General features: G+C 43.3%; 1 protein-coding gene across 1 annotated transcript; it reads right to left on the reverse strand.

The window, feature by feature from the left end:
- Positions 1 to 6,973: 6,973 nt before the first annotated feature.
- LOC124776552 (leukocyte surface antigen CD53-like) lies at positions 6,974 to 16,838 on the reverse strand. Its single transcript, XM_047251593.1, has 4 exons — positions 16,745 to 16,838; positions 10,763 to 10,951; positions 7,177 to 7,341; positions 6,974 to 7,009 (listed from the first exon to the last, which is right to left on the reverse strand). Exons 1-4 carry the CDS (start codon positions 16,802 to 16,804, stop codon positions 6,974 to 6,976), a joined length of 450 nt encoding a protein of 149 aa, XP_047107549.1. The 5' UTR covers positions 16,805 to 16,838.
- Positions 16,839 to 72,089: the final 55,251 nt, after the last annotated feature.

Here is a 72,089-nt window from a genome sequence, read left to right on the forward strand (position 1 = left end):
TTAGAACTACTTAAACCTAACTAACCTAAGGACATCACACACACCCATGCCCGAGGCGGGATTCGAACCTGCCACCGTAGCGGCCGCGCGGCTCCAGACAGAAGCGCCTAGAACCGCTCGGCCACACCGGACGGCGCTGAATAAGGCTGCTTGAATAAATACCCGTCAATATTACCACTATTTGACACCCGTGCATGGACCGTATGTTCTCACTAATCATTTCTGTCACCCATCCTGACGCATAGCGGCCTGGAATAGAGCGGGTTGTTACAATACTTTTGAATTATGTACATGACCAAGACAGGTAATTGTAGATAGTTTCACACGTAATTTTTCCCCGTTTTGATCGTCCCGCGTTTGGTTGCATGATATCTGGAGTGCTGCATTAGGCTGCTTGAACAAATACCTGTCAATATTACCACTATTTGATTGGATACCTCCGCATGGATCTTCCGTTTTCACTCATCATTTGTCTCACCAATCTTGACCCGTAGCGGCCAGGAATAGGCCGGGTCGTTACAATAGTCATGTGTTACCAGCGTGATCAAGACATATAATTAAAAATAGTTTCACACGTAACTAGTTCCCCATTCGCTCGGCCTACATATTGTTGCATGATATTTGGAGTAAACAGAAAGAGCTCTGAAACTTTCTGGCAGATTAAAACTGTGTGCCGGACCGATACTCGAACTCGGGACCTTTGCCTTTAGCGGGCAAGTGCTCTACGATCTTTCTTTTATTTTCTTTAGTTGGTCTCATTTTGTTCGATATTGTTCGTTGAATTTGTTCGAGGCGGACGTCAGATGACACCCATTTACGTTCTTCGTTGATCCATTTACTCAGTTTTTTCGTTACAAAAGGTAGCTAACCCTCTGACCGAACACGCTGAGCTACCGTGCCGGCAGTGCAGTGGCTGAGCTTGGTCACAGATCGTGCCATCTGAGCTACCCAAGCACGACTCACACCCCTTCCTCACAACTTCAGTTCTGCCAGTACCTCGTCTCCTACCTTCCAAACTTCACAGAAGCTCTCCTGCAAACCTTGCAGAACTAGCACTCCTGAAAGAAAGGATATTGCGGAGACATAGCTTAGCCACAGCCTGGGGGATGTTTCCAGAATGAGACTTTCACTATGCAGCGGTCCGGCACACAGTTTTAATCTGCCAGGAAGTTTCGTATTAGCGCACACTCCGCTGCAGAGTGAAAATCTCATTCTTGAGAAAGAGCTCTCGTGCACAGAAGACGCGAATGGAACAGGGAAAAACCATAATAACTGGCACAATGGAAAGTACCCTCTGTTACGCACTTCACAATGGTTTGCACAGGACACAACGTTGTTGAACAGCATTGATCAAAATTCTGGACACAAACTGAAAACCGCGTCCACTTAGCGTGGCAATATCAAACAAGCTGGTGGCGTCCGCTTCGATGCATCGCGCGTCGCGCGATGGCCCTCGCATGTGCGCTCAACTTAATGACAACTCAACCGCTGGAGAGTGATATCTTCGCGCAGTCGCCCCGCCACGTTCGCAACAATTCTCTCACACAGGTCGACGCCTGGCTTATAGGTCTGCTCCAATCAGTCACGTAACGCCAATTTTCTAAACATCCCTGTGGTAACACCTCAATATTGTTGTTGCTCTTAAGAAGACTATGATTTTCTTCAGCAGTTGTTTGAGTATGGCACTTGAAAGCTGGTAGGAGCGCGATAAGCTGCGAGGGATCATCTCTAGCAAGCTACAGTTGCAGAATAGACTGAAGCAAAGTGATTTGAGAAGTGCAACTGTAAAGAATAATTTCTGATAAAGGCCTCTTACCTCCACCACACCGATTCCAATGGCGATGCCGCCGATAAGGTCGCTTAGGGCGGAAATGAGTTCTTCGAGTCTCTGCTTGCACCCCGTGGTGAACAGGTACTGGGAACTTGCCGTACAAGCCGAGCCTTCACTGCAGCATGTGGCTGGCAGTTGGCCGAGGTAGTCGACTGGACCATTCACTCCGCAACACTCAAACTGAAATCAGAAACAAAATCACAACTGTTGTTCATACTTCTGCTGCAGTTCTCTCTTGTATTCTTAAACGTGGCCAAAGGACTGCGCTCAGAGAGCTTGGAAAATTTAAACGTCCTCACACACACACACACACACACACACACACACACACACACACACACACACAACAAAATGATATGAAATGGCACATAAAATTCTATCGCAAATATATGAAACATGTGGAAAGCAGTATTTGTTAGAGCTAACTCCAAAAATGAAATTGCACACATCTACCGAAACACAAGATAACAATATGGTTTACTACTCAGGCACTAAAGGAACTCAACAATTTAAGCGTTACACGTGACAAGCTTGATTTTGTGATCAATGGAGAGATTTAATTTCAGTAAAGACATACAAATGTATGCCATGCTACCATGTATGTATTGTTGGTAGTATAGAGGTATACTTTTTACTAGTGCAAAAACGTGCCATGACTGTATGTGGATCATTGTTACAGCATTCTTCATACACATCATTGTTATTGCAATTGTGTATCAGGAATTTGACGAATGACAATAAATTTTGAAAAATGGAGAAACCGCAGGACAGTTGCTTAACCCACAGTCTTTTACTGGATACACGACCGGTTTTGTAACAGGTACAGTTCCATCATCTGGTGGAAACTGCAACATTAAAAATATTCTGTACACGCGAGATGGAGGGGATCCTCAACTCTGAAATATCAAATAAGGAACTATGTGGCTAAAATTTCAGAATTACATGTTAGAAGAGAGAACAGGACGTTACTTATAAATAAAATCACTTAGTCATCTGAGGTCATCCGCGCCCCAATTTTATCATGAATCCAAAGGTTCGGTCAAAAGAAATTATCTTTTTTGAAGCCTTTACGGGTGTCCTTCCTCGAAGTGTATGGTATTTAGTGCGATAAAAGTCAATCGTGTAAGAGCAGATACATTGGCCAGACAGGCAGGAATTTTTATACGATGTTTGAAGAACATAAAGTCCTGGCAAATTCCAGGTCAGCCCTGACAATGCATTTTATTGACAATCGACATAAACTGCAGCAGGTTAGTAACAACTGTCTTACACTACAGAGAAAGGTCGGATACTGAATGTTCTGGAAGAACTTGAAATCTTAAGAAGTCGATATTCTCATTCTCTCGATACATTTAACGAACGAACCGACCTGTGTCTTGAAAATATTTTAGTTAATTATTACATTATCCGGGCAGATTAAGGTGTCCGTATAACGTAATATTTTTCCTTGCTTTCGTTAAATGTACACGTTTTACTCTCTCTTAACGTCGTGATGGTCCTGTCTCCTTTCTGCCGTTACCTCCCGCTTTCCACTTTCAAAAATTCACCAATCTCATGTATGTTTCGTACCAAGCTTGCGACGTTTGTGGCTTCAGTTCTCACAGCTAGTATTTACTACTACATAGTTTTTCTGTTTGTGTTCCCGGTCGCGCTGCACGGAGGAACGTCTGTTAAGGAATTTTTGTAAGTAATTCCTGGCAATATGTGATTTCTCTCTCCCCCCCCCCCCAACCCCTTACATGTTACTTTATTTTGGTAACTTTTGGTGCCCACTCGTGATTCTGTTTCCTTTGCAGATTGTTTTAGGTACCTTTTACTTGTTTGACACGAAACCTTTGGATCCATGACAACATTGGGATGAGGATGACCTCAGTTGATAAAGTGATTTTATTTCTAAGTAACATTCTGTTCTCTCTCTCCTATGTGGCCGTAATTTTGAAATTTTAGCCGCATAGTTTTTTATCTGATACTTCAGACTTGAGGTCCCCTTCTTTTAGCGTGTAACAGAATTTTTTAGTATTGCAGTTTGCACCAGATGAAGGAACTGTATCTGTTCCAAAACCTGTCGTGTACCCGATAAAAGATTGTGGATTAAGCAACTGTCCTGAGGTTTCTTCATTTTTCAAAATGGTTTTGTGCAGTTGCGGCTGCCCCATAGGAAGAGCTCTTAATTGCAAAAAAGAAAATTACCTCAAACCCACGTATTCGATGCGTAATGCGTAAAGGGAGATTGCATAAAGAACTTGGACTACGACTGTTTCGGTCGTTCGATTAGCGGTGAAATATAGCTTTTACGTATACGCTACGTAGACAATACATAACAGGCTCATATTAAGATAATGTAAATAAAGTATGTTGCTAATGTATATACTATTCAGCTACACACATTGCCTTCTCATAGATATATGTATCTGGAAATTCGGCGCATAGATTAGAGCGTTTTGTAGTTGTGTTACTAAACTGTTGTATTAATTAACAAGAAACCGAATGTGGTTCTCTCGTGCTCTGCACATGAGGCAGCGATGTTTCCTCAGCTGTTAGTACTCAAAATCATTGTCTTTTCTTCTGAAACCTTATTCTACGTCATTATATCATGATACCTTACAGACCTAAGAGATTTTATGGTTTATATCCTCTGTCTTGTAGTCTTATCGATATTCTAAAATCAGCAGTTCGATCTAGTGACAACCAAGGTCGAAATTCCCACCATATATGTTCAAGGACCAGCCATACAGTGCCATGAATTTAAACTCTTGTTTCATCGTACCCTTCATATTAAAGTCTAAAGAGATACAGCATAATTACGTATGTAACATATTGTGTTCTTTGAATCGTCCTTATAAGGAAGTTGTGATTCGACAAATGAGCATACACTGAACAGTCGTCTACAAATTATGCGAGTACTGATATAATTATATCAAAGCCCAACGTACGTTCTCTTGGTGTATTTTATTTAATGTCTCTGCACGGGTAGTCAAGCGTTTTTCAACGTATGTTACTGATACTTATCGTTTTTGGCAGAAAAAAAAGATAAACCAGAAGGCCTTGCATGTCACAAATATGGGCAATAATGTTTCTATGGAGGTAATTCTTTAAATCTTTATGTCAGCAAAAAATCAACATATGTCTTTGTATTACCTCTTTGTTTCGGCTCTGCAGTGATGAGCACATAACCTTGCTTCATTATCTCCAACTGTATTCAGAAACCAATCAGTTCAGTATAACGTTTTGTACATCACTAAGCAATTCTAGTCGTACTGTAATGTACAGTAAATGTGTCGGTTACGTTCTTAATGTTCTATATTGACTGAGCAGACATGTAGCATAAGGAATACGCCCACACGATCAAAATCATGGGTTATCTTGTCTGAAAGTCATATCCACGTATATTTTTCTCAAATAGTCATTATCTCTGACAAATTCACGTTAAAAATAGAAATTGAAAGATGGTATAGAAAGCAGTATTCTAATCAATTACAAACACCAAAAAAAGTTTTGCATCACCCCCGTTCCCAGAACTCCTGAAGATAGACGTTGACAGTAGATACTGTATCACAGACACAGTCCCTTTGGTTGTTCAGAGCTGTCACTAAACCAGCCCAAAGATGTAAACAAACATGCATGAGCAGCGCCTATTAGACGGAGAGGGTCCGACAGCCGATCAGTTCCAGTCATTCCAGGAGGTACACGGCTCGTGTTGTCTATAGTTCACCATGCCTAGACGGTCAATACCGCGGTTCGATCGTGTCCGCATTGTTACTTTGGGCCAGGAATGGCTCTCAACAAGGGAAGTGTCCAGGCGTCTCGGAGTGAACCGAAGCGATGTTGTTCGGACAGGGAGGAGATACAGAGAGATAGGAACTGTCGATGACATGTCTCGCTCAGGCCGCCCAAGGGCTACTACTGCAGTGGATGACCGTTACCTACGGATTGTGTCTAGGAGGAACCCTGACAGCAATGCCACCCTGTTGAATAATGCTCTTCGTGCAGCCACAGGACGTCGTGTTACGGCTCAGACTGTGCGCAATAGGTTGCATGATCGCAACTTCACTCCCGACGTCCATGGTGAGGTCCTTCTTTGCAACCACGACACCATGCATCGCGGTATAGAAGGGCCCAACAACATGCCGAATGGACCGCTCACGATTGGCATCACGTCCTCTTCACCGATGAGTGTCGCATATGCCTTCATCCAGACAATCGTCGGAAACATATTTAGAGGCAACCCGTTCAGTCTGAACGCCTTAGACACACTGTACAGCGAGTGCAGCAAGGTGGAGGTTCCCTGCTGTTTTTGGGTGTAATTGTTTGGGGCCGACGTACGCCTCTGGCGGTCATGGAAGGCGCCGTAACGGCTGTACAATACGTGAATGCCAACCTCTGACTGATAGTGCAACCATATCGGCAGCATACTGGCGAGGCATTCGTCTTCATAGACGACAATTCACGCCCCCATCGTGCACATCTTGCGAATGACTTCCTTCAGGATAACGACATCGCTCGACTAGAGTGGCCAGCACGTTCTCCAGACAGTAAACCTATCGAATATGCCTGGTGTAGATTGAAAAGGGCTGTTTATGGGCGACGTGACCCACCAACCACTCTGAGGGATCTACGCCGAATCGCCGTTGAGGAGTGGGATAATCTGATCCAACAGTGCCTTGATGAACTTGTGGATAGTATGCCACGACGAATACAGGCATACATCAATGCGAGAGGACGTGCTACTGGGTACCGGTGTGCACAGCAATCTGGACCACCATCTCTGGAGGTCTGGCTGTATGGTGGTACAACATGCAATGTGTGGTTTTCATGAGCAATAAAAAGTTCGGAAATGATGTTTATTTTGATCTCTATTCCAGTTTTCTGTACATGTTCCGGAACTCTCGGAACCGGGGTGATGCAAAACTTTTTTCGATGTGTGTGACTCTCTAGCAATGGCTGCAGACCTGGCTATCGGGAGACTTGGAGCGTCTGGAGAAAACTTTAAACAGGCTAGCTGATAGAGTTGGGTTATCCAAGCAAACTCTTCTGAAGTAGGAGTTAATGTGGTAAAGAAACAACTATCTGTGTGCCTGTGACGATAAGGAAACCGCACCGCATCTCTTAACCTACTGTTGTGCAATGATTGTCGCTCCTACATCACATATAATAAACTCCACTCTTCTCATCCAAAGACTACACAAAAACCAACGAACATAATTTCAAGCACTATCACTGAGCCCGATAGAAACAAAAAGCTTTCAAGTAAACTGTTTAGCTTGTGCTTAGCTTAAAAAAATGTACAGGAAGTGATTCAAGGGGGTGTAAGATTGATTTGGCGGTTTGAAGCCTTAAGTACTTACCGTTTTTTGAAGCTCATCGATTGGCTGGTCTGCACCACCTGGGATGTAGTTACTGACTGCCTCCTCTATTTTCGTTCCAATACCATCGAAGTCGTCACGGAACACAAATGCAGTTATACCGATTGCAACTTCGATCAGTACGATGATTATTACGAGAGCCGTGTACTGAAACATAACATGGTCCACACGTCAGCAGTATATAGATTATAAGCTACTCAATACTACACAGATTATGTTAAAATAAATTTGAGTGCACGCTCTCTTCTCTCTAGCTTGTCTTTCAACCAAGTGTTACAAGTAAAATGGAGGTTGTTTGGAGCTGGTTACAAGACGCGCAAATCGTGATGAATGGCGTATCAGGTATTCTTGATAGAATTAGGTTCCACAAAAGCACGGCCATCTCCGTGGACAGTTCCTTGAATCGTTCTGGTACACTAGGGAGCGTCGTGTTGGTGCGTTGACGTAACGAAGATACCTGTCGCTACTAGCGTTTTGTAGACGAACGAACGGTTGCACGTAGTAAGACAACTGATTCAGTGTAGCTTTCTGCCACAGAAAATACATTCTCCACCTGCCTGAATGGTGCCCTGCTCGCAAGGAGAATGCGTCAGAATATGGTTACTGACGTAGCTGTATCGTGCCATAGGCATGTACCAAAGTGTACCATGTCTCATCAGCCAAGGCGACCTTTTACCGTGCTTCTCACGCCCAATGATAGTGATCCTGCTCAAATACGAATTTCTGTGCCCTGTGACTTATGGTGAGCAACGGTACACGTGGGTCAGTGGCAGCTGTATCCCGCAGTCTGAGTCTGGATGGAGATTTGTTGTACAGTTCTGAACTGGCAAGTACCTGACTGCTCTGTGCTGTCTTCCTGCTGTCTACCAGAGCCGAGATGCCCACGGCGCAGGTTTGACTCGGCAGACAGGGGAAGCCCAGTGCCTGCTCGACGTGGAGGATGGAGTGCCACGAGCACGATTAAATGCGTCGACAACACTGTGCCGTGCTTGTGTGGAACCTAATCCTTTCGAGCATATCTGGTACGCCATTCATCAGTGCCCGTTCTGCGTCCGACGGTCAGTGCAGCATCTCATGGCGTCCCAAACACGTGACAAACCCAACTATTTCATTCATGTTGTTGACAGGAGTGCTACGCCAGCTGTCCCTAGTTGAATTGCTCACAAGAGTAGATTTGGAATCGTTAACTTTCTGCTCCACTTTAAATGTCCTCATACCACTTACTTCCTTATTAGCTGGTTTCTGAAAAATTTCCTTCCCGTCTGTGTACAACGGATCTTACAATACGCTTGATACGTTATATTTTCTCTACATAACGGCGTAATACGTTTTAAAGATTTACAGACCTAATAAGCAAGACTGTCATTGTGCCTCACAATATATAACAATAAGCAAGTTATTTAAAATCCTAGCTGATTAAGGAGAATCTGAAATGAAAATAAAATAATAATTCATACCATTACGATTTAAACCGCAGCTTGTGTACGATCTGGTCATCAGACTATAGCAAATTGAGCTCTAAGATACGAAATGATAGCACCATCCGAGCAGTTCATTTTTCAGTGAATTCGTTCAGTTTACAGATATTCGCCCGTACCAGAAGTACACTCCTGGAAATGGAAAAAAGAACACATTGACACCGGTGTGTCAGACCCACCATACTTGCTCCGGACACTGCGAGAGGGCTGTACAAGCAATGATCACACGCACGGCACAGCGGACACACTAGGAACCGCGGTGTTGGCCGTCGAATGGCGCTAGCTGCGCAGCATTTGTGCACCGCCGCCGTCAGTGTCAGCCAGTTTGCCGTGGCATACGGAGCTCCATCGCAGTCTTTAACACTGGTAGCATGCCGCGACAGCGTGGACGTGAACCGTATGTGCAGTTGACGGACTTTGAGCGAGGACGTATAGTGGGCATGCGGGAGGCCGGGTGGACGTACCGCCGAATTGCTCAACACGTGGGGCGTGAGGTCTCCACAGTACATCGATGTTGTCGCCAGTGGTCGGCGGAAGGTGCACGTGCCCGTCGACCTGGGACCGGACCGCAGCGACGCACGGATGCACGCCAAGACCGTAGGATCCTACGCAGTGCCGTAGGGGACCGCACCGCCACTTCCCAGTAAATTAGGGACACTGTTGCTCCTGGGGTATCGGCGAGGACCATTCGCAACCGTCTCCATGAAGCTGGGCTACGGTCCCGCACACCGTTAGGCCGTCTTCCGCTCACGCCCCAACATCGTGCAGCCCACCTCCAGTGGTGTCGCGACAGGCGTGAATGGAGGGACGAATGGAGACGTGTCGTCTTCAGCGATGAGAGTCGCTTCTGCCTTGGTGCCAATGATGGTCGTATGCGTGTTTGGCGCCGTGCAGGTGAGCGCCACAATCAGGACTGCATACGACCGAGGCACACAGGGCCAACATCCGGCATCATGGTGTGGGGAGCGATCTCCTACACTGGCCGTACACCACTGGTGATCGTCGAGGGGACACTGAATAGTGCACGGTACATCCAAACCGTCATCGAACCCATCGTTCTACCATTCCTAGACCGGCAAGGGAACTTGCTGTTCCAACAGGACAATGCACGTCCGCATGTACCCCGTGCCACCCAATGTGCTCTAGAAGGTGTAAGTCAACTACCCTGGCCAGCAAGATCTCCGGATCTGTCCCCCATTGAGCATGTTTGGGACTGGATGAAGCGTCGTCTCACGCGGTCTGCACGTCCAGCACGAACGCTGGTCCAACTGAGGCGCCAGGTGGAAATGGCATGGCAAGCCGTTCCACAGGACTACATCCAGCATCTCTACGATCGTCTCCATGGGAGAATAGCAGCCTGCATTGCTGCGAAAGGTGGATATACACTGTACTAGTGCCGACATTGTGCATGCTCTGTTGCCTGTGTCTATGTGCCTGTGGTTCTGTGATGTATCTGACCCCAGGAATGTGTCAATAAAGTTTCCCCTTCCTGGGACCATGAATTCACGGTGTTCTTATTTCAATTTCCAGGAGTGTAGATGACGGTTCGTAACTGAAGTTAATTGATACAATATGTGTTCGAATTTCATTTTTATTTCCACTGAAGACTTAAAGGTCAGAGAATCTGAGATATGTATTCTTTTCAGTACATTTACCTTCTACAATAAATCCAATAATTTTAAAAGCTTACAAGTCTGATTGTTAGGACAGCTTTTGTTACATTTGTCTCTAGACTTCGTTCCATTTAATACATTAATTCGTCCGTAGCAAATCATCAAAGCCAGAAAGTCCAAACACCCGAAGTCCTCCACAAAGCATATCAATAGTTACTGCTAGCTAGGTATTATTGATTATTTCCGATTTCTTTATTTGACGCTATGTATATGAGATTGGCTGAGTAAATATGGGTTGGAACTCTTTGTACTTTCGCTGTATGGGATCTATCTTCATTTTAAGGTCTATTTGGTCACTGATGGTAGGGAAGTATACTAGCATAGTCCTGTTAGTGTAACGAGTCAGTAAAGGAACATTTATGTTTAAGTTATTGTTTTTCGCAGAATTAAACGGTCTTGTGATAATTGATTACTTACTGTTTTCATCATACAGCTATTCTCCTTGATGGCACCACAGCAGCCGAAAAAGCTGACTATCAGGACAATTGCTCCCAGCGTCGTGAGGACTATGGCGGGGACATTGAACTTTCCGTCGACAAAGTATGTTGCCTCTCCAAACTGGATCACCGATATGATTCCGGGAACCAGAAGCGCAATTCCACAGAGCTGCAAGTAGAGATATTCAACACATAAGACATATAATATAACATTTTACTAAGCTACATTTATAAAAGATGGACCGTGCTACGAACAAATAGTGCAGCAGATGTTTTCTGTTCAGTTTCAGAATCTTTTACCAACATTGCGATCGGCTGGCACGACGTTGTGTATAACATAGTGCAAACAGCGAGTGAAGATACAAAGGAAGACTGCGCAAAGACAACTCTATGACACCTCTATCTGAGTAGTGAAAAGGGTACTGTGCAATCTGAAAAGTGTGACGATCGAGTCATAAGACTCTCGCCGTTTCCGTATTAATCATTGCGTGGCTGTTTCAATACAATGAATTTAATGTCTGCGATAATTATTAGAATCCAGCAACATACTCGTTTATATTTTTGGTCCAGCACCCACCATCATATGTGTCTAGGAGGGTACAGAAAGTACTGCACTAGTAGTCTATCATTAGCTATCCTTCGGATACAAATCGCCTTCAGGCAGTGGAAGAACGACAGATCTATCTAGGAGACGTATTCGTAATTTTACCCTCGTCGTTTCACGATATACGCTCTCCAGTCACATTAATGTGACCACCTGTCAAAAGATTGAATAACCACCTTTCGTAGCACGGACCACTGCGAGGCGTGCTGGAAGAGAGTCATTGCGATTCTGGAAGGTACCGACAGGGACGTGGAGCCACGTCTATTCCAGTGCAGTGGACAGCTGTCCTAGGTTTCTCGGTTGAGGATCCAAGGCGCGAACAGCCCGTTCAAGGTGGTTCCACAAAATACGGAGAGTTCCGTTGCCAAGGAAGTACGGTAAACTCACACTGGCGCTTTTAGAATCACGAACGTACTCTGCGAGCAGTGTAACACGTGGTGTTGGTCTGATGGTAATTGCCATCGTGCAGAGGAGAAGCAGACTGCATGTCGAGATGGACATGCTTACTCGTGTTGATCCACTGTGCCTTGCAGAATGAAGAGATCACCCTCGGAATGCCACAAGAAGATTCCTCAGTCCATAACGCTACCATCCCAGGCCTGGACCCTTCCTTCGATTGTTGTAGGCTTGTTTGTTTTCAGATGTTTCGCTGAAGAGACCCATACGCAGCAACGTCTGCTGAACGGTTATTGAGGAGCCACTGTTCGTACCCCCTTGGTTCATCTGGGTAGTCAGTTGCTCAACAGTTGCACTTCTGTTCACCTGTACGCATCTCTACAGCCGTCACTCACCCCTGACATCTACATCCTGTGGAGTACCACAATTGCCTTTGCGCCGGTTTTGAATGGCGGCGTTCTTCCACATACGGTGTACTTTAACCACAACAGCACACGAACCGTTTGTAAAAGTCTTTCATGAAATGCTTCCACGGTTGGCCCCAAGACAATAACCATGCCCATTTGAACGTCAGATAAATCACACAGTTTCCACACCACAACAACTGCACTGTTTCTGTGTCCCCCCACCCTCCCTCCTATACATTTTCGACATCTTCCACTGCTGATGCTGCCACCTGTTGTCTGTGACTGATTATTGCTCGCTGACCTCGAACATAGGCGATGGTCATATTAATGTTACTGGACCGTGTATGTGTGGTATGTAAGAATATATTCCTAGGTCACACTCTGAATGTCGGTTCTTAGAAGATTTAAGAATTTTTTGTGATAACTGTCATAGTCTTGTTCTGACCAACAAATCCACAATGAATTCCAAGGCCCTTCCTTGAATCTATTCTGTCGTACTGGTCATAATGGCAACGTAGGAGCAACACACAATTTCCAAGTTATTTAACGAAGCTCATTCCCATGATTTTCTGCTTAAATGTCAGTTTAAGGCACAAGAGGAATAAGCACACAGTACACTGAATTGTATATGCTAAAATAACATACAGTTTATGTTGTTATATTTTTATGTTTGTGAAAATATTTCTGCATGATTGTCAACAATTTTTGGTCCCTTGATACGTTAAGCCCCTGTCACACGGAGCTAGATTCAGTGCAAGATTGCTATATGGCGTGCTTGACTGCCAGATAGCATGTGAGTGTGATGGCTACCTCACACGCTGAACCTCTCATCATGGTGTATAATTTGACGCAGAAACTCGCAGGCTGGCATGACTCCGTGAATGGTAAGGAGCGCAAGCCAGCCGAACGGCAGTCTTTCTCAAAAGACTGTAAAGAAACTAAGCAGTAAAAAATTTTGATCCTCACACACCTCATAGTTATTGTGGTATTTGAGGATTAAGTAAACTAATGCGAGAGTTTCGCAGTTTGCATTGAGAAATTGTATTTGGTGCATGTAAGGTAAAAGATTGTTGTGTATGAAATGTAGCTAACATATAGAATTATTCTTCAAACCTGTAATGGTATTGCTGTCTATCGCCAGTCTTGAGAAAATAGTCTGTATGTAAAGAACTTCATCCTGAACTTGTCCGCTATCGACAAAGCCTGAATGAAATATTCACGAAATTCCTTGTATCTCATAAACGGTTTCAGATCTTGAAATAAGATTTTGGAAAACGACAGTACGCAAAGAGGAGAGTATTCCATCATAGGTTAATGTGCAAAACTTCTATATTTATCGCGATATTCAAGCTACTACTGATGTTTTCAGTGAGATAATGTAATATTTAAGTGCCATCGATAGTTGGTGCAACGAGAATTTCCGTTGGTTTGAAATGTTATAAGTGAAGAAAGTGCAGTTTATATTCACACCAAGAATGGACATTTTCATAAACTGTTAACTCGTCTTTCCATCATGCTTTTCATGACAGGTCTTTCACTTTCTGTCGCAATGTCAACTGTATTAGATTGTTAGTGAGACGAGTGTTTGTAAACTCTGGTGCGTTTTCACGAAAGATGTGGATTTTAAGGTGGCAAAAAGGGAACTTACATATTACGAAAAGCTCGTCACTGATAATGTTCCTCTGGAGAAAAATAAAGGGAATGAGAAGCCTGGCGAAAATAAATCGCTGCTTCTGTTGAAATTTTAACGGCGTAATTTTTAATAATGGTTTATGAGAACTGAAAGTGCCTGAAGAATTTTACTTCTGAGAAATACGAAAACATTTAAATTTGCAGAATCCTGTCGACTACCCATTAAGGTGTAAACAAATTACCAATGCATTGATGTTTATTAGGTAATTGAGGTATACGAATAAAATCCTTTTGTCATTTTCAATTCACATACAATTCACTTTCTACAGATTGCTCATACATATCAATATCCTTCCAAGTTTAAAGGATACTTAAATATGTTAACTACATTTCATATGCAGCAGCATATGACCTAACATCCACCAAACGCAATTTCATAGCGACCTCTATTTCTCACTGCAGACTTTAAAAATTTCTTGCAGCGGTTTGCCAAATATCGAAATACCACTATAACCATGACCATTAACGAAATGATAGGAAATTATCATGAATTTGACGAATGAAACTATAAGATGTGCGAGAATCAAATTTTTTACGTGTAGTTTCTTCACAATCGTTTGAAAAAGATTGTAGATCGGCCAGCTGGTATGTGGCACTCTGTTTTGTCTGAGAGTTCCCACACTGTCTGCTGTGACATCAGACGCCAAACGGGATCCCTGACTGGCCAGTGCAGGCAGTATTCAGCGAACCTCACAAGGAAAGTGGTAAGGGAGCTACCACAGGCAACATTCTCAGCTCCCTTCAGAGCAGCCAGTTGGCAGACGACAGAGACCCCAAGTGAACTGCCACTCGAGCTGCCAAGTAAGCTTCTAGCAAATCTTACTGCATGTGAGACAGGGTTTACAACAGCATTCCAATCAGTGTGGCGAAGGCAGAGATCTTGTCCAAGAATCCATAATGCCATTCGCCACAGCTGGGACTTTGATACGAAACGCAACTCTATCGAATGTTAGTCCAGTGTCTTTGTGCCACCCCTCTAGTTCCTGTCCATACAAAAGAGAACGTATGTCATATCACTCTAATGCACCGTTGTTTCTCATAGTTGATAATTACTGGTGACTTCCCTCGATTGTGAATTTTTACCGTGTGTTCCTCCAACAATGTTTATCTTATGATGTTCTTAGTTGTTGGTGTATATCTGTCTGTATCACATAGTCATCGCTATTAGATTACCAGTTAAACGCAATGAAGCTGATGAATGATTGCCTCATGATAAAACTATCTAAATCGTAACCTTCTGAAGAAACGAAATCATTGTATCAGTCGATGCATGAAACCTTTTTTGTATGTTCGCTTATAGAGAGTACCGATCACATAAACTCCTGCAGAAAGTAGTGCAACTGCTCCTGGAAATGACCACATTTCACTGAAACTAGCAAAGCTTTGAAAATGTGTTTGCGTTTCATAACTAAATATGTAGATTTCTTAGACCTTGACTTAGTGTGCAATCGTTTTCATATCATTGAGTCATTGGCGAAAAAAAAATGTAATCCATTGGATATTCAACCGTACTGCTTTTGGTCTCAGACGCAGAACAACCATATTTTTGTAAAGAAAAAAGGTTAAAGAGGCGCTTGAAAATGCCCTTAGGCTGTAACAATGTATTAGTGCATAAATAAACAGATATATAGTACTTGAGGGCAGGATGAAGACGAGGCAACTGTGGTCCTGACGTCAAAGAAAATCATCTTAGAAAAGAAAAAGAGACGAATCTGCCTGTGCCTTGTGGAAAAACTTTAGGACAATAGCAGACTACCATCTTTGTTAAATTGCTGATGAGACATCGTTATTTACAGGCTTACACTGTTAGAAAACTGTTCTATCACTGGAAAATCATGTGCAGGGTATCTTCTATTAAGTCTATAGCTTATAGAAGCTGACTGTAATCGTCGCTAGCAATTAGTGAGTAAACGTGAAATGTAGTATTCTGCTGTTACAGAATCGGTTATTCTTTACTGCAGTCATCTACATAAACTCCACAAATCTTTCACCCTCTGTGTCAATAGCCTGCAAAGACACTACTGCTTCATTGTTCGCGTTAGGTGTGTTTGGCCGATAGTGTTGGACGAACACAGAGTCTATATTCGCTGTCCTAACAAACTGATAAGCCGACTGCTGAATCAAGAAAACGGACAGCTCTGACTGCTACTATCACAAAAATATCTACGATTACGAATAATTGTGAAGTGGAGATACATAGTCAGTTCCGAATTAAGGAACTGGTTGAAAAAAATTCGCATATACGTATGGAATCTCTACGATAATGAAATCCTGCTGAACAGCTATAAAGAGGAGTAACTCGGTTTCTACAGCCATACCAGTATGGTACACAAATATGACATGGCTGTGGTTTCAAAAGTGACTTACATAATTTATAGCGGGCCGAAGTTGCCGTGCGGTTAAAGGCGCTGCAGTCTGGAACCGCAAGACCGCTACGGTCGCAGGTTCGAATCCTGCCTCGGGCATGGATGTTTGTGATGTCCTTAGGTTAGTTAGGTTTAACTAGTTCTAGGTTCTAGGGGACTAATGACCTCAGCAGTTGAGTCCCATAGTGCTCAGAGCTATTTGAACCTGAACCATAATTTATACAACCGGTCTCCTCAGAGGGTCTGAACTATATACTCTGCCCTAGACAGGTGCTACTCGTGTAGAGGCAGGGCGGGCAGTACGCCAGTAAGTACAGTACTAAAGGAGACCTAAAACATTCACTCGTTTCATGTTATATCCACTTTGATAAGCTAGGAATCTCAATACTACTGCTATAGTTACCCTGTGCCGTGCGATTCATAGTCTTTTGCAGGAGAGACATGCAGACTGAGGTGCAATAAGGCTGCGATGCACAGTTACCAGCAGTAGTACTTACGAAAACAAGGAAGTTGAAGAAGAAGAGGAGGTATTTCACGGTGCTCGCCGCACAATTCATGATGGCGTTTCGTCGTCTGCTTGTGGTGTGACTGGTAGAGTACCTCGGGGCTACTGACAGCTGCCTGTCGGCGCAGTCCTTCTTATCCTGAAAGCAGCACCTGTTAGGTAACGCCCATACTTATCAGACGCTCAGACGTCGCGATAAGCGATCGCCAGTGCGTGAGTCAGCCTGCGGTAATGTGTGGCTTATTCGTGTGATCGCCACATTCTGGGTGTGCGTCGGGAATCGGTGACTCAGTATTCTCGGAATTTCGTCTTCTCAGGACGACTGGAACGAAAGTCAGTTCATGACGCTGCGATGTAACATCTTCCATAGTGACGTCAAACAACATGAAGTCTAGTGGCTATTCAGTCTCTTTCATAATATTTCTGTCTTCTTTATGAAGAGTGTTATCAGAAAAAGTTTACGTACATGATAAAACAGTAAAATAACGGTTCATGAATGCTCCATAGCTGCTTCCGACTTAAAACGTCTTTCTAATAAAAAATGTAACATTTTTCTTTCAAAGGAATATATTTTTTATAAGTAAGCTACAGTGAATGCAATTCTTGCTCGAGATGTATTATAATACCATCGAATGTGATCTTCTCACTGTCTCAATTGCTCGGGTAGGTTATCTGCAACCAGATTCATATTCTGCCTGTACAAACATGCCGAAACAAATGCTGTCTTAGTCACAAAAAACATCTTTAAGAAAGTTAAGAAGAGTCCAAGTTGAGCTGATGGACTTCCAACAGTAAACAGTCCAAAATATACTTACACTGATCAGCCAGGACATTATGACCACCTACCTAATAGCTGGTATGTCCACCTTTGGCACGGGTAACAGCGGCGACACCTCATGGTATGTAGGCAATGAGGCCTTGGTATGTCGCTCGAGGCAGTTGGCATCACATTTGCACTTCCAAGTCACCTAATTCCGTGAATTCCTAGGAGGGGCCGATGAGCTCTGACGCCACGTTAAATCACATCCCAGATGTGTTCGATCAGGTTTAGACCCGGCGAGTTACGGGGCCAGCACATCAGTTGGAACTCGCCACTGTGTTCCTCGAACCACGTCATCACACTCGTGGCCTTGTGGCGTGCCACATTATCTTGTTTAAAGTGCCACTGCCATCGGGAAACATGATCGTCATGAACAGGTCTGCAACCAGCGTACGATACACCTTGGCCGCCACCGTGTCTTGCACGAACTCCACTGGACCTATGGATGGCCACGTGAAAGTTGTCCAGAGCATAATGAAGCCGCCGCAAGCTTGTCTCCGCCCCGCAGTACAGGTGTCAAGGTGCTGTTCCCTGGAAGACGACGGATTCGTTCCCTCCCTTCAGCATCATGAAGAAGGTATCGGGATTCATCAGACTATGCAACGCTCTGCTACTGCGCCAACGTCCAGTGTCGATGGTCACGTGCCAATTGCAGTCACAGTTGCCGATATCGTGGTGTTAACATTGGCACATGCATGGTTCGTCGGCTGCGGAGGCCCATCGTTAGGGTTTAGAAATTCTTGTACTCTGCCCAACACTGAAGTCTGATGTTAGTTCCGCCACAGTTCCCCGCCTGTCCCGTTTTACCAGTTTGCCCAGCCTAGGACATCCGACATCTGTAATGAGGGGTGACCGCCCAGCCCCCGACGTCTGGACGTGGTTTTACCTTGCTTTTGCCACGTTTTGAAGACACTCACCACAGCACTCCTCGAACACCCGACAAGTCGTGCAGATTCCGAAATGGTCGTGCCGAGTCTCTGGGCCATCTCAATCTACCCTCTGTCAAACTGAGATAGATTGCGCGCCTTTCCTTTTCTCTACAAGGACCGCACGTTCACTGGCAGTACATGTACCGTGAGTGCGTCTTAGTCGCAGTTATTTATCGTCACGTGACGCTGCTATCGCCTGGACGAGTTTATATCAGTAGTAGTTCGGTGGTCATAATGTTCTGGCTGATCAGTGTATCAGTCGACGTTCGATGGCTTTGTCTCCATGGTTGTTTGCAGACAGATTCCCTTGGACTGGATCTATAAACACTCGCAGAAAGAAACGATGAAAAACCATTGTATAAGTGTGTTTTGTTATAACTGTAACCTGAACATGGACCTGAAGGACTGAAATGCATTGTTGTTGTTGTTGTTGTGGTCTTCAGTCCTGAGACTGGTTTGATGCAGCTCTCCATGCTACTCTATCCTGTGCAAGCTTCATCAGCTCCCAGTATCTACTGGGAAGCAGTGTGCAGCAATAAAAAATGTATATTGGCAACTGATGGAGTAAGGTATATGTTTATCACTATATTGTCTGACATATAATATGTGGCTTTGGATGAGCTTGCAGCTATAATGAGGGAAAAGAGAGTAGACAGTAAAACAGCCGACGTATAAACTCATTGTATTTAAACCAAAAAGCATCGATGGAAGTAAAGGAGGAGGAGGTAATAAGTAGAAAAACGAGGAAAAATCGTAAGACAAGGTTGTCGTCTGTCTCCTAATCTTTTCAATCTATACTTAGAAAATATGATTGACCACTGTCATCTAGATGACAAGGAGGTAAAAATAGAAGGAAGAAGACTCCGGTGTCTGAGGTTTGTAGACGACATGGTCCTCTTAGCAACAGGTCAAAAACAACTACAGTATATAGTTGTTGCCGTTGAAGCAAAAGGAAAATTTATGGATTAAAAATAAATACAAAGGAAACAAAAGTAATGGCTCTGGGAGCAAATAAAAACGTAAAAATAATAATGAATGGAGAAGTATTAGAACATGTGTAAAGCTTTAAATACCTCGGAAGCAGGAGAGAAAGGGATTGAAAGAGCAGCACAGAGATTAAAACCAGAATAGCAAAGGTGAAAGTGGCATTTCATATGAAAGTGAGAATTCTCTGCAGCATTATGTACGAAGATTTAGGGAAAAGACTAACAAAGTGTTTTGTATGGAGTGTCCTCTTGCAGCGTGCTGAAACGTGGACACTGAGGAAGAAAGACAGAGCAAGGCTGGATGCTTTTGAAATGTGAACATAGCGGAGGAAAGGAAGACTAAGTTGGACGGTTAGAGTGTAAAATTAAGTACTGAGAAGAGCAGGAGATCAAATACAATTATTGAATGTAGTAAAAAGAAGGAAACAAAACCGGATTGAGAAGAGCAGACGACCAAGTAAAATTACTAGATGTAGTCAAAAGAAGAAAACGGGCCTGGAATGGGCATTTATTAAGAATGAAGGAGGGTCTTACAATAAAAATCTTAGAATGGTGTGCGGAACGAAAGAGGAGGCGAGGGAGGTAAGGATTTCAGATAATGAATTATGTGATACACCAGTATGAAGAAGCAACGGATCGCATGAAATGGAGGCGCAAAGGACCTGCTAATATAGTAGAAACTGATTCTGATACGATGAATGTATGACGTACTCACGGCCACACATGCATTAATTGCAGAAAGACCAGTTTGAATGTGCAGACTTGTGGAATTACGCACTAAATCTGTATCACTCTTAAAAACGTTTTGCGAAGCAAGGCATGAGAGTTTTCAATTCATACATAAGTAACGGTCCAACTAAATCGCCATTTGGGTTGTTGCATTGAGAGCAATCTCTGTTTATACGATTTGTCTTGTTACTGGCATCTCTAACTGAGATATAAAATTTTAATTATCAGAAGTAGTTGCGGAAGATCACTGCACTAGAATCGCCTTTTCTACCCACCTATTTTAAATGTAGATGGAGTCACTTGCCTAGACAGAGTATGAGCAGCTCTTGTTAGTTTTATTATTCGATTCATAATTTATAAATTCCGTAAATGTTGGCGTATAGCCTGAGTGCTGAGATAGGCTCCGGGAGGGTGCATCAGTCACGGGACATTGTTACTCGTGCTGGCGCCGCCGCTCGGCAGAACGACTCTACGGGACAACAGTCATTAGTTGGGTGTCCTGCGTGGGTGGCCTAAGACGAAAGGGGAAAGAGAAATCCGTTGACGACGATTTTGGTGAGACAGCAGACTGCAGTCTCTCTATCCACTAATAGGAGCACGAGGGGAGCGTGACAAAACAAATAATGAAAGGCGTGCATTTCATTCTTATTCACTATGCACGACTTTCACATCTTATTCGTTTAGCAGTTCTTTCACAATTTTTCAATTACAGTGTGATACCTACACTCCTGGATATGAAAAAAAAAAACACATTGACACCGGTGTGTCAGACCCACCATACTTGCTCCGGACACTGCGAGAGGGCTGTACAAGCAATGATCACACGCACGGCACAGCGGACACACCAGGAACCGCGGTGTTGGCCGTCGAATGGCGCTAGCTGCGCAGCATTTGTGCACCGCCGCCGTCAGTGTCAGCCAGTTTGCCGTGGCATACGGAGCTCCATCGCAGTTTTTAACACTGGTAGCATGCCGCGACAGCGTGGACGTGAACCGTATGTGCAGTTGACGGACTTTGAGCGAGGGCGTATAGTGGGCATGCGGGAGGCCGGGTGGACGTACCGCCGAATTGCTCAACACGTGGGGCGTGAGGTCTCCACAGTACATCGATGTTGTCGCCAGTGGTTGGCGGAAGGTGCACGTGCCCGTCGACCTGGGACCGGACCGCAGCGACGCACGGATGCACGCCAAGACCGTAGGATCCTACGCAGTGCCGTAGGGGACCGCACCGCCACTTCCCAGCAAATTAGGGACACTGTTGCTCCTGGGGTATCGGCGAGGACCATTCGCAACCGTCTCCATGAAGCTGGGCTACGGTCCCGCACACCGTTAGGCCGTCTTCCGCTCACGCCCCAACATCGTGCAGCCCGCCTCCAGTGGTGTCGCGACAGGCGTGAATGGAGGGACGAATGGAGACGTGTCGTCTTCAGCGATGAGAGTCGCGTCTGCCTTGGTGCCAATGATGGTCGTATGCGTGTTTGGCGCCGTGCAGGTGAGCGCCACAATCAGGACTGCATACGACCGAGGCACACAGGGCCAACACCCGGCATCATGGTGTGGGGAGCGATCTCCTACACTGGCCGTACACCACTGGTGATCGTCGAGGGGACACTGAATAGTGCACGGTACATCCAAACCGTCATCGAACCCATCGTTCTACCATTCCTAGACCGGCAAGGCAAATTGCTGTTCCAACACGACAATGCACGTCCGCATGTATCCCGTGCCACCCAACGTGCTCTAGAAGGTGTAAGTCAACTACCCTGGCCAGCAAGATCTCCGTATCTGTCCCCCATTGAGCATGTTTGGGACTGGATGAAGCGTCGTCTCACGCGGTCTGCACGTCCAGCACGAACGCTGGTCCAACTGAGGCGCCAGGTGGAAATGACATGGCAAGCCGTTCCACAGGACTACATCCAGCATCTCTACAATCGTCTCCATGGGAGAATAGCAGCCTGCATTGCTGCGAAAGGTGGATATACACTGTACTAGTGCCGACATTGTGCATGCTCTGTTGCCTGTGTGATCATGTGATGTATCTGACCCCAGGAATGTGTCAATAAAGTTTCCCCTTCCTGGGACAATGAATTCACGGTGTTCTTATTTCAATTTCCAGGAGTGTATATGGCTAGACAATTTTCAATAGCAGTATTACGCTGGTCAATGTGAGAGGATGAGCGCAGGATTTTTTTTTTTATTTAGGAACCTAGTAGAGTAGTCTTCCTGGAGAGGCCACGATGGCTTCCATTTTCCCTCGTTATCCTTGCTGTAGGGAGCATGTCGGACCAGTTTGAATGTTATGGAGTGGACAAAGTTGTCCTCCTTCCTAGTCTCCTAGTCTCACAAGTTGTGGTACAAACGCTGAAGCTTAACTTCTCACTCACTTTTAACGCTGTAAAAGTAGCCTCCCTAACGAAACTCTCACCGTCTTCTGACGAATCACGAGCTATATTCCGGTTTTCAGGCGGCTAGCCATAAAGGCACCGTGTTTCACGGCAATCCCGTGGCCTTTGATTGACCGCGTTAGGAGGGCGCCAATTCTTGCGATCCAACGCTCTCAGCTATCCTTTCGAGACGTGGTACCTCGTTCAGTTCTGTCCTGTTCCTGCTCGCTGGTGGAGGCTTAAAGTGGCGATGCTGATATCTGTGAGCATGTGTGTACTCAGTGAATGCCATCTTATTTGGTTATAATGCACTTAGAGCACAAGGGATCCATTAGTGAGAGAGTACTAATTTCCTTACGTTTCTCACACATTTTGTTTCGTAAATTCGATAATTCGTGAGTAATGTTGGACTTGGCGTCTCACCTTTCTCCGTTACGAGCGCGAGGTGGGATATGGGCCATGTCAGTTTAAAGATTCTTGTCCTCAAAGTTGCAATTTCACCTTCAGCATCTCTCCTTTAGTCTTTTTATCGTGATACACACGTGGATTTAAGTTTCTAGACTGTAACTTCGCGAAATGGACTCGCGGGCCTTTGTGCTAGAACACAAGACCACGTGACGAGCGGTTGGTCTTGCGTAGTGCTAACTCCATAGCAACTTCTTAGCCTTGCAGTGATTTTATTTTCTTCGCTTAAACGAGTGTTGCTATGACGGATATTCATGTGAGTTACCTGGTTTTTCGGTTCTAGGCGCTCCAGTCCGGAGCCGCGCTACTGCTACGGTCGCAGGTTCGAATCCTGCCTCGGGCATGGATGTGTGTGATGTCCTTAGGTTAGTTAGGTTTAATTAGATCTAAGTTATAGGGGACTGATGACCACAGCAGTTGAGTCCCATAGTGCTCAGAGCCATTTGAACCATTTTACCTGGTTTTCGGTGGGGAGGCCACTTTGGCACTTCCTTATTCCGGTGTTCATGCCGTACGCTGTTTATTCTACGGTGGAGTGGCCAGTGCATGATGGCAGTTCCACTCTCTTCCACCAATGGGAGCGTATTCTTTTAGTCACAACGATCAGAACCCTCATTCATCTTCCGGCCACTCCTCTTTCTTCGCCATTGTGGGGAAGGCAGACTGCTGAATTAATCTTTCCTTCCTCCCGCAAAATTGTGTTCAATAGTATCTGTATGAGCGGAAATAACATTATTTTCTTTGTGTTTACGCAAGTTCTCGTTTACGCCCTTTTTGTAATAAAGATGTCAAAATAATGTCTATCTCCATTCATCAATTCAATGAAACTCCTCTCCCACATAAGAGAAGCTTGCAACCCCCAATTAACCCTTATGGTCAGAAAATTAATTAATCAATAAATGCTTTGCTTAGTCGGTCTCCGTAAGGTCGTGCGAATCTCACGCTTTTCTTTGTTGAGGCCGAGTTTGTTCTCGCAGACCCATTGCGACCACTGCACTCGCAGAACCGCTGATAATTAAATCAGTCTCCCCATCCGAATAAAGGAAAAGTCATGGCTCACTGCGAGTTATGAACAAAATTCCACTTGATATGGTGAAAGTTGATTACCTTATCTAAGTAGGTGATAGTTTGAATTAAATAACTATCGCCTATTCACTAAATTTATTTGTTGAGGAATCTTTCCCCAATTTCCATAGAAAGGTATTTAAGACAAACAAGGCACCCCTTTCAATAATTTTTCGCTACCGACAAGTCTCGTTTCAAATAATGAAAGGAGAAGCTCTCTTCGTAGTTCCGATGCGATCTATTTTCTAAGAGAAGGCCAAATTCCTCTTCCAAGTTAGCGCCAGCCTTTGGGTGACACAGACAAGCGGTTTCTCCCTCATTCTTTACCGTTCGTCTCCCTCTGGTCTTAACTGGTAATTTTCCATTCGAGTTTTTCAGGAGGGGCGGTTAGGATTTCTCCTTCTTTGTACCCTATTGGACAGACACGAGAAATTAAGGTGGAGGGAGATAAACAACAAACTGCTAATCATCCAACTGGCGTAGCAGTCGTTCTTGCTACTCCATCGGACAGCGAATGACCATTAGCGTTTCTTAGGCGAAGCCGAAGCGGAGCTTAGAATGTAAGTAACAGTAGGCATTCGGCTTCTAGTTTTAGAAGAGGGAGGACTTAACCGTCAGGTGCGGGGGCCGCAAGTGCACGACTTCGTTGTGAGGAGCTTTCTGATGATTTAGGATAGTTCAGATCCAGATGGGCGGCCATACTGACTTCAGACGTCACGTAGACTACTTGTTGCTAAGCGTTGCTCTGCCACTTGCATGATAGGTTTAATTATGTTTGGCTCACTCTGATACGCGAACTTTTCATTGGATAAATTTCTGTAATCGCATTAAGTTTCTAATTCTCAGTTCCCATACAATAGTTTAATGCGGTGTTTTGACTTCTTATTTAATGCATTATTATCTATCTGGTATTCATAATATGACAATATCCGCAGTTTTTCTGGTATTATATGATTGTACGAGGTTAGAGGTCCGACTATTGGAGAGGGATACATTTGCGTTTTCTTTGCTTCTCCCGCCATTTTCATGGTTCACAAACGAGAGAACTCTACAAGCAACCTCAGCCATCCTCTAATGGTCCATCATTCGATCAGTGTCGTGCATCGGACAATGTTAATTAACTTGTTTTGATACTGCAGGTCCTGAAAACAATAAAAATAAATAATTGTCATATGAATTAAAGATTTCCTTCCTATAATCATTACATTTCCTTTCACAATCAATTAGTAGACCGTACAGTTGACAATAGTTGCAGTTTTAGTTATATTTTAATGTTAAGTCATTTTCCTGAGAAGGTCAAACCGAAATTCATATAACCATCTCCACCCCAACCTTCCTCTATGATACAACCTAACACATACAATAAAAACAAACTATGCTCATTGGATTATAGTTAATAGTACCCAAGGAAAATGGCTGCCACCACAGACTAACCATTATAACATGGTTTTGTTATTCCACTTTCTTGTCTGCTTGTTTGGTGCAAATTTTGCTATGCATTTTAAATTAACTTTCCAATGAGCCAGAGACTTGAAATTTTGAATGTAGCTTAGGACTGCAAACGAGGCAACATTAAGTTACTTCCTTGTCTGTCTGTCCGGGAGCGGCGGGGCTGGACGTGACAAAGGCGCAACCAGCATGTTGCGCGAGTAACATTGGAATGTGTTTAGGGGTTATACTTGCCAACGGTTTGGCCGAGCAACAGGGAGAGAGAGAGAGAGAGAAATGGATAGTGACATGGGTAGGAGGAGGAAGCGAAAGGCAGAGGTCCTGAGTTCGAGTGTCAGTCCGGCACACAGTTTAAATCTGGCAGTAAGTTTCATATCAGCATACATTCCGCTCCAGAGTGAAAATTTCATTCTGGAAACATGTTTATAATCCGTTGAAAACTTCCGCGCACAAGACATAATTGTGCATGAATAGTTCACCTCCTTGCTACTATCTATTGCATTCACCCAACATTTTTCGTTTAAAATCTTACAGGTATTTTCATGGGATTTTCATGGTTATTAAAAATTCACAGACAGAAATTTTCGGGAGTGCCTATACGGGGTTGGGAATCTACACTATGTGATCAAAAGTATCCGGACACTCCCAAAAACATACTCTTTTCATATTTAGGTGCATTGTGCTGCCACCTACTGACAGGTACTCCATAACAGCTACTTCAGTAGTCATTAGACATCTTGAGAGAGCATAATGGGGCGCTCCGTGGAACTCACGGGCTTCGAACGTGGTCTGATGAATGGGTGTCACTTGTGTCATACGTCTGAAATCGAGATTCCCACACTCCTAACCATCTCTAGCTCCACTGTTTCCGATGTGATAGTGAAGTGAAAACGTGAAGAGACAAGTGCAGCACACAAGCGTACAGGCCGACCCCGTCTGTTGATTGACAGAGACCGCCGACAGTTGAAGAAGGTCGTAGTGTGTACAAGGCAGAGATCTGTCCAGACCATCATTCAAGAATTCCAAACTACATCAAGATCCTCTGCAAGTGTTATTACAGGCAGGCGGGAGGCGATAAAAATTTGGATTTCATGGTCGAGCGGCTGTTCATGAGCCACACATCACGGCGGTAAATGCCAAACGACGCCTCGCTTGATGTAAGGAGCGTAAACATAGGACGGTTAAACAGTGGAAAAACGTTGTATGGAGTGACGAATCACGGTGCACAATGTGGCGATCCGATGGCAGGGTGTGGGTATGGCGAATGCCCGGTGAACGTCATCTGCCAGCATGTGTAACGTCAACAGTAAAATTCGGAGGCAGTGTTATTATGATGTTGTCCTGTTTTTCATGGAGGGGGCTTGCACCCCTTGTTGTTTTGCGTGGCATTATCACAGTACAGGCCTACATTGACGATTTAAGCACCTTCTTCCTTCCCGTTGTTTAAGAGCAGTTCGAGGATGGCGATTCCATCTTTCAACATGATCGAGCAGTTGTTCATAATGCATGGCCTGTAGCGGAATGGTTACACAACAATAACATCCCTGCAATTGACTGCCCTGCGCAGAGTCCTGACCTGAATCCTATAGAACACTTTCGGTATGTTTTGGAACGCCGACTTCGTGCCAGGCCCCATCGACCGACATCGATACCTCTCCTCAGTGCAGCACTCCGTGAAGAATGGGCTGCCATTCTCCAAGAAACCTTCCAGCACCTGATTGATCGTATGCATGTGAGAGTGGAAGCTGTCACCAAGGTTAAGGGTGGGCCAGCACCATATTGAATTCCAGCATTACCGATGGTGGGCGCCACGAACTTGTAAGTCATTTTCAGCCAGGTGGCCGGATACTTTTGATCACGTAGTGTATGTGATGCTAGGGAAAATTATTTTATACTTTTTAGTCCGATTTAAAAACGTGGTTTATCGAAATTTTTTTAATTTAAATAATTATTCCATACCTTTTAGTCTTGCGTGAGAAATTTTTAAGTTGATTTTAAACATGTTGACGAGATTGTGCGAGAGACGGGTCTTAAATTTCAGGTTCAGTTCAGCGGCCTTTCATTTCATAGTACCTGAAATAGAGTAGTGTTATACTTACCTACTGATCAGACCTCAGTCCGTTTAATTTCCTAATGAATAAAATAAAGAAACAAGCAAAATTAATTTTATACACTCCTGGAAATTGAAATAAGAACACCGTGAATTCATTGTCCCAGGAAGGGTAAACTTTATTGACACATTCCTGGGGTCAGATACATCACATGATCACACTGACAGAACAACAGGCACATAGACACAGGCAACAGAGCATGCACAATGTCGGCACTAGTACAGTGTATATCCACCTTTCGCAGCAATGCAGGCTGCTATTCTCCCACGGAGACGATCGTAGAGATGCTGGATGTAGTCCTGTGGAACGGCTTGCCATGCCATTTCCACCTGGCGCCTCAGTTGGACCAGCGTTCGTGCTGGACGTGCAGACCGCGTGAGACGACGCTTCATCCAGTCCCAAACATGCTCAATGGGGGACAGATCCGGAGATCTTGCTGGCCAGGGTAGTTGACTTACACCTTCTAGAGCACGTTGGGTGGCACGGGATACATGCGGACGTGCATTGTCCTGTTGGAACAGCAAGTTCCCTTGCCGGTCTAGGAATGGTAGAACGATGGGTTCGATGACGGTTTGGATGTACCGTGCACTATTCAGTGTCCCCTCGACGATCACCAGTGGTGTACGGCCAGTGTAGGGGATCGCTCCCCACACCATGATGCCGGGTGTTGGCCCTGTGTGCCTCGGTCGTATGCAGTCCTGATTGTGGCGCTCACCTGCACGGCGCCAAACACGCATACGACCATCATTGGCACCAAGGCAGACGCGACTCTCATCGCTGAAGACGACACGTCTCCATTCGTCCCTCCATTCACGCCTGTCGCGACACCACTGGAGGCGGGCTGCACGATGTTGGGGCGTGAGCGGAAGACGGCCTAACGGTGTGCGGGACCGTAGCCCAGCTTCATGGAGACGGTTGCGAATGGTCCTCGCCGATACCCCAGGAGCAACAGTGTCCCTAATTTGCTGGGAAGTGGCGGTGCGGTCCCCTACGGCACTGCGTAGGATCCTACGGTCTTGGCGTGCATCCGTGCGTCGCTGCGGTCCGGTCCCAGGTCGACGGGCACGTGCACCTTCCGCCGACCACTGGCGACAACATCGATGTACTGTGGAGACCTCACGCCCCACGTGTTGAGCAATTCGGCGGTACGTCCACCCGGCCTCCCGCATGCCCACTATACGCCCTCGCTCAAAGTCCGTCAACTGCACATACGGTTCACGTCCACGCTGTCGCGGCATGCTACCAGTGTTAAAGACTGCGATGGAGCTCCGTATGCCACGGCAAACTGGCTGACACTGACGGCGGCGGTGCACAAATGCTGCGCAGCTAGCGCCATTCGACGGCCAACACCGCGGTTCCTGGTGTGTCCGCTGTGCCGTGCGTGTGATCATTGCTTGTACAGCCCTCTCGCAGTGTCCGGAGCAAGTATGGTGGGTCTGACACACTGGTGTCAATGTGTTCTTTTTTCCATTTCCAGGAGTGTATAATTTTTTATGAAATTTTTATTTTAACACTAGCTTTATACCCATGGCTTTGGCCATAAATGCATATGTCACTGATGTTGCACACATCTACTTCTCACCCCTATCTCTGTCCATCTCCTCCTACCCCCATCACCCCCTCTCTTCTCCCTCTATACATCTTCTTCTTTCTCTAGATCCTCGTCCACTTCTATTTGCCTATCACCTCTGTTTGGTCGTCCCGTGGTGGATGCCAGTCAGTTGAACAGTTAGAGGTGTGGACGCCAAAGGGCAACCGCAAAACTGAAATAGCTCCATGTTCGTGTTAATCACAAAAACTAGTCGCGATTCTTCATCTAAGGGAAGATGCAAATAAGCGTCCCGGAGATCAGTCTTGGAAAAGAAGCGACCTACACTAAGCTCCTCAGGCCTTGGCAAAGGAAAAGAGTCAGCTTCAGTCTGTGGATTTACCGTTACATTGAAATATACGCATTACAGTAATTTGTCTGATGGTTTTTTGATAATCACCAAAGGGCATGTCCACTGCCTGGCTGCTACACGGTAAATCACACCATTGTCCTGACAAGATAAGGGTTTCTAATAGCCTGAGGGACAGGCCCTGCTCGGCGTAACCGTGTATGCATATTGTCTTTCAAAGTAATGTGAGCCTCAGACTTGTTAGCTTTGTGTAAGTCATCTTGCAAAAGTCACTAAATTCAGCACAAAGTTCAGCTTTGAACTTCGTTGTGAAGGAGTTCACAGAGAGAACATTATCTTGGGTGTGCAAACCAAACACGCCAATAGAGCGAATACCAAAAATTTTTACCGAGCACAAAACCGGAAACAAAATTGTTTATTTAACTTTAGGATGTGAGGCAGGCAGGCTGCAAATACCTGGTACATGAATTACATGAATGTCATGTCCATCGTAAGCAGAAAGATCTGTCTGTGACTTATGTAACTTGGGTCTGTCTAACAGATCGTCTCTGCATTCTATCCAAAAAAGAGTCATAGACGCACCAATGTTCAACTGCATACGTATTTTGTTTTGGCAATCTGCAAAGTGACAAATAATTTGTTAGCATGACGCTGGATGGAAGTAGTTTGAGACTTCTTCACTATTTCACTTCTACCGAGCAATACGAGAATCAGTACTTGGCTTTGAAAATGTTTATATCCGTTCATTGATACACTGGAGAAGGTGCAGAATGTTTGTAGGACTTCCGTTTCTGCAGACAGACAGATTGAACGTATTCTTGCTTGCCACAGAGACAGCACTACGCTTCACGACAGGGGCACGCCTGCTGCTTACGGGCCGTGAAACACCGACGGTGGGATTTAATCCCGCTAGGCTGCTGCATACCACCCTGGTGTTGTTTATGACGCTGCCCTGGCCGAGACTTTGCGAACGAAAGGCGCAGCCTGTTTACCATTACTCTGAAGTTCACAAAGGGAGCAGAGTCAACGTCCACCACTGCACTATCATGTGAGTCCCGATGCTCCACTAATTCCAAAATCTTTCTGAAGCTAAGATCAGGATATTAAATAATCTGTTCGTGTATACGACGATCTGCCAAGTTCTGAGTAATGGCCTCCCTAATCATGGCATTACTATAGTAACGCCTATGCCCACACTTGAAAATGCAACGCCTTATAAGTCCTTCTCAGTATGTCACCAACTGTTTGTGTGTCTGACTGGGTTGCCTGTGTAAATGAAAGAGTTTGTAACATGTAGCTGCCACGTCGGTCTGTTAATCAGAGTAGTCGTTTAGCGCAGCAATTAGTTCATCGTAAGCAATACTTTCAGGGCGGGCGAGGGTAAAAGTTTGCAGGCTATCACGTACACAGGAACACCACCTGGTGTAAGAAAATATGGTTGCCTGCCCCTACCTTCGTTGCGATGAACCTGTAAGTGCGAGCCGAGCTGTAGACGGTACTCGAACGATTCCTCCTGCTGAGTGTCAAATGCACTGAACGGCGATACGGTAACAGGCGCTGTTGGCTGTGGGTGTTGGAGGGAGAGCCACTGTGTTTGCTGGCGTTGCTACCAATCTGTTCATGGATTCCATAAAGCTGTTTCATCTGCCAGGCCTCCAATTGCATGATCTGAGTCAACGACAGTTCTTCTTGCAGGACACTGTCTGCAAAGAAAAAAAAGAAAAAAAAACTGAACAAAAACAGAGAGCAAGCACTAAGCTATAGTGGAAGGAAGTGCTAGTTAAATTCACTATGCATTCCAGCAGCGAACGGATTTTTATGTAAAAGCAATATATATAATTATTCGTGTTTTGCCCTTAAAGAGCGCATTTGGACTAAACTATATGGCTAGTTCCTTTTGCTGCCTTCCTTACTACCCAAACTTCCCTCATTCGCTCGTTGTGTTTCTGTTTCCGGTCCTCTGTCCATGCTTATTGTCGGCTTTGTGTCTTCGGCTTCATCTTGATTGCCTTTTTGGTTCCCCATATTTCTTTCATCTTCCGGCTGTGATCGTGCTTGCGTTCTTCGGTCCATTTTACGCCTGTTCGTTTGTCACATTGTATCTCATGTAGTTTACTTTTCTTAATGATGTTTCTGAATTTTATTCTGTCGTTTATTGTGTCTGCTGTTATGTTGAGTTGGTTCGGGTCGTTTTTTACCTCTGCCACCCATTTGTTGTTTCTAGTTGTTACCCAGTCAAACATCTGTTTGGTCAGTCTGTGTGATGGCATTCTGTATAGCTGTCCATAGAATTGTAGTCTGCGTTTTCTAATCTTTCCTGTGATTGTCCCCGTATGTTTGTATAGTTCCTCTGTGGGTTTCTTGATCCATATTCCATTTTTGTTAGTTGCGCCAAATATTTCCCTAAGTATTTTCCGTTCTACTTTTTCTAGTTGTCTGATACGTTTATGCCCTAGCATTAGTGTGGTCTCTGCTGCATATAGTGCTTCGGGGAGCACCACCGTGTCGTAGTGGCGTAATTTGGCTTTTTGTGAGATAGACTTCTTATTGTAATGATTCCATACTACTTTGTATGCCTTGTCCAGTTTAGTTTTTCTTTCTTCGTTTGAGTCTCTGTTATGTCCACTCATTTGTAGTGTTTCACCGAGGTATTTGAAGTTTGCCGTTTTGTAAATCGTGCCATACTTTGTGTTCAGAGATGAGAGTTTCTTTGTGCTCATAAACTGTGTCTTTTCGTAAGACATCTGTAGTCCAGTTTTGGAAGCGATTTCGTGTAGTTTTTCAATAGTGTCTTTTGTTTCTTTTATATCTTTCGTGGCAATTGCCAAATCGTCTGCAAAAGCCAGGCAATTAATCTGTAGATTTCCTAAGGTTATCCCCTGTTGTGATGTTTCCCATTCTTTTATTACCTTATCTAACACCAGATTGAAAAGGAGAGGTGGAAGGCCATCGCCTTGTCGGACATCTGTGCGAATTTCAAAGGGCTCTGATAGTTCCCCACAGAACTTTACTTTGGAGGTCATGTTGGTTAAAGTTTGCTCTATGATAGCCCGTGTTCTGTTGTCTACTTTGTGTTCTGCTAGAATTTTGAATAGAGTTTTCCGGTCGATAGAGTCGTACGCCATTTTGAAGTCGAGAAAGGTAATGATCAGGTTCTGTTTGTGTTGTAAAATCATTTTCAGGTTCCATATTTGTTCCGCACAAGACCGCCCTTTATGGAAAACTGCTTGATATTCCCCAATCAAGTGGTCGGTCTGGCATTCTAGTCTGTTTAACTGTTGGGCAGAAGTTCTCAAAGAGCACACTTCAATCATAACCAAAACTCTATTTAGTATAAAAATACATATTTTTGTAGTACTTTATTTTGTGTAAACAAATATTTTAAATAATTTTGTTAATAACACATAATTTGTCACTCCTTGTCATAATTATCAAATTTCACAAAATATGTCGCTCACTGTCATATTATGAGAACGTAGTTAGGAATAACTTCATTCGTAAATGTATCACGTAGTGATGACCTCACTACGTAGGCTGTCTCGCTGTCTGAAAGGGGAATCTATCGCTTATGATGTGGGCGGCTGACCCAGTGTACACAACAGCCTTCCGAATTAGCGTTTACACAGTACGGTATCTCAAGTGTTGTGACTGATGATGTAAGGCTGAAAGTAAAGTCAAGTGTTCGCTCTCATTTGCAGCAATATGTTGCCGAATTTAGTGGCATCTTTATAGGCGATAGAAGTATTGTATCGCGTCAAAAATTTGGAAAATCAGTAAATGCATACCAGCGATCTCAAGTCTTGCAGCATTTAGCATGTAGCAAATATAGAATGGCCGCTTCACCTACAACTTCAAAATACTCCAAATATTATGCAGATTTATGCTACAGATTTCTTTCACGTGATGTTCCTTTGTATTAATTAGAAGTCCATCGCTCAGAAATCTTCTTGCGAAGTACGCAAATTTTGAAACATCAGAAGAATCAACATTAAGAAAACTGTATTTTCTTGCCTGTTACGAATAAATACTAAGAAAGATCAGTAAACAGAGCGTGAAAATTAAAAGAAAATGGTGTAAGCATTGACGAGTCAGCAGGCTCTGGCGGTAGGAAAGTGAGACATGTCGTCTACATCTACATTTATACACCGCAAGCCACACAACGGTGTGTGGCGGAGGGCACTTTACGTGCTACTGCAATTACCTGCCTTTCCTGTTCCAGTCGCGTATGGTTCGCGGGAAGAACGACTGCCGGAAAGCCTCCGTGCGCGCTCGAATCTCTCTAATTTTAAATTCGTGATCTCCACGGGAGGTATAAGTAGGGGAAAGCAATATATTCGATACCTCATCCAGAAACGCACCCTCTCGAAACCTGGACGCAAGCTACACCGCGATGCAGTGCGCCTCTCTTGCAGAGTCTGCCACTTGAGTTTGCTAAACATCTCCGTAACGCTATCACGCTTACCAAATAACCCTGTGACGAAACACGCCGCTCTTCTTTGGATCTTCTCTATCTCCTCCGTCAACCCGACCTGGTGCGGATCCCACACTGTGTAACTAACCTGTTTCTACGGGTTATTACGTTAAGAGTGGGAATGGAAATGCTTATTGATTGTGAAATTAACGTGAGAAGATTGGCGTCGCCACCGACTCTAACCATACATCTAATCAAAGGTTTGGCCGAGTCGGAAAATAAATTAATTTGATCACAGACCAAAAACTCATAAAAATACGTACGTCGTGATATCACTCATAGGGGATTCGATGTAATTAATAGTATTTCCCGTGCACTGTCCACAGAATCAACCATTTAAAATAAAATAGTACATGCATGAACACTGGGCAGAAGATCAGCTCCCAGCAACACACCTGAAAATAAGACTTAATCTAAAGCACTTGTTTTAAAATACACTCCTGGAAATGGAAAAAAGAACACATTGACACCGGTGTGTCAGACCCACCATACTTGCTCCGGACACTGCGAGAGGGCTGTACAAGCAATGATCACACGCACGGCACAGCGGACACACCAGGAACCGCGGTGTTGGCCGTCGAATGGCGCTAGCTGCGCAGCATTTGTGCACCGCCGCCGTCAATGTCAGCCAGGTTGCGGAGCTCCATCTCAGTCTTTAACACTGGTAGCATGCCGCGACAGCGTGGACGTGAACCGTATGTGCAGTTGACGGACTTTGAGCGAGGGCGTATAGTGGGCATGCGAGAGGCCGGGTGGACGTACCGCCGAATTGCTCAACACGTGGGGCGTGAGGTCTCCACAGTACATCGATGTTGTCGCCAGTGGTCGGCGGAAGGTGCACGTGCCCGTCGACCTGGGACCGGACCGCAGCGACGCACGGATGCACGCCAAGACCGTAGGATCCTACGCAGTGCCGTAGGGGACCGCACCGCCACTTCCCAGCAAATTAGGGACACTGTTGCTCCTGGGGTATCGGCGAGGACCATTCGCAACCGTCTCCATGAAGCTGGGCTACGGTCCCGCACACCGTTAGGCCGTCTTCCGCTCACACCCCAACATCGTGCAGCCCGCCTCCAGTGGTGTCGCGGCAGGCGTGAATGGAGGGACGAATGGAGACGTGTCGTCTTCAGCGATGAGAGTCGCTTCTGCCTTGGTGCCAATGATGGTCGTATGCGTGTTTGGCACCGTGCAGGTGAGTGCCACAATCAGGACTGCATACGACCGAGGCACACAGGGCCAACACCCGGCATCATGGTGTGGGGAGCGATCTCCTACACTGGCCGTACACCACTGGTGATCGTCGAGGGGACACTGAATAGTGCACGGTACATCCAAACCGTCATCGAACCCATCGTTCTACCATTCCTAGACCGGCAAGGGAACTTGCTGTTCCAACAGGACAATGCACGTCCGCATGTATCCCGTGCCACCCAACGTGCTCTAGAAGGTGTAAGTCAACTACCCTGGCCAGCAAGATCTCCGTATCTGTCCCCCATTGAGCATGTTTGGGACTGGATGAAGCGTCGTCTCACGCGGTCTGCACGTCCAGCACGAACGCTGGTCCAGCTGAGGCGCCAGGTGGAAATGGCATGGCAAGCCGTTCCACAGGACTACATCCAGCATCTCTACGATCGTCTCCATGGGAGAATAGCAGCCTGCATTGCTGCGAAAGGTGGATATACACTGTACTAGTGCCGACATTGTGCATGCTCTGTTGCCTGTGTCTACGTGCCTGTGGTTCTGTCAGTGTGATCATGTGATGTATCTGACCCCAGGAATGTGTCAATAAAGTTTCCCCTTCCTGGGACAATGAATTCACGGTGTTCTTATTTCAATTTCCAGGAGTGTAAAAGGGGAAACTAATCACTGGACCTGTGCGTAAGGAAACACGTTGCATGTGCTAACAGGAAAGCTACGAGGTGAGTGGCGTAGGTGCAAAAACGTAACCTCGGAATGCAAGAGAAAATTGCGAATAAGATCATTTATTCTAAAGATGTGAGGCATGTACACAATTCCTGATAACATTAATTCCTAAAACATTAAAGAAAAGCATCGAAACATACACCGTTATAATCTACGCCTAAAATCATTGGTGTGAATCATTCATACAAATGCTGTTGCCTGATAACTGATCGCAATAACTCGTGAAACGGTACACGTTTCGCAGTACACCCGCGTGCCCACGTGGTTAGTGGAGAGGCAATTTCTAGGTATCGTGGCCAAGTTGCAACAATATCTCATCACACAATCATGAACAGTTAACATTCTTTAAAACAAACATGAGACCGGACAGTTAGTGATGACGGTAGCCCGACAAACTTTGATGTTCAACCACGTGGTCGGCTCCCCACGGACGAAAGATACATAAAGCAAGACACATTTACGAGAAGGCAAAGCTATTAATATTTAGAAAAATGAAAGCTTATACAGGCACAGCTGAAGGCAAACAGACGTTCATACAGAAGCGAGCGCTCACTTCTTATCGACACCTTTGTGTGGCGCTCTTCCGGTGGATCCAAGTCTGCTACAGAAATTTACTAAAAGAAAAATCTGCCAAAGTTTTGCATTCCTTGCTGCGACAAGGCAAAGCAATCTTTCAGAGTTGAAAAGCGAGACCAAAAGCTAACAGCTCTCCCCTCGCCAAGTAACAACGCGCCACGCGGTCAGTCTAACTCACCCTTCTTCGACTGGAGCACAGCTATGGACGCTTCCCGTACCGGCGGCAGACTGCCTCCCTTTTACTTCTACAGCCTCTTCCACGGTCCGCGTGGCCCGGAAAACCCAATGATGCCATTTTCGCCACCAACCTAACGCAGGTGGATTTCTCACAAGTAGCGTAAACCTCTTTGCCTACTTGACCACTACGAGAGTTGGCTATTCTGTACAATTGCTGCTGAATCTGTATCACTATCGCAGACTTTCATTCAAACACACCACTATGAGAGTTATGAGAAAAGATAAACAAGGAAAAGAAAGAGAAATGCTAGTGAAAATGGGCTACCGGACTTATGAAAATGGCTACAGCACGCTTTCAACTGATGAACTATACTCAAGTATAGGTCGAACGAGTGTTTTGTAAGCCACCTCCTTTGTTGATGGACTACATTTCCTAAGGACTCTGCCGGCTGCGGTGGTCTAGCGGTTCTAGGCGCTCAGTCCGGAACCGCGCGACTGCTACAGTCGCAGGTTCGAATCCTGCCTCGGGCATGGATGTGTGCGATGTCCTTAGGTTAGTTAGGTTCAAGTAGTTCTAAGTTCTAGGGGACTGATGACCACAGATGTTAAGTCCCATAGTGCTCAGAGCCATTTGAACCATTTGAACCTGGTACCCAACTTACCAACAATTAATTTTATATGATCATTCCACTTCAAATTGTTCCGCACGCATACTACCAGATATTTTACAGAAGTAACTGCCATCAGTGTTTGTTCTGCTATCATATAATCATACAATAAAGGATCCTTCTTTCTATGTATTCGCAATACATTACATTTGTCTATGTTAAGGGTCAGTTGCCACTACCCGCACCAATTTGCATTTCGCTGCAATTTTCTAATGCTGCAACTTCTCTGTATACTACAGCATCATTGGCGAAAAGCCGCATGGATCTTCCGACACTATCTACTAGGTCATTTATATGTATTGTGAAAAGCAATGGTCCCATAACACTCCCCTGTGGCTCGCCAGAGGTTACTTTAACGTCTGTAGACGTCTCTCCATTGAGAACAACATGCTGTGTTCTGTTTGCTAAAAATTCTTCAATCCAGCCACACAGCTGGTCTGATATTCCGTAGGCTCTTACTTTGTTTATCAGGCGATAGTGCGGAACTGTATCGAACGCCTTCCGGAAGTCAAGGAAAATGGCATCTACCTGGGAGCCTGTATCTAATATTTTCTGGGTCTCATGAACAAATAAAGCGAGTTGGGTCTCACACGTTCGCTGTTTCCGGAATCCATGTTGATTCCTACAGAGTAGATTCTGGGTTTCCAGAAACGACATGATAAGCGAGCAAAAAACATGTTCTTAAAATTCTACAACAGATCGACGTCAGATATATAGGTCTATAGTTTTGCGCATCTGCTCGACGACCCTTCTTGAAGACTGGGACTACCTGTGCTCTTTTCCAATCATTTGCAACCTTCCGTTCCTCTAGAGACTTGCGGTACACGGCTGTTGGAAGGGGGGCAAGTTCCTTCGCGTACTCTGTGTAGAATCAAATTGGTATCCCGTCAGGCCCAGTGGACTTTCCTCTGTTAAATGATTTCAGTTGCTTTTCTATTCCTTGGACGCTTATTTAGACGTTAGCCATTTTTTCGTTTGTGCAAGGATTTAGAGAAGGAACTGCAGTGCGGTCTTCCTCTGTGAAACAGCTTTGGAAGATGGCGTTTATTATTTCAGCTTTACGCGTGTCATCCTCTGTTTCAATGCCATCATCATCCCGGAGTGTCTGGATATGCTGTTTCGAGCCACTTATTGATTTAACGTAAGACCAGAACTTCCTAGGATTTTGTGTCAAGTCGGTACATAGAATTTTACTTTCGAATTCACTGAACGCTTCACGCATAGCCCTCCTTACGCTAACTTTGACGTCCTTTAGCTTCTGTTTGTCTGAGAGGTTTTGGCTGCGTTTAAATTTGCAGTGAAGCTCTCTTTGCTTCCGCAGTGGTTTCCTATATTTGTTGTTGAACCACGGTGGGTTTTTCCCGTCCCTCACAGTTTTACTCGGCACGTACCTGTCTAAAATGCATTTTACGATTGACCTGAATTTTTTCCATAAACACTCAACATTGTCAGTCTCGGAACAGAAATGTTTGTTTTGATCTGTTAGGTAGTCTGAAATCTGCCTTCTATTACTCTTGCTAAACAGATAAACCTTCCTCCCTTTCTTTATATTCCTATTTACTTCCATATTCAGGGATGCTGCAACGGCCATATGATCACTGATTCTCTGTTCTGCGCTTACAGAGTCGAAAAGTTCGGGTCTGTTTGTTATCTGTAGGTCCAAGATGTTATCTCCACGAGTCGGTTCTCTGTTTAATTGCTCGAGGTAATTTTCAGATAGTGTACTCAGTATAATGTCACTCGATGCTCTGTCCCTACCACCCGTCCTAAACATCTGAGTGTCCCAGTGTATATCCGGTAAATTGAAATCTCCACCTAAGACTATAATACGCTGAGGAAATTTATGTGAAATCTATTCCAGATTTTCTCTCAGTTGTTCTGCCACTAATGCTGCTGAGTCGGGAGGTCGGTAAAAGGAGCCAATTATTAACCTAGCTCGGTTGTTGAGTGTAACCACCACCCATAATAATTCACAGGAACTACCCACTTCTACTTCACTACAGGATAAACTACTACTAACAGCGAGAAACACGCCACCTCCAGTTGCATGCAATCTATCCTTTATAAACATCGTCTGTGCCTTTGTAAAAATTTCGGCAGAATTTATCTCTGATTCAGCCAGCTTTCCGTACCTATAACGATTTCAGCTTCAGTGCTTTCTATCAGCGTTTGAAGTTCCGGTACTTTACCAATGCAGCTTCGACAGTTTACAATTACAATACCGATTGCTGCTTGGTCCCCGCATGTCCTGACTTTGCCCCGCACCCTTTGAGGATTGCTCTTTCTGTACTTGCCCGAGACCATCTAACCTAAAAAACCGCCCAGTCCGCGCCACACCACCCCTGCTACCCGTGTAGCGGCTTGCTGTGTGTAGTGGACTCCTGACCTATTCAGCGGAACCCGAAAATCCACCACCCTATGGCGCAAGTCGAGGAATCTGCAGCCCACACGGTCGCAGAACCGTCTCAGCCTCTGATTCAGACCCTCCACTCGGCTCTGTACCAAAGGTCCTCAGTCAGTCTTGTCGACGGTGCTGCAGATGGTGAGCTCTGCTTTCATCCCGCTAGCGAGACTGGAAGTCTTCACCAAATCAGATAGCCGCCGGAAGCCAGAGAGGATTTCCTCTGATCCATAGTGACACACATCATTGGTGCCGACATGAGCGACCACCTGCAGATGGGTGCACCCTGTACCCTTCATGGCATCCGGAAGGACGCTTTCCACATCTGGAATGACTCTCCCCGGTATGCACATGGAGTGCACATTGGTTTTCTTCCCCTCACTTGCTGCCATATCCCTAAGGGGCCCAATTATGCGCCTGACGTTGGAGCTCCCAACTACCAACTACCAGATCTGCTAGAAAATAATGAAACAGTTTCCAAAGGTTGTTTTCTATTAGGTCGTAAAGAAATATCACCACCGAATAACATAGCAATGGATCACTTATACAATAAATCTCTGCGGTTGTTACGGCCTAATGGGATGAAGTTTGACAGTGTTCAACTTGCAGATAATGCTACACGTGTGAAGAAGGTAACCGAAGGCCTTTCTGTAAGCTCCCCACACATTATGTGCGTACCTTGAATGGTAGATGGTTTACACAGACTATGTAAGCAGATACGTACATTTTATTTGTAGTGGACTAATTGATCTCATACGGCAAAAAGGTGTTTGTAAAAGCGTCAACAAGAATTGATTTGTTCAAGCAGAAATCCAGATCTTTCCCTTTCATCTATAACCATTGTTACTAGCTGGAAGCAGCAGTGTATTACGCAGACGATTTTAAAGATTTAGAATTGGTAATTGACGAAATAAATAAGGATGACGCTTATTCAATTGAAGTTCTTCAGAACTTACTCAACGACAGTATACTAAAAAGTGAATTGCCCCACATACCTGCAAAATCTGAGTTTTTTGTTTCACTCTATGAACAAATTAGAAAAAGAACCACCTTGTTACTGAGATAGTTAATGAAGTGCATGACACTCACAGAAGTTCAAAAGGGGAAGCTGTTAAACAAATTTAAAAATGTGTTCGAAAATAATGGTGGATTTCATACTATGTGCAAAATTGCTGATGTTTTGTAAAGGGAAGAAGATGTTGGCGGATTTGAAAATGTGTGCCCCAGTGAATTAATTTGATGAAATATACAAGACTATCATGAGGTGATGTTGAAAGGTCCTTCTCCCGCTATCCTACATTGTTTCGAGACTACCGACATCGGTTTGTAATGGAAAACTTGGACAAAGTTTTCGTGATTCACTGTAATAGCGAGTTGTTTCAATTCCCTGCTGCGTTAGCATGATTGGTGAGTGAGTTTTTAACGCAGATACTTATAGTTTTGTTATAATAAAACAAAATACTTTTGTATTTTTATGGATTTTTTTATATTTTTCCTACATAAAAAATTGAAATATATTTAAATTTTTAACATATAAAAATCTGTTCTCTACATAACAGCCTCCGAAACACTGTCAGGTGCATAGTGAATGTTCTGCAAGCAATGGGACGGGCAAATCTCCAGAATTCCACGAGAAATACACACAGAATAAATGCAGTTGTTGAAATGTAGAAACCGAAAACAGCAAAACTAATGTTCTTGACGGGAAGCGAGACAGCCAGCAAATTAATGCCGCCATTGTTCTATCCGGTCGTGAAGCAGGACCACGCAATTGTTCCTCGTCGCAATATTTTTGTTTGTATCGTGATAGATGGTAAGCAGATCACAAGAAGTGTTGATAAACTTCGTTTACTTAACTTGGTTTCCTATGACAAGTCCATATCAATAAACAGGACAAATACGTGAGCCAGGCCAAGTCCATATACACCCAGTAGTAGCAGGGGCTGAGTGTCGAGGCGCCAAGTTTAGACAGCCAGCTAAAGTGGGCAGATGCGACGTGCGGCGTTCTTGCGCTGGCTACGTCCGCGTCACTTGCTTCGTTGCTGACGAGAACGTGTCACGGAGGTGAGCCGCAGACTGATGGTGCTATCACATGGTAGCTGCCAAATTCAGAACACTGATTGGCTAACCATGGTATCGATGGAAAACCCCACCACAGCCACCTGCCCCCCGCTTTCTTTGACCTCACCTCCTCCCCCTCCCTCTGATTGTTTCCTCCCACCTCATTCTCTGGCTGTCTGCTCCTCCATCCCCTCTCTTTACATCTCCTCCTGTCCCTCTCTCTAGATCTCCTCCCCTCCTTCTGTGTCCATATCCTTGGCCCTCCCTCTGTCCATCTTCTCTTATCCTCTTCCTCTGTCTGTCTGCTCCTATTCCTATCTCTATCCATCTCTTGTTGCCCCTCTCTCTGTCCACCTCTTCCTGTGCTCTCTCTCTGTGCATCTCCTCCTTTCCCCTCTCGCTGTCCGCTTCCTACACCACCCTCACCAATTGTCCATCTTCTCCTTCTCCTTCTCTCCCTCTATCTATATTCTTTCATCCTCTCCCTCCTACTATCCATTTTCTCGTCCCCCCCCCCCTCTCTCTGCTCAGCCATGCCTGTCCACATGTATACCCTCTGAAAAACATTCCAATAGTGCCCACATAACACATAAATTCTGCAGGGCAGCCTAGACACCTGGCATGTCCAAACATTTTCATCCCACACTCATAGTCACTCCCACCCCTATCAACAAACCTTCAAGAAAGTAAATTAATATTGCATTATCATTCAGTTCTGAGTTATGTTTAAAATTTCAAGCTTCTAGCTCATAGAAGTTTATTTAAAATCAATAGAAAATTTGTACCAAACAGACAGACCGAAACAAAAGTGGGTTAACAAAAAAGTGATAAAATAATCTCTTTTACATGAGGCACGTAGCTTCAACTTTATGTACCTACCAAGTACTGTCAACCGTTGTAGAAACGAATAAAATATTTTTTTCTGTAATGAGAAACATAATATGCAGGTACATGCTGCCCATGTGTGAAGATAAAGGTTCCAGGGAGAATTTATGAGCCGCTGATACTTTCTGGGTTAATATACACTTTGCCATTGCACACGGCGAAATTGAATGCTTCGTGGTGATGGTGCGGGCATGTGACACAGTAAGGAACGACTGTCAGTGTAACAGAGACGAATGGGCAGTCATTATAGCGAAGATAACGGGCAACAAATGCGGAAATCCGATGATATAAGTGGTTTTGACAAAGGACACATTGTTGTGGCGCTGCAGTTCGAAGCGAGAATCTCTGAAACGGGGAAGTTGCTCGCTGTTGACGTACTACTGTCGTGAGCACCTATGGAAAGTGCTTGAAGGATGGTGAAATAACGAGTAGGTCATATGGTATTGGAAGACTACGTCTCATCAGAAAACATAGTGGTCGGACGATCCCTCACTGTGTAACTCAAGATAGGCAGCGATCTGTGGCAGATCTGACGACAGAGTATAATGCTAGTGCCAGCACGCCTTTCGAAGGCCGTTATTGAATATGGAGCTCTACATCACACGATTCCTGTGTGTTCCTGTTTTGCCACAGTAACATCGACAGCTATGACTGCAATAGGCGCAGCATCACAGAGTTTTCACCGTGGATCAAGAGGAAGTGTCGCCTGTCGATTGAGGCGCATTTATTGTTACACCAGGTCGATGTTGAGTCCTTCCATGCTGTCACCCAGACGAATGGCTGCACGAAATATGCTCCGCGCCAAAGATGCAAGCTGCTGAGTGCAGAATTATGCTGTGGGGTACAGTGAGTTGGGCTTCCATGGGATCATGACAGCAGTGTTGATGTAGTCTTCAGTCCAAAGACTGGTTTGATGCAGCTCCTCGCGCTGCTCTATACTATGCAAGCCTCTTCAAATGCGGGTAACTACTGCAACCTACATCCTCCTGGATCGGCGTAGTGTAATCATCTCTTTGTCTCTCTCTACAATTTTTAACCTCCAAGCTTCCCTCCAGTACTATATTGGTGATCCCTTGATGCCTCAGAACATGTCCTACCAACCGATCCCTTCTTCTAGTCAAGTTGTGCTACAAATTCCTCTTCTCCCTAATTCTATTCATTACCTCCTCATTAGTTACGTGATATACCTGTCTCATCTTCAGTATTTTTGTGTACCACCACATTTCAAAAGCTTCTGTTCTCTTCTTTTCTACCTGTCTATCTTCCATGTTTCACATCCATACATGGCTACACTCCATACAGATACTTTCAGAAAGGATTTCCTGACACTTAAATCTATACTCGAAGTTAACAAATTTCTCCTCTTCAGAGACGCTTTCCTTGTCATCTCCAGTCTATATTTAATATCCTCTCTCGTTCAGCAATCATCAGTTATTTTGCTTCCAAAATAGCAAAACTCAAGTACCACTTTAAGTGTGCCATTTCCTAATCTAAATTCGTCATCATTACCTGATTTAATTCGTCTGTATTCCATTATCCTCGTTTTGCTTTTGTTGATGTTGATCTTATATCCTCCTTTCAAGACCCTGTCCAGTCCATTCAACAGTTCTTCCAAGTCTTTTGCTGTCTGTGACAGAATTACAATGTCTTCAGCAAACCTCAAGATTTTTATTTCTTCTCCCTGGATTTTAATTCGTATTCCAAATTTTTCTTTTGTTTCCTTTACTGATTGTTCAATGTACAGATTGAATAACATCGGGGATAGGCCACAACCCTGTCTCACTTCCTTTTCAAATACTGCTTCCCTTTCATGCCTCTCGATTCTTGTAACTGCCTTCTGGTTTCTGTAGAAATTGTAAATAGCCTTTCGCTCCCTGTATTTTACCGCTGCCACCTTCAAAATTTGAAACAGAGTTTTCCAGTCAACATTGTCAAAAGCTTCCTCTAAGTCTACTAATGCTATAAATGTAAGTTTAGCTCAACCTATCTTCTAAGATAAGTCGTAGGGTTAGTATTGCCTCGTGTGTTCCTACATTTCTACGGGATTCAAACTGATCTTCCCCGAGGTCGGCTTCTACCAGTTTTTCCATTAGTCTGTAAAGAATTTGTGTTAGCATTTTGCAACAGTGACTTTTAAACTGATGGTTCGGTAATTTTTCCACCTGTCAGCACGTGCCTTCTTTGTAACTGGAAGTATTATATTCTTCTTGAAGTCTGAGGGTACTTCGCTTGTTTTATATATCTCGCCCACAAGGTGGAAGAGTATTTATTTATTTATTTATTTATTGTTCCGTGGGACCAAATTAAGGAGAAGTCTCCATGGCCATGGAACGAGTCAATACGTGAAATTATAACACGATATTAGAAACAGATAAAATGAAATATAAAAAAAACATATTCAGGTGTTCAGGCGACAAGTCGTAAGTTTAAATAAAGAAAATCAACAATGTAACACTGGAATTTGCTTAATTTTTTAGCTCTTCCAGGAGCTCCTCGATAGAATAGAAGGAGTGAGCCATTAGGAAACTCTTCCGTTTAGACTTAAAAGAGTTTGGGCCACTGCTAAGATTTTTGAGTTCTTGTGGTAGCTTATTGAAAATGGATGCAGCAGAATACTGCACTCCTTTCTGCACAAGAGTCAAGGAAGTGCATTCCACATGCAGATTGGATTTCTGCCTAGTATTAACTGAATGAAAGCTGCTAACTCTTGGGAATAGGCTAATATTGCTAACAACAAACGACATTAAAGAAAATATATACTCTGAGGGCAATGTCAGAATTCCCAGACTATTGAATAGGGGTCAACAAGAGGTTCTCGAACTTACACCACATATAGCTCGAACAGCCCGTTTTTGAGCCAAAAATACCCTTTTTGAATCAGAAGAATTACCCCAAAAAATAATACCATACGACATAAGCGTATGAAAACATGCGAAGTAGACTACTTTTCGTGTTGAAGTGTCACTTATTTCAGATACTGTTCTAATGGTAAATAAAGCAGCATTTAGTTTCTGAACAAGATCCTGGACATGGGCTTTCCACAACAGCTTACTATCTATCCGAACGCCTGGGAACTTGAACGGTTCCGTCTCGCTTATAATATGCCCATTCTGTCTGATCGAAATATCGGTTCTTATTGAATTGTGAGTTAGAAACTGTAAAAACTGAGTCTTACTGTGATTTAGCATCAAATTATTTTCCACAAGCCACGAACTTATTTCATGAACTACATTATTCGATACTGTTTCAATATTACACACAAGATCCTTCACTATCAAGCTGGTGTCATCAGCAAACAGAAATATTTTTGAATCACCTGTAATACTAGAAGGCATATCATTTATATAAATAAGAAACAGCAGTGGCCCCAGCACCGACCCTTGGGGAACGTCCCACTTATCAGTGCCCCATTGGGACTGAACATCACTACCACTCTCAATATTAAGGAGAATTACCTTCTGCTTTCTGTTCTTAAAGTAAGAGGCGAACCAATTGTAAGCTACACCCCTTACTCCATAATGGTCCAACTTCTGCAGTAATATTTTGTGGTCAACACAGTCAAAAGCCTTCGTTAAATCAAAGAAAACACCTAGCGTTCGCAACCTTTTATTTAATCCTTCCAATACCTCACAGAGAAAAGAGAATATAGCATTTTCAGTTGTTAAACCATTTCTAAAACCAAACTGAACATTTGACAGCAAATTATGTGAATTTAAATGCTCCTGTAACCTTGTATATACAACCTTCTCGATAACTTTAGCAAACACCGATGGCATAGAAATAGGTCTAAAATTGTCAACATTATCAATGTCTCCCTTTTTATAAAGTGGCTTCACTACCGAGTACTTTAATCGGTCAGGAAACCGACCACTCCTAAAGAAAAAGTTGCAGATATGGCTAAGTACTGGGCTAACATACATAGAACAATACTTCAGTATTCTGATAGATACCCCGTCATATCCATGAGAGTTCTTGGTCTTTAGTGATTTAATTATTAACTCAATCTCCATCTTGTCAGTATCATGAAGGAGCATTTCGGGTAACAGTCTCAGAACACTTTCTTCTAAGAGCGCTATATGATTCCCTGTTGGGACTAGGTTTCTATTTAGTTCACCTGCTATATTCAGAAAGTGATTATTAAATACTGTACATACGTATATGCGACTTATCAGTAACACGGACATTCCCACTACGCACTGATTCTATATCCTCGACCTGTCTCTGCAGACCAGCCACTTCCTTTGCGACTGACCATATGGTTTTAATTTTATCCTGAGACTTAGCTATTCTATCTGCATACAACATACTTTTTGCCTTCCTAATAACATTTTTAAGCACCTTACAATACTGTTTGTAATGGGCTGCTGCATTTAGATTTTGACTGTTTCTAACGTTGTGATATATTTGCCACTTTGTTCTACAAGATATTCTTATCCCTCTAGTCAGCCACCCAGGCTGCCTGTTTGTGCTAGTACCCTGTTTTGAACGTTCTAACGGAAAGCAACTTTCAAAGAGCATGAGAAAAATTTTGAGAAAAGCAATATATTTATCGTCTACTGTATCAGCGCTATAAACATCTTGCCACTCTTGTTCCTTGATGAGGTTTACAAAGGTCTCTACAGCAACTTGATCAGCTTTCCTAAACAGCTGATGACTATATTTAACACGTGATGCAGCACAAAAATCTTTTAGAGTTAAAATTCGTGCATCATGATCTGAAGGGCCATTCACCTTTTTGCTAACAGAATGCCCTTCTAGTAATGAGGAATGAACAAAAATGTTGACTATGGTTGTTCTACTGTTCCCTTGCACTCTCGTTGGAAAGAATACGGTTTGCATAAGATTATATGAATTAAGGAGGTCTACCAGCATCCTCTTCCTTGCACAATCACTTATACAATTAATATTGAAGTCACCACATATAACTAACGTTTTGTATTTCCTATAAAGTGAACCAAGAACCTCCTCTAGCTTTAGCAAAAATGTTGTGAAATCGGAGTCTGGGGATCTATAAATAACAACAGTTAGAAGTTTAGCTCCGTTAAAGTTAACCACACCTGCACAACATTCAAACACCTTTTCAGCGCAGTACTTTGAAACATCAATTGACTCAAATGGGATGCCGTTTTTCACATACATGGCTACTCCCCCACACCGCAAAGAGCTCCTCGAAAAGCTGCCAGCCAGCCTGTATCCTGGTAAAGGAAGCCTCTGAATTATCTCCTTATTTAAGAAGTGTTCAGATATACCAATAATTGGTCATGGCTGGATCTCCCAATTCTATCAGTAGTTCCAATGGAATGTTATCTACTCCTGGGGCCTTGTTTCGACTTAGGTCTTTCAGTGCTCTGTCAAGTTCTTGACGTAGTATCATATCTCATAACTCATATTCACCATTTCCATAATATTGCACCGAAGTACATCGCCCTTGTATAGACCCTCTATATACTCCTTCCACCTTTCGGCTTTCCCTTCCTTGCTTAGCACTGGTTTACCATCTGATCTCTTGATATTCATACATGTGGTTCTCTTTTCTCCAAAGGTCTCTTTAATTTTCCTGTAGGCGGCGTCTCTCTTACCCCTGGTGGTATATGCTTCTACATCCTTATATTTGTTCTCTAGCCATTCCCGCTTAGCCCTTTTGCACTTCCTTTCGATCTCACTTTCGAGACGTTTGTATTCCTTTTTGCCTGCTTCATTTAATGCATTTTTATATTTTCTGCTTTCGTCAATTAAATTCAATATCTCTTGTGTTACCCAAGGATTTCTGCTGGCTCTCATCTTTCTACCTACTTCATCATCTGCTGCCTCCACTATTTCATCTCTCAAAGCTACCCATTCTTCTTCTACTATATTCCTTTCCCCTGTCACTCGTTCCCTGATGCTCCGTGTGAAACTCTCCACAAACTCTCGTTCTTTCAGTTTATCCAGGTCCCATCTTCGTAAACTCCTACATTTCTGCAGTTTTTTTAGTTTTAGTCTACAGTTCATAACCAATAAATTGTGGTCAGAGTCTGCATCTGCCCTGGAAATGCCTTACAGTTTAAAACCTGGTCCGTAAATCTCTGTCTTACGATTATGTTATCAACCTACAACCTTCCGGTATTTCCAGGTGCATTCCACGTATACACCCTTCTTTCACGATTCTTAAACCAAGTGTTAGCGATGATTAAGATATGCTCTCTGTAAAATTCTGCCAGGTGGCTTTCTATTTCATTCCTTACCCCCAGTCCGTATTCACCTGTTACTTTTCCTTCTCTTCCTTTTCCTGATATCGAATTCCAGTCCCCAATGACTATTAAATTTTCGTCTCCCTTAATTATTTGAATAAATTCTTTTATCTCATCACAAATTTCTTCAATTTCTTCGTCATCTGCCGAGCTAGTTGACATATAACCTTGTACAACTGTGCTAGGTGTGGGGTTTGTGTCTATCTTGGCTACAATAATGCATTCACTATGCTGCTCGTAGTAGCTTATCCACGTTCCTATTTTTTTATTCACTGTTTAACCTACTCTTCCATTAACCACATGTGGACGTTATTGCGGATCACTTGCGTCGCTTCACGGCTGGAATCTCCCCCTGTGGTGATGACATCTTCCAGCGGGATACTGTCCTTGTTGCAAAGTCTGAATTGTGGTACAGTGGTTTGAGGGGCACTACAGTGAACTCGTATTGGTGTCTTGGCCAGCAAATGTGACTGATCTGTACCCTTTGGAAAACATATCGGGCACCAGCTGCTTGTTCATAAATCACCATCCCGTGATTTGCCAGAATTTCTTGCCCTACGCATAGACATATGGTGCCTTATACTTCTGGAATCCTGTCGAGGGCTTATACAATCCATGCCATGCAGAATCTCTGTTGTACTTTGTTTGAAAAGTGGAACAACAGGTGGTCATAATGTTTTGGCTCATTGTTATACGAGGGTTGCCCAGAAAGTAATGCACCGCATTTTTTTTCTCATCTGAAAGCAATGCTACGAAAGCGAAACGCTACATATGTATTATTTGAAGTCTCCTGAGTGAGAGCGCCGAGTTTCTGTCACTTCCGACAGATAGCGTAGCTGCAGGACAGTTTCAAAATGGCGTCTGTAGGTGATGTACGTTACAGGCAACGTGCCGTCATTTAATTTCTCACTGCAGTGAAAGAGACGGTTATGCAGAGTCTGTGGAGCATCTGCTGTCGGCAGAACTAATGCTAGTCACTGGGCACGGAGGGTGAGGTCATCAGAAAGCTGTTCGGCAGAGCTCCACGATTTGGTCAGGGGGACCATCCACGGCTGTCACACTTGACATGTTGCAGCGAGCTAACGTTGTTTGGGCCATTAAAGGATGCCATTCGTGGGAGGCATTATGAGGGCGATGAGGTGGTGATTCACACAGTGAAGCACTGGCTCCACCAGCAGGACAAGGAATGGTAGTGATAGGGCAACACGCCCTTGTTTCGCACTGGAGGTAGGCCATAGAATGGGATGGAGATTACATGGAAAAATAGGGTGTGTAGATAAAACACCAATCTTTCATGTGTGTAATTCTCGTTATGTTCAATAAAGAATTTTTGAAGAAAAACAATGTGGTGCATTACTTTCTGGGCAACCCTCATACCTGTGCATAGTCAACAGTGTGTTCAATTATTTCATTACACTAGCGATGTCAATACTTCATCACATCCTCTGGTATGAATAACGTGGTACAGAAATCAATGTTGATCACTGTTGGATAGGAAAAGCGGCTCTAACGTTTAGTCGAAACATCCTGGGTTAAATTGCTGTCATTGCTTAAATTTTCTATAGAAATCTTCAGCGCAAGGAAGCAGACAGATGTTCGAGCCACCCTCTTTAATTCACAGGTCATATGACTTATAACTGGAAAAGCGTCTTGACGATCTCTTCATTGGCAAAAAGTCCGCCTTCTTAGCTGAGCGGTAACGTCAAGCCCAGGTTGGATACCTGGCCCGTTTGGAGATTTTCTCCGCTCGTGTAGTGGGTGTTGTGTTGTCTTCCGCATCATCATCATCCTCTCCTAATCGCCGACACGCAAGTCCTCTAATATGGCACCATTTGAAATAAGACTTTCAATTCAGCAGCCGAACTCCCCTGGATGGTGCCTCCCAGCCATCAATACCACACGACCATTTTTTCATTGGAAAAAATTTGCGAATTAGTTCCCCATTCTAATCTCCAAGGGAATATTGCCAATGAGCATGTGAAAGTGAGAAAGAGACTGAATAAACAACGAAAGGGTAACGTTCTCTGAGTTGGGGCATGGAATGTCTGAAGTCTGAATATGGTATGAAAGTTAGAAAATTTGGAAAGGAAATGCAAAGGCTCAATCGTCGGTGAAGTGAAATGGGAAGATGATAAAAATTTCTGTCAGACAAATATGCTGTAATAGCAACAGCAGTAGAAAATGGTGTAACGGTAGTAGGATTCGTTATGAATCAGAAAGTAGGTAAGAGCGTGAGCTACAGTGAACATGGGAGTAAGTTACGGCGAACAGTTGAATGATATTAGAATTATTCTCATCAGAATCAAAAGCAAACCAAAGTCAGCAGCGGTAGCGTATGTATGTCAACAAGCAGGAGATGAAGAGAGAGAGAGAGGAAATGGATGACGAAATTCAAACTGTGACTCAGTGTGTAAAGGGAGATGAAAATCTAATAATATTGGGTGATTGGGATGTAGTAGAGGAGACTATGGCGTTGGTAGTAGGTATGAGAGAGGAGAAAGTCTAATTGAGTTCTGCAATAAATTTCAGCTAGTCACAACGAATATACTGAAAATAGTTGGAGTCGTGGGAGGATTCCTGATAACTGACATCTTGGTCAGACTGTGTGTCCGATATCATGTTTGTTTGAAATGCATATCCAGTATCAGATATAGAACCTAATCACAATTTAGTAGCAATGAAGCGTAAGAGAACTGGCCGAAAGAATAGATGTGGAAAGAAGTGGGATATTGAAATGCTGATTAATCTTGTGGAGGATTTGAAGTGCTCTGAAGCTGTAGATAATGAATACCACAATAGACAGTTCAGTTGACACAACATACAGTTCAGTTGAAGACTATTGGACATTTTTAAATATTTTGACACACGAACATAGGTACACGGAAAGTAACTGCGAAGAAATACTGGGTAGCAGAAGAAATACTGCTTTTAATTGACGAAAGAGCTTCTAAAATGTCCAGGAAAAGACAGGAATGAAGCATTATAGTCCACTTAGGAATGAAATTCATTGTTGTCCACCAAGGTGTCGTTGGCGGTAATGTGATTAATCCAGTTTTTCCGTTCATGCGTCACGGGAGATCAACGCGAACATTAACTCGAGTTTGTTGCGATTGTATTTAATTTTATACGTTTCGAAAGCTACTGTTACTGTTACGTGGTGTGCTCCTCTGAATAGAGATCCATGCGCGCATTTTTATCACAAAATTAATATTCTTTTGCGACCCGATTCTTTAGTAGTTCCGTCGAGTGAACCAGCCAATGATTAAGTACCTTTGTTCTTCTTGGCGCCAACCGTTACAAAATGGACATCAAGGAAAACCGAAAGAAGTTGCGCTGATGTAACTATAGATCTCAGCAATAATAGCAGCTTACATGCCTAAAAATGGAAGATCAAGAATAAAGTGTTCAATTTAGTATAAGACAGGAATATACTCTTCTGTTCCTACTGCTCGATCTATAGATCGAAACAGCAATCATGGAAATAAAAAAAGGCTCAAGAGTGAGATTAAAATTCATTACTGTCCTCAGTGTAAATAAAGAAGCATTGCCGGACCTGTTGTGTGGAGTGAATATTATCATGAGCACACACCACTGACTGAGAATAAACCGAAGAAAAACAAAAATTAAGGAGGAATGGCGAAAACGTGATTAGGGACGAAATTATCATTAAAATTCGGGATCACGTATGAGATGACGTGAAGCAATTCTGCAACTTCGGAAGGAAAATATCACACGATGGACAAAGAAGATAATCTGTCTTTGCAGTACAGAATTTGCAGATGCGAATCACGGTCTGTGCGAAAACCTGAAGAGAAGAGAATTGAAGTGTTTGGCATGTGGTGCTAGACAACGCTGTTTAAAATTAGGTGGACTGATAAATAGGAAATGAAGAGGTTCTCGACAGAATCGACAAAGACAGGAATGTATGAAAAATGTTATTAAGGCAATGTTGGTGATTTCGGAAATAGGAGATGTACGTGCTCTTATGATAATAGATGAACAGTAGGAGTGCAAAACACGAAGCGTTACCATTTGTCTGAACAGAATAGTCCGAACAGATGCACAGCCGTGCGAAGGTCAGTTGTTAAAAGATGAACTTCACGCAATGCAGTGTTACAGGGAAGTACTGGAACCTCAATCACATTCTCAAGAAGTACGTACCGAGTGGATTTACCCAGTCCTTAAGCCGTAGACCTTAATCGTCATGTGTTATAAAGATGCGAAACCTAGGGACTTGGAAAGGATGGAACTTCAGAACATCGATATCTTGTTCAACGGGATGACTTCTGATATAGCCGAGGCTAACTATCGGTTCTATGCAAACCTTTACCGGGAGACCACGATCAAGTTCTCGACATCAATGTTGTACTGGCCAGAAAAATCTTTGAATGTTCTGCCAACGCAAAATCTAGCCTTTCTTAACGATACTTAGAATTCGGAACTAAATAGATGAACTGATTTCCGGGAAAAAGAGAATCAGATTATTATCACTAAAAGTGTTTCTACTACTACTATAGCCATGTTTCTTACAGCAACTTAGGTTAGAGGCGCAAAGCTGCCAATCCTCTAACCTACCTCTGCACCAAATCTGCATAGAACGGCTTAACGCAGCAACTAAGAAGTAGGAACTGACACCAGTTATACCATAACAACACACGTAATCAAATTATAGTAAGTAGGACTAGAAAGATCCCCAAAGTATTTGATAGTAAAACCTAGATTCAAGTGGGAACAAGTAACGAATTAAGTGAGATATTAATCGTGACTGTACTGTATAAACGGGTGTAAATGTAATCTATGTAAAATGAAGTTGTTCTAGGGTGATACCAAAGTAAAATTCGATATGAATCTTATGAGAAAGGGAGACAGGGCTGCTGCAGAGCAGATACAACTCGTGGGCGCACATATAAATTTTTCAAGCTATTATTTGGCGCAGACGGCATAGAGTCATAAGAAGCTCATATTGTTGTCACAGTCGGTATATAGGGCACGCAAGGAGTGCCACTGTTGCAGAAGGTAGGGCTCCGCTCGTAACACATTCCCATAAGCAGCCGATTGGTACTCAAGGAGTGCGAGCGGCACAGTTTGACAGCACCCATCGCGTCGTTCTACGAGCCTTACAGTAAGGATCTATGACATATAATATCCGAACTCAGCCACTCCAAGCCGTTCCAGCACTGACGGAAAATTACACTGACACACCATGAGGCAAGTGTGCTGACGCTTTCAGATAAAAAGACCAAATAACCGCATCGTCGGCCGCAATGATGTCCAGCTTAAAAATGACCAGCTCAGAAGCCTCAGCCTCAGAGTTTGGTCGTTCCGTATATATCTGCGTTCCTGACGGAGTGACCGTCTCGCTAGTTAAAGAATAACTTGGTAGGCTAATCGGGACGTGCTGCCAGCTGTCTACAGAAGACTTCTCCTCCTGAGCACGCAGCCAATCGAATGTGGTGGAACTTAGCGGTTGTAAGCTGACATTGATGTTGATCACCTCCGTAACTGTTAGAAGATGCAGACAAGGCCGGACCTTCCTGTGGTGAAGAGCCGTGCCAGGTGACTTCAAGCTACCGCCAACAACCTGTTGGACGAGACGCCTTTGTACCGTCTCCCTGTCTGTACAAAGTACAAACTCCCTGGTTGTACGCTGCGTTACTGATTTGGGTCCTGGTCTTCCACTTTCACGACGCACACCATCCATGACATGCTGTTGGCACCCACCTAATACACGTCGGTCTTCGAGAAAGAAGGAGTGAGGAACGTGAGTTATTGACGAGTCATAGTAGACTACCACCGACAGACTTTGGGTTCTGGCTATTTGCACGTCGTCGCACTGTAACATTACAAGTAATAAATGTGCCGGCCGGTGTGGCCGAGCGATTCTAGGCGCTTCAGCCTGGAACCGCGCGACCGCTACGGTCGCAGGTTCGAATCCTGCCTCGGGCATGGATTTGTGTGATGTCCTTGGGTAAGTTAGGTTTAAGTAGTTCTAAGTTCTAGGGGACTGATGACCTCAGATGTTAAGTCCCATAGTGCTCAGAGCCATTTGCACCATTTGTAATAAATGTGTTCCCAGATGACGCTGTTTCACTGATGCCTTAGGGCGTATGACAGCTCACGAGCTTGGCCTCCTGCACCAGTAACGTAACCACCTCACTTGCTCAGCTTCCACGCCCACTAAAAATCCTGACGCGAGTGCTGACCAGCACACTATTTCACATCGAAGATAAATATTATAGCTTGAAACATGATGATCTACACTGAATGGCTTATCACTTAATGACTAGAAATGGTCTTCAAGATCCATTTAAGAATGAAGAAAGCGGGAAGAGCTTGGATCTATCTATTTTTGCAACATCATAAAAAGGATAAAAGTTAATTGTTTTTATAACATAACGTTTTGGCTACTGCAAAGGCCATACCTGATGACTTTCCAGTGCGATCGGTCATTCCCGATGGAAGAATTCGCATATATTTAGAGTTTCCTGAACATGGACGATTAAAATCTCACGAGGGACCGATACTAGGCCTGCAGTCAGCGCTATTACTTCGTTTTTCTCTCTTGCGGTGTTTAACACTACGGTAACGTCGCGCAAACTCGGGTCGGCTTGCGATCGCGGCGATGACACTATTAAATGGCTCGCTTTTGCTTGTGAATGAAGAGATACCAGTGTCACCACCATTTCAAACCCTCGTTTGTACTTTCAGCTACATTTCACTTACAGTAATGTATAGTCTAAAACATTTCAATTGGTAAGCTGCCCACAACCACACTTTTTCAGTACAAGATTTAGAAGTCTAGTTCACGTCCTTGAGAAATAGCATCTTTTCCCCATGACTGTTTGAAATTTTGAGAAGGTAAATAGTTCATCAAGGAGCTAAGATTACACACTACCGTGTATGAAAAGAAACAAATTTTTGAACCCTGAACTTCCCCTGAGAAACGTAATGAAGTAAAGAAATCACGAGAAACGAAAATTAGCAGTTTTATTTTCCCACAATGATAGTAAAGCTTTTGATGAAAACGTAAAAAGATGTGGCGATGTGTCAGATGTATACTGTTACTCTCTGCCTCTGAAAATTTTATACAATTTTAAACAATTGCTTATAAATGAAATTTAAAGTCAAATTCATTAAAGTACAGGTATGTGGGCTCATCTCCGTCTTATGTCGTAGCATGTTCTTATTTGATAGCTAGTGTTTGTACCGTTTATTCAATCCATGATTTCGTAATTTGATGCCTAAGTTGGAGTGTCTCGTCTTTCCTCTATTGTCAAGTTTCAAAAATGTCAGTGTTGTCACGAGGTCACACTTCAGTAGAGTGCCATACGTTTGTACAAGAATCTTGTTCATTTCGTGTGTTACAGTCCATATCGGCTTTCTGGGTGAGGTATCTACTGCCCACAGCAACTTCCTTGGTATACACTGAGATGACATAAGTTGGGGTTTGGCTCCTAATATCGTGTCGGACCTCCTTTTGCTCGGTGTAGTGCAGTAGCTCGACGTGGCACGGACTCAACAAGTCGTTGGAAATCTCCTGCAGAAATATTGAGCCATGATACCTCTGTAGCCGTGTGGCCGAGCGGTTCTAGGCGCTACAGTCTGGAACCACGCGACCGCTACGGTCGCAGGTTCGAATCCTGCCTCGGGCATGGATGTGGGTGATGTCCTTAGGTTGGTTAGGTTTAAGTACTTCTAAGTTCTAGGGGACTGATGACCTCAGATGTTTAGTCCCATAGTGCTCGAAGCCATTTCAACCATTTGAACCTCTGTAGCCGTCCATAATTGCGAAAGTGTTGCCGGTGCAGGGTTCTTCGAACGAACAGACCTCTCGATTATGTCTCACAAAATTTTTGATGGGATTCATGTCGGGCGATTCGCTCGGATTGTGCAGAATATTCTTCCAACCAATCGCGAACTGTTGTGGCCCAGTGACATGGCGTATTGTCATCCATAAAAATTCCGTCGTTGTTTGGTAACATGACGTCCATGAACGGCTGCAAATGATCTCCAACTAGTCGAGCATCCAGAGGACCCAGTCCATTCCAAGCAAACACTGCCCACACCATTACGGAGACATCACCAGCTTACACAGTGCCTTGTTGACAACTTGGGCCCATGGCTTCGCGTGATCTGCGCTACAGTCGAAACCTCTCATCATCTCTGAAATCTGGACTCATCTGACCAGGCCATGGCTTCCTAGTCGTCTGGTGTCCACCCGATATTGTCACGAGTCCAGGAGAGGCACTGCAGGCGATGTCGTGCTGTTAGCAAAGGCACTCGCGTCGGTCGTCTGCTGCCGTAACTAATTAACGCCAAATTTCGCTGCATGGTCCTAACGGATACGTTCATCGTACGTCCCACATAGATTTATGCGGTTATTTCAGGCAGTGTTGCTTGCATGTTAGCGTAGACAACTGCACGCAAACGCCTCTGTTCCTGATCGTTAAGTGAAGACCGTCGGCCACTGCGTTTCAATGGTGCGAGGTAGTGCCTGAAATTTGGTTTCCTCGACACACTCTTGACACTGTAGATTTCAGAATATTGAATTTCTTACCAATATCCGAAGTGGAATGTGCCATGTGCCATGCGCCAGAGTCTGTTAATTCCCGTCTAGCGGCTATAACCACATCGGAAACCTGTTCATATGAATCACCTGAGTACAAATGACAGCTCCAGCAATGCACTGCCTGTTTATACCAGTGTACGCGATATTGCTGCTATCTGTATACGTGCATATCGCTATCGCATGGCTTGTATCACCTCTGTGTACTTTTTAAGCACTTCTAACAACTAAACCAGGACAACGCTCCATAAATAGTAATTAAGTGAGTATTTTAAAGGATACTGATGTGTGTGTAACATACTGCTGTCGCTAGTTAGCTTACGGCCGTAATATTGTTTTCATTTTCATGGTGCCTCGCAGCGTATTAACGACGTCAGCCAATTGTGGCTGCCAGCTTTGGCAGGTCTCTTCATAGCGCCCCCTAGGTAACTGAATCATACATTTCAATGGTAGACGTTGGATCATGTTGTGTTCCCTTGGGTCCTCTTATTGCCGACACTAGGCTACTGGGAGAACCCTGGAGATACTAAAAGGTATCAGATAGATTATATAATGGTAAGACAGAGATTTAGGAACCAGGTTTTAAATTGTAAGACATTTCCAGGGGCAGATGTGGACTCTGACCACAATCTATTGGTTATGACCTGTAGATTAAAACTGAAGAAACTGCAAAAAGGTGGGAATTTAAGGAGATGGGACCTGGATAAACTAAAAGAACCAGAGGTTGTACAGAGATTCAGGGAGAGCATAAGGGAGCAATTGACAGGAATGGGGGAAAGAAATACAGTAGAAGAAGAATGGGTAGCTTTAAGGGATGAAGTAGTGAAGGCAGCAGTGGATCAAGTAGGTAAAAAGACGAGGGCTAGTAGAAATCCTTGGGTAACAGAAGAAATACTGAATTTGATTGATGAAAGGAGAAAATATAAAAATGCAGTAAGTGAAACAGGCAAAAAGGAATACAAACGTCTCAAAAATGAGATCGACAGGAAGTGCAAAATGGCTAAGCAGGGATGGCTAGAGGACAAATGTAAGGATGTAGAGGCCTATCTCACTAGGGGTAAGATAGATACCGCCTACAGGAAAATTAAAGAGACCTTTGGAGATAAGAGAACGACTTGTATGAATATCAAGAGCTCAGATGGAAACCCAGTTCTAAGCAAAGAAGGGAAAGCAGAAAGGTGGAAGGAGTATATAGAGGGTCTATACAAGGGCGATGTACTTGAGGACAATATTATGGAAATGGAAGAGGATGTAGATGAAGATGAAATGGGAGATATGATACTGCGTGAAGAGTTTGACAGAGCACTGAAAGACCTGAGTCGAAACAAGGCCCCCGGAGTAGACAATATTCCATTGGAACTACTGACGGCCGTGGGAGAGCCAGTCCTGACAAAACTCTACCATCTGGTGAGCAAGATGTATGAAACAGGCGAAATACTCTCAGACTTCAAGAAGAACATAATAATTCCAATCCCAAAGAATGCAGGTGTTGACAGATGTGAAAATTACCGGACTATCAGCTTAATAAGTCACAGCTGCAAAATACTTACACGAATTCTTTACAGACGAATGGAAAAACTAGTAGAAGCCAACCTCGGGGAAGATCAGTTTGGATTCCGTAGAAACACTGGAACACGTGAGGCAATACTGACCTTACGACTTATCTTAGAAGAAAGATTAAGGAAAGGCAAACCTACGTTTCTAGCATTTGTAGACTTAGAGAAAGCTTTTGACAATGTTAACTGGAATACTCTCTTTCAAATTCTGAAGGTGGCAGGTATAAAATACAGGGAGCGAAAGGCTATTTACAATTTGTACAGAAATCAGATGGCAGTTATAAGAGTCGAGGGGCATGAAAGGGAAGCAGTGGTTGGAAAAGGAGTGAGACAGGGTTGTAGCCTTTCCCCGATGTTATTCAATCTGTATATTGAGCAAGCAGTAAAGGAAACAAAAGAAAAATTCGGAGTAGGTATTAAAATTCATGGAGAAGAAATAAAAACTTTGAGGTTCGCCGATGACATTGTAATTTTGTCAGAGACAGCAAAGGACTTGGAAGAGCAGTTGAATGGAATGGACAGTGTCTTGAAAGGAGGATATAAGATGAACATCAACAAAAGCAAAACAAAGATAATGGAATGTAGTCTAATTAAGTCGGGTGATGCTGAGGGAATTAGATTAGGAAATGAGGCACTTAAAGTAGTAAAGGAGTTTCGCTATTTGGGGAGCAAAATAACTGATGATGGTCGAAGTAGAGAGGATATAAAATGTAGGCTGGCAATGGCAAGGAAATCGTTTCTGAAGAAGAGAAATTTGTTAACATCGAGTATAGATTTAAGTGTCAGGAAGTCGTTTCTGAAAGTATTTGTATGGAGTGTAGCCATGTATGGAAGTGAAACATGGACGATAAATAGTTTGGACAAGAAGAGAATAGAAGCTTTCGAAATGTGGTGCTACAGAAGAATGCTGAAGATTAGATGGGTAGATCACATAACTAATGAGGAAGTATTGAATAGGATTGGGGAGAAGAGAAGTTTGTGGCACAACTTGACCAGAAGAAGGGATCGGTTGGTAGGACATGTTCTGAGGCATCAAGGGATCACCAATTTAGTATTGGAGGGCAGCGTGGAGGGTAAAAATCGTAGAGGGAGACCAAGAGATGAATACACTAAGCAGATTCAGAAGGATGTAGGTTGCAGTAGGTACTGGGAGATGAAAAAGCTTGCACAGGATAGAGTAGCATGGAGAGCTGCATCAAACCAGTCTCAGGACTGAAGACCACAACAACAACAACAACAGGCTACTGGGATGTGGTCTGACGTATAGAATTTGTTTGTGAATTATTGCTTTCTAACACGCTTTAATTGTATTCTAAATGTTGTATATTCTTTCTCGTACCTTCAAAGCAGCTAGAAAATGTCAGTATCAGGTCCATTTGTATTCCGTGTGAATATGGAACTATGTGGTTGTTACTTCTCAGATTTTACAAATTCTCCCATGGTTTACAATTAAGTGAGAAAATGTCCTTCGTTTCGCTGCGAAGAAATAACACTTGTAGTATATGTAAGTTTGGCGCGTGGTAGAAACGTAGCTTATTTTGTTTATGTGCACGAGCAACCAGTCGAGTTTCAGTCTTGAGGGAAAGCGTAGAAGCTAACGCTTCTGTCATAATGCCTTTACGTGTTCAGACTGATGTTGGCTGTCCATGTTTGCTTTCTTCTCATTTCCCATCCACCATGAGATCTTGGGAGTCACCGCCATTCAGTCAACAATGCCCATATGGAGAAGAATGTGCACTCACGCGTCGTTAATTTGTTTCAATAATAATTGTTTTAAATAAGAACTATTCACCGATAGTGAGAAAATGGTTTAAATAAAGTGAAATCCTATGTGAATGCTGATTGCTCCGCAGAACTGCTTAAATTCCAGTTGCTTTCCAGAGAATTTCTGTCGCAGTTCCAAATATATACAGGGTGAATCAAAAAGTACTTTATAAATTTGTAATGATATAGAAATTTATGAGATAATGTACAGAATCGGCAGATGCGTCATTTTGTAACAAGAAACCTCAAGTTTCACATACGAGGGTCACTCCAAAAGAAACGCACACTATTTCTTTAAAATCCATCTTTTATTCTACATGTTTGAAAGTTTTACAGTGTGTAGATACATACTTTACGAAACAATATTTTCATTTCTCCAAATAATTTCCATCCCTCTCAACTGTCTTATGCCATCTCGGAACCAGCGCCTGTATACCCGCACGATAAAATTCTGGACCAACCTGTTGGAGCAACTGTTTGGCAGCGTGCACAATGGAGTCATCATCTTCAAATCCTGTTCCACGAAGAAAGTCTTTCAGTTTCCCAAAGAGATTGTAGTCACATGGAGCCAGGTCAGGACTGTAAGGCGGGTGTTTCAGTGTTGTCCATCCGAGTTTTATGATCGTTTCTATGGTTTTTGATTGACATGTGTCCGTGCATTGGCGTGCAACAACACTTTCAGTATTCTGCAAACACTTCCTTCCCCTATCCCAAATTATCGTGACAATTCGTTCACTGTCAGCTGTCACCAATTCTTTAACTCTCTGCACATTGTCTGGAGTGTGTGCAGTAAGAGGCCTGCCACTGTGAGGACAATCCTCAATATTGCCGTGCCCACTTTCATCACGTAACCTGCTTGCCCACCGACTAACTGTACTGTGATCGACAGCAGCATCTCCATACAGCTTTTTCAACCTCTTGTGAATGTTTCCCACTGTCTCGTTTTCATAGCAATGGAATTCTATGACAGCACGTTGATTCTGCCGAACGTCAAGCGCAGCAGCCATCTTGAAGACATGCTGTGAGGGGACAGGTTGAACTAAGTTTGAAAACAAGTGGGAAGGATGTATCTACGCACTGTACACTTTCACACATGCACAATGAAAACTGTACTTTTACAAAAATAGTGTGCATTTCTTTTGGAGTTATCCTCGTAAAAGTGTCAACCGTCATTTGGTTTCGATGTGACTACCATTTGTGATATGGCAAACGTCCATCCGGCAATAAATTTCTTCCCACACTCGTTACATCAAATCGGACTAACTTGTGCAACGGCAGCGTAGATTGGATTTTTCAGGTCGGCTAGATTGTTTTGTAGGTGAAGATCATACACTCGGTCTGTAATGAAACCTCAGAAAAAGAAGTCCAGTGGTGTCAAGTGTGGGGAGAGAGGTGGCCATGTGGTTGGCCCTCCACGGCCTGTCCACCGACCTAAGAAGGGCTTACCGACGAAACCTCGAAATTGTGTGAGGAAACGGGGTGGTCACCGTCTTCCTTGTAGTAAACGATCTCATCTCGGTCGTATTCATCGATCTGCGGAATTAAAAAAGTCTTCAGATATATCCATATACACAATACCAGTGACAGTTCCCTCCATGAAGAAGAAAGCACCGTATAATGCCAATTTGCTAAGAGCACAAACACATTAAATTTGGGGCTTCCACGAACGTGCTCAAGGTTGCATATGAATTTCCGTTTCCCCATATTCTGCAGTTGTGGTTGTTCACCGTGCCACTGATATGAAACGTTGATTCATCACTGGAGATTATTCTCTTCAGAAACGTCTCGTCATCCCATAGATGCAACATTTCTGCACATAATTCCCCACTAGACACCTTATCTGCACAACTGATGTACTGTGCCATTATGAGTTTGTACAATTTCAAGTGTAAACGTCTATACAGTAATCGTCAGTCTGTTGTTGAATGCCAGTCTCGCGAAACCCACGTCACGTTGATTTACTTTGACTGTAGGCAAAGCTGTCTCTAACGTGTTCGACGTAATCATCAGCACGCGGGCGACCTGATGATTTATCATGTCGCAGTGAACAACCCGTCTCAACAAAGTTTTAGAGCCAAGAGTAAATTGTAGAACTGCTTGCAGGTCGTTTAGCGTATTGGGTGGGGAATTTACGTTGAACAGTTGTTGTAGAGTTCGCTTCATGAAACCAGAACACACATCGGGCACGCTCGGCACCACTGAAATTAGCCGTTTTAACTGTGCACTACGCTGGCTCTCCTGGTGGCGGAAGGGGGTACTGGTGCACTTCCTCAATCAAACTTACGGCTGGTTTCTACAAAATGACACATCTACCGATTCTGTAAGTTATCTGAATAAATTTCTGTGTCATTCCAAAGTTGTAAAGTCCTTTTCGATTCATCCAGTGTATCTTAGGAACTGCGATAGGAATTCTCCTTTTTGGTGTATGAATTTCCTTGTACAAAGGTTTGATTGGAAAAATACAATTGCTTCCTAAAACTCTGCAATGAATAAGTTTTGTTTTCTCAGTAGCATAATTAAGCAATAAAATACTTTATATTTTTCTTACTTAGCGTAATGTTCCCAGGCAAATAATTAAGTTATAGCCTTCGCTCTCTGTGGCAACGAAGCACGTATAAAGTAGAAATTTGTATTCAGACTGTGACAGAATCAAACACGCCCCATAATTACCACATTCAAGCGCCGTCGAGGTGACTGTTATGTCTTCATTCTAGAGAAGCTCTCAGCCGCATGTGTGTTGTACAACGCTAGAATTACCGTAAATGTTTAAATTACAGAAACATTTGTGATAGTCGCTGCCATGATGAGTCACCCGCCAGCATACGTGGGCGCAATGTGTAATTGTTCACTCTGCATAATTGTAAGTGGCGTAGCAGCGCTCTCTAAATTGTTTACCGCCGTGCGCTGTCACTTCAGTTGTTTAAATAGTGTTGGGTGACGAAGTATACTTACGGAACCGTCAATGCTTGGCGTCAGTGAATTGGTGGGAGTCACTGTACAACTATTTAAAGTAGTGGTTTACAACGTTCTTGGGTCCATAGTCCCTTGACATGGACATAAACACACGCGGCTCCTTTCGCACACGACAACCGACTCAAAATGTGGGATAAATAAACTTAAGTTTCGAAAACAATGAATGAGAGTTGTTATTTCGTTTTGTCTCTTGGCATAACGGATTTTAATCAACGGTTAATGCTGTTACATCCTATTCTTGAAAGTAAATCTATGGGAAGGATGAATTTGCTTCGTCATCATTAATTCTTCAGATCTCGGCACAAGATTGAAAACTGCGGATCGCATCTCTTTCTCCATACTCATTCGTGATGTTATTTCGTGTTGATGATTATCAATGCTGAGGAACCCACATCACATATGTAGGATGTTGCAGATGGTGTAAAAACTAGTAGGGCGTTGGTATCTACTTGCGGATACTCCTGTTTCACTTAACATCTGAGGTCATCAGTCCCCTAGAACTTAGAAGTACTTAAACCTAACTAACCTAAGGACGTCACACGCATCCATGCCCGGGGCAGGGTTCGAACCTGAGACCGTAGCGGTCGCACGGTTCCAGACTGAAGGGCTTAGAACCGCTCGGGCACACCGGCAAGCAAAATTTATTTTCCGTAAATATCTATCAATATTCGTATCGATATAAATGCCAACGATTTTATATGTAAATGCTTGAGTGATGAAAGAAGGCATAGCCTTCAAATTTTTTGGAGAGCAGCTAGGAGGAGATTGGCTTTTCGGATTTGTCTTTCTACTGTAAATGTAATATATGTCTTTCTTTCATTCTCATCCACCAGATCACTGTTTATAGGAAGATTAATTGTATTACAAGTTCTATTCAACATTTCTAGCAGGAAAGCCCATTTCTAGCAGGAAAGACGCAACGCTTCTATGTGGCACGGATCGGCCATTGGCGTGATTCCATTAAAATAATTTGCAATGCTCATTTTTACGTACTGTGTGCACGGAACCGGCAGCGATTTAGAGAAGAAGTCCTAATTTTCAAAATAAATCATACAACATAGAGCGATTACCAAATCTCAATATGCGCACTACATTTTTTTAAAGACTTAATCAGCCCACATTCTCTGTTACACTGCTCCCAACACCAGTCTGGGATTACAGTGCTCATTCTGGTGAAAATGTTTTAAAATATTTGAGTTGTCAGAGGTGGAAGCCAACTCACTTACTGAAAGGATCTTTGATCCAGATGTGATGATCAGTTTCTTCTGTACAAAGATCTAAGTCCCATGTGCTCACCTGATGGACGCTTGCATTAAGCAAAGAATTTGATAGGTCTGTTTGTTGTAAATATCTATCAGAGGAATCAACTCACAGCTTTCTGCATCAAGAAAGGAAGGGAATGGTAACGGAAAACCGTGTGACTGTAGAGAGGAGGAATATTGTTCAACAAATAATGGCTGTACAGTAAGTGGCAAGAAGACGCATTGTGTCGTTGTGTCTGCCAACACACGTACGTTGTGATTGCATATCCTTGTCAAAATGCCTGTCCAGTCTCCCACTACAGCAGTTGCAGTAAGTATATATGTGTCGGTAATTATTAGAATGATTATTGTTATTATTATTATGTTCGTATGACGTTATTGTGACAGTTCGATCCCGGCGCCAGCGCTGCCACTTTGAATTCCCTCCGACTGGTGCCACCGGCGGCCGTAGTTACTGAGACGGCGCTCCAGGATCGGTCTCGTCCGTGTTGCTGGCAGCGTGCAACCAGAATCATCCGGAGGGGGACGACGAAAACCTCTCGCTGCAACAGAAATGCCTGATGCAGAGTGGCTGCAATTTTGACCCTGATGATCCGTTGGTCGGAGCACATGGTCGCTCAACCGGAGGTTCCAAGCCGTTGTTGGATCGAGTGGGCATGAAGAGTTTTACAAAGGGGCCAACTGGAACTGCTGCATACCGCCATTCGCCGAATTGTGAACTCTGAGAAACGTTAAACAGCCACATAAAAAGAAGGTGATGTTGGTCGAAATGGCCGTTTGCAACTGTTAGTCTATGTGCATTCGTGGGGCCGTTACAGCTTGTAAAGACGCATTTACTGCTCAGGCTATTGAATGTCTTGGTTGTACTGAAGTACGTTATTGGTGCGCTTCGTGGCTATTGTATTGAGTCCACATGGTTTTGGATGCGCGTGGAAGAATCATATTTATTACATTATGTTGAGTACTGTGTATTCTGTTATTCGTTTGATTATTGTTGAAGAAGGGTTATGTTAACGTGTGTGCTATCACTTCAATGTAGTAATGGACTTGTCTACTGTGTAAGGATTACCTGTGGCCATTTTAATAACGTTTATTCTGAAATGCAGGACATTGAAATCAGTGAATAATTTTAAATCTTTCTTGTTAATTGCTAGTGAGACCTGTGCGATTTCTGTCTGCCATTTTAATTAATGTTATTTGTTACTCATCTAAAGATTATCTGCAGGCGCTTTAAGGTTGTTTATTCTAAATGCAGGAAAGTGAACCCAGTACATAATTTGGAAGTTGTTTTCATTGATTCCAAGTACGTTTATGTCATGCTCGTCCATTACCTGCTATGTTAATATTAGTTGTTTGTTAAAGATAAAAGGGGAATGAAAGTTTAAAGTCAAGTTTTTCCTGCTCATTGATCTAAAAAGTTGTATTAAAAAAATGCATTATAAAATTGTTTTATCGATTCTCTTGTAAGACTAACTGTGGGTTCACCTCTTGAGTTTTCTGTTTAAATATCTGTGTGTAATAAAAGCATGAAACTTTGTTCAGCGGAACGTCATTATGTATGCCTGTAAATCCGAGCACCACAACTCCATTGTTACATCACAGTTATACATAAGGTTTTTAGTTGATATTACAGTGGTAATGGAGATGTTCACAGCAGCAGCAGCAGTTATAAGCGATATTGTAAGTAATATGTCCTACAATCAGTCGCACACCTGCAGTTTTAACTTGAAATATGCTGCGCCGAGCAGACGCTTATCAACCATAGAATGTGGATGTTTTCAGTAGTTATGTAATAAATAATTATTGCTTAAATAAGGGCGTATAATTTCTTATTCCTGATGGAAAGTAATGATGCTCACAGCAGCAGCAGTCAGCAGGAATATTGTAAGAATATGAGCCGCGCACTTGCAGTTTTTTTAAGTTTAAACGTTCAGTGTACATTTAGTTCCAGAGATCATCTTGATGTAGCGGCATCAGAGATCATATATTTATCATATAAATCTTTCTTCTTAATTGCTAGTGAGATTGTGCGATTTCTGCCTGCCATGTTAATTAACAGAATTTGTTTGAAACTTCCTGGCAGATTAAAACTGTAAAGTTTGGAAGGTAGGAGACGAGGTACTGGCAGAAGTAAAGCTGTGAGTACCGGGCGTGCGTCGTGCTTCGGTAGCTCAGTTGGTAGAGCACTTGCCCGCGAAAGGCAAAGGTCCCGAGTTCGCGTCTCGGTCGGGCACACAGTTTTAATCTGCCAGGAAGTTTCTTATCAGCGCACTCTCCGCTGCAGAGCGAAAATCTCATTCTAGAATTTGTTTGTTATGTAAAGATTATCTTTCACGAAATATGGCACAAAAGTCTTTTCCGTGCTCAATAATGTCATGAGAATTCTGAAGTCCCCATACGCAGGCACATGTATATATACCATCTTATTCCCCAGTCTGTCGAATGCAAAACCCTATTTTTCAGTATAATCTCTGTTCAATTCGACAGATTTACACCACCTTACTGGGGGTCTGCATGCCCACATGATACCGTTCTACTGGTCGACATCGTAGCAAACGTCTTGCTGCATCAGTACCAGCTTATTAGCGCAATTATTATTAAAATTTCGAATGTCGAAAAGTATATCCTGGAAGAGATCGAAACGTATGGCGAAATATTACACATGACTAACGTGCACAGAAAGGGCAACACCTCAAAAGAACGAATGAAAGCCTCAGAGAGTAAGAAATACAGTAATACAATTAAACCAATCTTAGCAGCTTGTCAAAGCGCAGACAATGAAGTTAAAGTTCAGCAAAAAAACTGAACAATCTACCTCTGCATTATATATACTACGATGACCAGAATGAAATTTTAAACTAGGTACAAGTACTTACAGCATCAGCTTCTGCTGGGAATACAGGTCACATGAAAGAAGTCATGTCAATCATATAAGAGATTCAAGAGCGATGCATAATTGAGTAATTATAGAGATTGTTCTTCATGAGCTCCACAGCTCAGAACACAAAACGTTCCCATGCAGACATGTAAATAATGTGAGGACTGATAATTTATGGCAGATTGATCTCATAGATATTTGCGAATATTCACGATAAAATAAAGGGTTCAAGTACTTTCTAATGACAATCGTTATCTATTCAAAATTCATTTAAGCCCTACTCGTGAAGGTAAAGAAAAGGAATGAGAATACAAGAGGTTTGTGAACAAACGCTGCAGACTGGAACGAACTGGTGTCCTGGCAACTTTCAAACTGACCATGGAGATAAATTTTACAATAGTCATTTCAAAGCAGTAATAGAATGATAAAAGATAAACCACAGTTTAGCATTCTCCCATTTGAAAGCTAGTATTGTTGCACAGTAGAACACGATGATAAAAAACCAGACGTGGAGACAATTTATTCTTCAAGGATCACACAGATAGTTAAACAAACATTCCATCACAAATCACAGATGAATATAATCGCACTACTCATCACAGAGTTAAAAAGAGATCTCTTAACATCTGTATAACGCTTTTAAATGCAGAATACAATCATATTAAGATGGTGGATCCATGCAAGCAGAAGTTCAGTATCAGGGATTTGGTACGTATTTCGAAATACAAAACCGCGTTTGAGAAGTCACACATGCCGAACTGGTCAGCAGAGATATTTACAGTTCCAAAAGTGCAGCACACAAACCTGAGAACTTACATCTTTAACGATTGTGATGGTGAAGAAACTACATGCAGTTTTTACACCGAGGAATTACAGAACAGCTCTTAAATGGACTTGTTCCCCATAGAAGAGTCATATGACGTCGAGGGAACAGGGCATCAGTGAAATGGTTCAGACTCCCACCAGCTCACTACAGTTGGGTGAACGCTAAAAATCTGCTGACATGCAAACCTGAGACCACACAGTACTATGACCTGATTGCCAGGAAACGCTTCAGCAAAGGTAAGGATGACATTTTAGAGAACCTGCCGCTTGAAATTCATATCCCTGGATACAGTTTTGTGAATCTGGAACAAAGTTGAAAATCATCTAGCTCATAGCGATAGGGAAGTAATATTCTAGATGACGCATGCAAGGAGCATGTTATCACAAATAAAGATCGTCTCATTACAGACCACGTATTAGCTAATGGAGCTAGATAGATTCATTGAAGAAAGTAAATTGGTGTAGGACAACGTACTGCTGTAGTTGTGCTTGATAATGTAGTGCATGCCGAACTTAAACTGGCTGCTGCAATAAAGTCCACACAATTATGGTTGCAGTTCGTAAAACACAAGAAAGAATTGAAGCCTATGGGATGTTGAAGAAAAAAAGCATCCAATAAGCAGTGCCAGTGACGAAAGGTGTCTTGAGGTGGAAAGAAGGAAGAAACAGACCTGTTACAACGCCTAGGGTATCTAAGAAATTTGGTTCCATTTGAGTCCGCCCTCGTGGTCTCGCGGTAGCGTTCTCGCTTCCCGATCACGGGGTCCCGGGTTCGATTCCCGGCGGGGTCAGAGATTTTTCCTGCCTCGAGATGACTGGGTGTTGTTGTGTCGTCTTCATCATCATTCATCCCCATTACGGTCGGAGGAAGGCAACGGCAAACCACCTCCATTAGGACCTTGCCTAGTAAAGCGGTGCGGGTCTCCCGCATCGTTCCCCTACACTCTGTAAAGAAGCATGGGACTTCATTTTTCCAATTCCATTTGTACTCCATGCATCTGCTGGGCTGTCAGTCACTGCTTTGTTAGCAGGAGGACCTGATCCCATAACTCAAGCAGAATGCATGAATGTAGGTCACTGCTGTCGGTAAAGGATTGTATTTAAAACCGTACAGGTAATGGCTTGGGCTCTACATGAAAAAGAAAAAAATAACTCGTTTCAAACTACCGGACAGATTGATTGCCAACCTACCGAAACTCATCAGAAAATTCAAAATCCCTCTATTTTGCTGTATGTTTATGCGGGATACATTGTCAAAGACGATGTGGAAAACGAGCGTGTGAAATGAGATGTTGTGGAGGAATACGGCACTCACATGATCGCGAATACAAAAAAAAAAAAAAAAAATGGACTACCGTCAACTACTTTGATTCATTCAGCGCCCTGCGACCACTGGAAGAATTCTGTCGTTACTTCACCCAGAAGAACCACGTGTTATACAAATTTCAGCGCTACCAAGACTTCAGTTCATGTCACTGAGGTCATCTATGTATAATGTTTCTCATGGATTTTGTACAGAAACAAGCATTATGCATTTCACTGAATCGGTGGAGGTCTAGCTGCAATGCACATTCTAACTTTAGAAGAACGTTAGTCTGCATTAAAAGTGATCTACTTTCCTCCAGTTGACATAACAAGCGGGAGCGAATGGAGTGTTGCACTGATCGATCTGGAAACATACAGTAGCATAGCTAGTGTCACCAAGGCAAACAATAAACTGCATCGAGGAAGTGGGGAAGTTCTGGTAATACCTCCTAGCTCTGAGGATTTAAATGCCTGTACAAATTGATTTGCAAATGGATTTGAGTTACAGGCAAACATTAGCACATTTAAAACAGAGATGAAAGCAACAGAACAGACAGTGGACTTCAGCCACGAAAGATCAACTGCACCGCTACTAGGTTTCTCGAGGGGCCAAGTGTTGGAGCATAATAATTATAAAATTTAAGTGTCGAATGAGGAAACTGATATAATGTCAGTCAATACAATTCATATGGAGTGTAATATCGCGACTAATTTTTACAGTACTCTCAGATTATTTCACACTACATATACATTTTTTTTTTTTGGTGTGGGTGCAGGTTATAATATCGCGACTAATTTTTACAGTACTCTCAGATTATTTCACACTACATATACATTTTTTTTTTTTTTTGGTGTGGGTGCAGGTTATATAATTGCAGAGGCTCCCAGCAATCCAGTATGCCTCCCAGTGACTCATCAGGCATTACACCGTCTTGAGCTGAATATCATAGATCGGAATGGGAATCTAGTCGATTTTTGTGGTGACGAAATTATACTGCCTCTTCATGTGAGGTAGTAGTATGGGTGTAAAGTATAAATACAGCTCACGCAGCCAGCAGAAGACCACTTTGTAGTGGAAGCGGAATGTAGTAACATACAAGAATTGTAAGTTTCTTAAATCTGTAGAACTGAAACGTCACAATGACGTCATTTGTTGCAGAAACTCCATTTAAATATGTTGGGCATATCATTAGTCACGAAAATTTTCCCCACATTTCGTTTCCCTCAACTAGTTTAAAAATAATGATGAGATATGAATTACTACTCAACATCAGAATGGTTCGACCCTTTCATGCAAGAGCTTCATATGTATGGAAGGAGCTTTTACACCTAAGAAGACTCCAGCAGCAAAGGTAACATGGCGCATTACATGTAACTAGTCTTTCTGTTTCAAGAAATAAGGTATTGAAACTATCTCTTTAATTATTTTTTATTAAACACTGACCAATAGAATTATCTCTGACAAAGACAACTCAAACGTAACCTATTCATTTATTACCCACAATATACAAGCCCAAAGTAATCTGGCTGTTGTGCATTGACGACAGGACTTCCAATCATTAACACAAAAGAATTGCCTTCAATTGCAAGAAACCCTAACAATAATACAAATCCCAAAAATTTGAAATTAAAGAAATATGAAACTACCTCCAACTCTGTTAATCGCATAAACTCATTTCAATCACGAATCCCGATAGTGGAAGCTCCATTATTTTTCGTAAGTCGCTTACCTCACAGAAAATCTTCATAACACGAACTACAATTACAGCAAGTAGCAACAACAGCCAGCTAAAGAAAAACATTCTAACTACTGTAGACTCTAACTACTAGGGGGCATATGGTCAGAAAAAGAAAATTTTTGTCAAGGAGCAAACAATGTATTTAGAAAATTTTACCTTATTCATGTGATATCCAGCTCCAAAAATTATATAGTTGTCAATAATTACACTACCCAAACATTACCAACCACACAGCCATTTTC

This window comes from Schistocerca piceifrons, chromosome 1, assembly GCF_021461385.2.
Source record: "Schistocerca piceifrons isolate TAMUIC-IGC-003096 chromosome 1, iqSchPice1.1, whole genome shotgun sequence".
In the NCBI taxonomy this organism is placed as follows: domain Eukaryota; kingdom Metazoa; phylum Arthropoda; class Insecta; order Orthoptera; family Acrididae; genus Schistocerca; species Schistocerca piceifrons.

What these genes read in the sequence shown, in the direction of transcription:
- LOC124776552 (XM_047251593.1), bottom strand. Translation starts at nt 16,804, where the DNA reads ATGAATTGTGCGGCGAGCACCGTGAAATACCTCCTCTTCTTCTTCAAC. An exon ending in ATAGCTGTATGATGAAAACA is followed by an intron (nt 7,342 to 10,762) that starts GTAAGTAATCAA and finishes GTTATGTTTCAG; the next exon opens with TACACGGCTCTCGTAATAAT. An exon ending in TCGATGAGCTTCAAAAAACG is followed by an intron (nt 7,010 to 7,176) that starts GTAAGTACTTAA and finishes GTTTTTGTGTAG; the next exon opens with TCTTTGGATGAGAAGAGTGG.